Source organism: Sus scrofa, chromosome 11 (assembly GCF_054392235.1).
Source record: "Sus scrofa isolate SSC_HxYL_T2T_F1_AM1 chromosome 11, Sscrofa_HxYL_maternal_Yorkshire_Landrace_v2.0, whole genome shotgun sequence".
Lineage (NCBI taxonomy): Eukaryota > Metazoa > Chordata > Mammalia > Artiodactyla > Suidae > Sus > Sus scrofa.
Window position 1 is genome coordinate 47,695,325 of NC_139393.1, and position 72,089 is coordinate 47,767,413.

Genomic DNA, 72,089 nt, shown 5'->3' on the forward strand with positions numbered 1-72,089 from the left:
TTGAGATCAGAAAAATAAGCCATGGTTCTACAAGTGTATATATTTATGCCTTTATGTAACAGAATGTGAGACAGGGGATTGAACTCTATCCCTAAAAAATTTCTCTGTAGTCAATTATAATTTTCTTTAATTTTTTTCAGAAGATTCTCAGTCTGTTCAGGCTATTATGTCAGAATACCATAAGCTGGATGGCTTATGTGTAACATAAATTCATTTCTCAAAGTTCTGGGGGCCAGAAAGTCTAAGACCAAGTCATCAGCAGATTAGGTGTCCACTGAAGACTTGCTTCTGGGTTCATAGATATCTGCCTTCTCACCATGTTTTCACGTGGAAGAAGGGACAAAGGAGCTCTCTAGGGTCTCTTGTATAAGGGCATTAATACCCCTCAGGAGGGCTCCCCCTCATGACCTAATCACTTCCCAAAGGGCTCACATCATAATACCATCACATAAGGGGTTAGGATTTAACATGGGCATTTCAGGGGGACACAAACATTTAGTCTAGAGCACAGATATTATGTTTACACAGAAAATTTGTAATGTGATACCCAAAGCAGTGTATGCTAAGTGTATGCTAGATGTTAATAACTCTAAAAATGTAAAAATTATCTTTCACACAAAGTCAGTTTATCTGCAAAGGAGGCAAGAATATAAAATGGGAAAAAGACAGTCTCTTCAGTAAGTAGTGCTGGGAAAACTGGACAGTGACATGTAAATCAATGAAACAAGAGTTCATCCTCACACCAAGTGCAAAAACTAAACTCAAAATTACTTAAAGATTTAAACATAAGAAGACACAATAAAACTCCTAGAAGACAACATAGGAAAAACAGTCTCTGACATCAACCATACTAATGTTTTCTTATGTCAGTCTCCCAAAGCAAGAGAAATAAAAACAAAAACAAACCAATGGGGCCTAAAGAAATTGACAAGCTTTTGCACAGCAAAGGAAACCATTAAAAAAAAAAGAGAGAGAGAGACAACCTATTTACTGAATGGGAGAAAATAGTTTCAAATGATGCAACAAAAAAGGGCTTAATCTCAAAAATATAAGAACAACTCATACAACTTAACAGCAAAAAACAAACAACCCAAATGAAAAATGGGCAGAAGACCCGAATAGACATTTCTCCAAATAAGACATACAGATAGGCAACAGGCACATGAAAAAATGCTCGCCATCCCCTAATTGTTAGAGAAATGCACATCAAAGCTCCAATGAGGTACCACTTCACACCAGTCAGAATGGCCATCATTAGTAAGTCTACAAATAACAAATGTTGGAGAGGGTGTGGAGAAAAGGGAACCCTTCTTCATTGTTGGTGGGAATGTAAATTGGTACAACCAGTACAGAGGTACCTCAGAAAACTAAATATAAAATTACCAACTGATCCAGCAATCTCACTCCTGGGCATATATCTGGACAAAACTTTCATTGAAAAAGATACATGTACCTGTATATTCATTGCAGCATTAACACAATAGCCAAGACATGAGAACAACCTAGATGTCCATTGACAGATGAATGGGTTAAGGTTTCATACATACATACAATGGAATACTACTCAGCAATAAAAAAGAACAAATGATGTCATTTGCAGAAACATGGATGGAACTAGATTCTCATACCAAGTGAAATAAGTCAGAAAGAGAAAGACAAATATGATATGATATCACTTATACCTGGAATCTAATATATGGCACAAATGATCATATCTGTAGAAAATAGATATGGGCATGGAAAACAGACTTAGGGTTGCCAAGAGAGAGTGGGAGGGAATGGAATAGACTGGGAGTTTGGGGTTAGTAGTTTCAAACTATGTCATTTGGATTGGAAAAGCAATGAGATACTGCTGTATAGCACAGGGAGCTATATCCAGTAACTTGTGTTGGAATATGATGGAGAATAATATGAGATAAAGAATAGGTGTTCCCATCATGGCTCAGCAGAAATGAATCTGACTAGGAATCATGAGGTTGCAGGTTCAATCCCTGGCCTCGCTCAGTGGGTTAAGGATCCAGCATTGTGTGAGCTGTGCTGTAGGTTGCAGACATGGCTCGGATCTGGCATTGCTGTGGTTCTGGCGTAGGCTGGCACCAACAGCTCCAATTGGACCCCTAGCCTGGGAACATCCATATGCCGCAGGTGTGGCCCTAAAAAGATAAAAGATAAGAAAAAAACAGTATATATATGTATGACTGTGTCACTTTTCTATACAGCAGAAATTGGCAGAACTTTGTAAATCAGCTATGATAAATGTTTTTTTAGGAAGAAAACAAATGCCCCAATAGATCAATTGTCACATCCATAAATTTAGAGTAATTAAATTTTACTCATTTTATTTTAAAGCAAAACTGTCTCCATTTTGCCTATACATTTGGTTTAGAAATGCAAAGTGTTACCTCAAAATTTAGGACATGCTTCATAAAAGAAATGAACTGTGCAAATTCATAGGGGGTATTTTATTTATGTCAATAACTAGAAAATCTTCAGATAATGTAATTATTTGAACTGACATTTTATTTTTACTTCTTAAAATTAAACAGACCTTGAAATTCTAAGATATATTGTATTAGAAGAATTAGTTATCAGCCTGTGTTTATTAGATTTCAAATTTAATACAAGTATCTTAGAAAATAATAGTATGATCACATACTACAGAAAGTTCTTAAACTAATTAAGATAAATAATAAATTTAAAAAATGAGAAGCTGAAAATATCTATTTTAGTATGTTTAACATATTTTCTGGATAATCAAAGAAATAAAATAGTAAAATGTACAGCATTCGAATAAACAGTGCGTAATTATTGGAATGATATAAAATGCAAATTAGGATTTAAATTATAGAGGCATAAGAACAAAACATTTGACATATATATTTAAATGTTTTTATTTATCGCTTCCCTATTTTTTCCAGGAATCTTTAAATAGTCATCACACAAGTAGGAATGAATTGAGTAAAATTGCCATATTCTATTTATTTAGCCATATAAATCTGGAGTTTGTATTAGTGATGATACAAACTAGTGAAAATGATTCAGTGTTAATATAAGGCACATTCTGAATGCTATGTGGAATTTGCTGTATATATTCATACTTAAATTAATTATTTTATAAAATACATGCACTTTTATACTTTAGCAAATGTAACAATTCACAGATAATTCTTTTTTTAAATTTTAGCATTAAATTTTAGCTTTAAGTATTATTAAAAACAATAATCTAAACCAGGTGAGCCCATACATAATTGCAGTAAATTATCATCAAATCTTAGAAAGTGCTGTTAATATGCTATATGTTTAACATTACTCCATAGAGAAAGAAAATAAACAATGACTGACTACTTTGCATTTTACACTTTATTAACTTTTTCTCTCTCTGTCTCTTCAATATATATGCATAAACATATGTACACACATATGTGTATATATATATATATATATAAATGTGTATATTCACATTTAATCTTCACATTAATCCATAAAAGATAGGAAAAATAATCCTTACATTTTGTATGAAATATCTGAACTGATGGGAGAAAATTGCTTGTTTTGCTAAAAGTTGTTTATATTTATATGAGGAGTAGCAGAAAAATCCATGTTTGACTAACACTATTGCCTCCACACATGGGGGAAAAAAAAAACTTAATTCACATTTTTTGAATGTTTTTCAAAAAAGTGCTGAAATTCAGAACCAGAGACATCAACATCCTCATCATTGACACATCTAGTGTTGATTGTGCACTTATTTATATGCTAATACACCCTAGTTTGGTCAAGATGATCCAAGTTTACATCCGTCAACCCAGAATACCTATTAAGAGCATCCTTATTCGATAGTAAATTATCCTACCCTGATTGATAAATTATATGACTACTCTATTGATTATTAAATAAGAATTGCTATTATATTTTGAATACACTAAACCATGAATTCCTAAAAATGTTAGTTTGCACATGAAGAAAAATGACTAGTTTATTAACATATACAGATTCATTCAGTCAGCCAATGGTAGCAACAGGGAATAAACTAAGGTGCCTGGAACCTCCTACCAATCAACATAAAGTAATTTAGCTCTTCTCAAAAAATGAATTTGAATGTTTTAAAGCAAGACTAATAATTGTGTGCAACTTGCACTGAGTGAGACGTTCCCCGCTGTGAATGGAGAAATATAAAATCTTTGGTAAAAATATCATAGGGAATGCTTTGGGGCAAAGTGAACCTTGAAGTAATCAGATATGTTTTAGCAAGGGAAGGTGTGGAAAATGAGCTAAGGAGAGAAGGGCACGCCACACAGAGGAAAAAAAAAATGAGCATATTTGCAAAGTTTGAATAGTAAATTGCCATTTTGGTCAGGAGAATTCAAATTAAATTTTAATGGCGAATCAGCAGTTTTCACAATATGCCTTCACTCTACTGCTTTGTTTTATTAACATGGAAAATCTTTATACAACTTAATTATTACAACAACTTTTAATCTGGCATACTTAATATTTCAATGTTACAGAAGTAACATCTATGTCATATTTTAGATCCTATCATCATATAATAAATACCCTTGAAATACTTACTTATCTATATGTTCTACTATGATATTTTATAAGTTTTTAAATGGTATTTAAAAGAGATGTGTGTGTCATGAACAAGGTATTACAGAACTGGATAATGGAGGGAAAAGGAAAAATATTAAAAAAGAGAAAAATTATCATTATTTGCTGGTACTATAATCTAGCTGGAAAACCTAAACAATCAATTTAAATGCTACTAGAAATAAAAATTATATTCAGTCAACGATTTTAAACATTTTCATAAGACCTTGGGAATGAAGTATGATCCCTGTATTCAAAGATCTTAATTATTAGCAGATTTCATATTCCTATATGTCTCCTGATTCATCTTCAATTTTAATCCTATACATTCAGCAGTAAGGACTTTTATGTAAATAGAAAAGCCTCAGTATATTGTAAGAAGTACATATATTTGTGACATATACACAAATACAAGTATTTATGTGAGCACATGCGAGAATGTTTGTTATATATATATGTGTGTGTGTATATGTGTGTGTGTGTGTGTATATATATATATATATATATATACACCTGTCTTTAAATGTATACCTATGTTAATGTATATACGTATGCACACAAACATAAACATTTCTTTGAACTGGTAAAACTTCTGAATGACAAACCTTATTATTTTCTGAAATTTTGATACTTTTATGAGGCAATTTGGGGCTTTATTCTTCTTCATATACTCCACATGCCTTAACCATTTCATTGTCCGTAAGATATAACTTCACATGTGTTACATAAAGGAATAAAGATTGGATTTTATAAAGTCCATAGGTTTTCATTAGACAAATCAACATGTTTAGCCATCAAATTTTCTGGTTGAAATTAACTTTCAGAAATAAGGATTTTCCCCAAAATCTGATCAAGGCACAACCTGCTTTTCAGTTTTATATATCTGTAAATATCCATACATAAACAAATTTTGGCCATTACACATATAATATAATATTTTCATAGTTTAAAAATGAAGTTGATATTGAGTTACCCCTGTTAATATTCTGATTACTATTAATTTTTTTCCACCTTCTTCATAGTAATTTTTATAGCCTTCATTTTTTCATCCTATTAGTCTTTCTTGGATGTCAATATATTCAATACAATTGTGAACTATTCAAGCCTGACCTTCTTCATTTATTTCTGGAGGTTATGAAGATATCTTGCTATCTACATCCTCTAAAATGTAAAATAACTGAATTGAGAATACATCAATGGAGAAAAAGAATTGAACTTTTGCTTTGGAAAGGGCCTCTGCCTTTATGTTGGAGATGTTTAGTGTGTTTCTGTAAAACGATTAAGGACATATCTAAATACCTGATTTCATAGATTATCTCAAAACTGAAATCAAGAATACTTTAAAAACTAGCCTAAAAAAAAAAAAAAAAAAAAAACTAGCCTAACCTAACCCTAGTTGTTTCAATTGTTCCAAAACTTAATAAACTAACGATTAATAAATCAGAACCATTTCTCTCATTAAAAACTTATGAGGGATCTGTATCTGCTTTTAGTTTGTTACACTCAGATCATTACTTACTATCAAAGCAATCTAAATAGGAACATAAATAGGCAAAACATTCTCTGAAATCAACCTTACAAATGTTTTCTCAGGTCAGTCTCCCAAGCAACAGAAATAAAAGCAAAAAGAAACCAATGGGACCTAATCAAACTGACAAGCTTTTGCACAGCAAAGGAAACCAAAAAGAAAACAAAAAGACAACTTACAGAATGGGAGAAAATACTTTCAAATGATGCAACTAACAAGGGCTTAATCTCTAGAATATACAAGCCACTTATACAACTCAACAGCAAAAAAAATTCAACAACCTAATGGAAAAATGAGCAAAAGACCTGAAGAGACATTTCTTCAGGGAAGATATATAGATGGCCAGCAAACACATGAAAAAATGCTCAACATCCCTGATTATTAGAGAAATGCAAATGAGATACCACCTCACACCAGTCAGAAGGGCTATCATTAATAAGACCACAAAGAACAAATGCTAGAGTGGGTATAGAGAAAAGGGAACCCTCCTGCACTGTTGGTGGGCATGTAAGCTCATACAACGACTATGGAGAACAGTACGGAGGTACTTTAGATAACTATACATACAACTACCATATGACACAGCAATCCTACTCTTAGGCGTATATCTGGACAAAACTTTCCTTGAAAAATTATATGCACCTGCATGTTCATTGCAGCTCTATTTACAATAGCCAAGACATGGAAACACCCCAAAGGTCCATCAACAAAGGATTAGATTAGGAAGATGTGGTATATATACACAATGGAATACTACTCAGCCACAAAAAAGAACAAAATAATGCCATTTGCAGCAACATGGGTGGAACTAGAGACTCTCATACTGAGTGAAGTAAGTCAGAAAGAGAAAGACAAATACCATATACCATATGACATCACTTATATCTGGTATCTAATATACAGCATAAATGAACTTTTCCAAAGAAAAGAAAATCATGGACTTGGAGAATAGACTTGTGGTTGCCCAGGGGTCGAGGGAGGGAGTGGGGTGGATTGGGAGCTTGGGGTTAAAGGATGCAAACTATTGCTTTTGGAACGGATTAACAATGAGGTTCTGCTATGTAGCACTGGGAACTGGGTCTAGATGCTTACAATGGAACATGACAATAGGAGAAAAAAGTATTTATACATGTATGTATAACTGGGTTCCCATGCTGTGCAGTGGGAAAAAAAATTGTGTTGGGGAAATAACAATGAAAAAAATTAATAAAATAAAAAATAAAAAATAAAATGACAGGCCAGCAAAAATAAATAAATAAATAGGAACATAATATTTCTTCAATATTATAAAATACCGAGAATAAAGTTTTTTCAGAATATATATTTTAATTAAATACATTAAAAAATACCTAAGTATAATCTCAAATCTATAATGAAATGGCATAATTGTATTTGATAAATATTTTTGTCATATAAGTGCAAAATATTTAATCTTAGCATATGATCAGTTAATAACTTTATTAAATAGTCTTAATTTGATATATTCTAAATTGCCACTCTATAATGGTTTGAGGATTTTATTTTCTTTTACTACAACATGGAGTAATTTTTTCTTTTTTTTTTTTTTTTTGCTGCAGCTTTCTCTTTCTCGAGTACCTCTTTCATGCCCTCTAACTTTATTTGTTGTTGTCTTTTTAAGGCTGCACCCATGGCATATGGAAGTTTCCTGGCTAGGGGTTGAATTGGAGCTGTAGCTGCTGGCCTACACCACAGCCATAGCAATGTGGCATTCAAACCATGTCTGCAAACTACACCATAGCTCATGGCAACACCAGATCCTTAACCTACTGAGAAAGGCAAGGAATCGAACCTACATTCTAATGGATACTAGTCAGATTCATTTCTGCTGAGCCATGATGGAAACTCCCTCATGCCCTCTAATTTTATCTTATCTTATGCCAATCTCTTTTTTACATTAAACTTCCAATGCTCGCCCTTCTATTGAAAAATCCAGTACCAGTGATTGTTAATATTGAAAAGAAATTTGGAGGTTATCCAGTACAAATCCTCATTCAAGTATGGACAAAACCTCTAGTAAGTTGTCATTGGATCTTTATGACTAATGGAATGTGCGCTGAAATAACATACAGCACTTCCCTGCCTGGATTTATAAAAAGTATCCCTCAGTGTCTCTCATTCTCTCTTCCGAGGTGACTTTAGCAGGCACATGTTGACAATGATGGTCTTATAAATGGAAGAATCCATGTGAAACAGGATCATGAGAGCCTAATAAAATGAATATGTTAAATTGATACTAGAGAGAATTTATGTATTATAGTACCTGATTTTATTTACACTGTACCTCTTTAGAAAAAGGATTTTTTTTTTAGCCCTCTTAAAGGGTAACTTCTTCCTCCTGTGTGGCCGTCATAAAATTTGTTATAGAGATGAAGTCAGTTTGTCCCCTAATGTATGTAGAACATGGCTTTCTTTCCATTTTAAGAACTAGAAGTTTATATCTAGTGTCATTCATTTAACAAATATTTATATGTTTATCAGATACCTTCACAAACAGTCCTTCCTTGAAGGCAAACACCATTAACGTTTTCTCTCTCTCTCTCTCTCTCTCTCTCATTTTTTTTTTTTTTTTTTTTTTTTTTTTGTCTGCACCTGTGGCATATGGAATTTCCCAGGCCAGCAATTGACCCCATGTTACAGCAGTGACAAGGCTGGATTCTTAACTGCTAGGCCACCAGGGAATACCTGCATGCAGACATCTTTAATCCCAGGGTTACTCCTAAATACATACCAGCAAGATTTGAAGATTTGTCTCACTCTTCCTCATTCTAACACTAATGTCATAATTTTTTGAAATTTTACTGTCTATATAATTAGTCTAAAGATGATTTCATGATTTTTTATTCTTACTTTTTTCTAGTATTAAAATAATATTCTGCCACTTGATGTCAACCATTTAAACCTTGTAATTGTTTCTTATCTCACTCAAAATGGTTGCCCATGTGTCTCAGAAAAAGCCAGCATCTGTAAGGTGATGTACTCAGCTCTACATGTACTGCTTCATTTTACATATCCTACAACACTTAATCTGTTCTAAACCAATTGGCCCCCTAGATGTGCTTCAAACAAGCCAAGCCATACTTACAGAGCTTTGATAATTACATGACTAAATATTTCTCTTCCTTCAAATATCTGCTCAAATATTACCTTTGCAATGAGTTCTATGTTCACAAGCTTAAATAAAATTGTACCGTCAACAACAAGAAATACCTCTTCTCTTCTTTATACTTTATATGTTTAAAATGTTTTCTGTAGTATGTATTGTCAGCTTTTTGGTATATAATTTACCTCTCCAATATGTTGAAATGCATTGTTTTTTTCTCTTTTCTAGTAAATTAAAAATTCTTTATGATAGAGACCTTTGCTTTTTTCCATTTCCTGATATAGCTCAAGTGCTATGAACAATGTCCAGTTCATAATAGACATTTTCTAAATATTTTCTGAATAAATGTTGATTTAATGTGTGTATACACATATGAATATTTACATGTGTTATCCTAGTAATTTTGTAATTTTTCTGTCTTTTTTTAGGGCTGCACCCACAACATATGGAGGTTCCCAGGCTGGGGGTCAAATTGAAGATGTAACTGCTGGCCTATGCCATAGCCACAGCAATGCAGGATCCAAGCCACATCTGCAACCTACACCACAGCTCATGGCAATGCCAGATCCTTAACTCACTGAGCAGGGCCATGGATTGAACTTGCATCCTCATGGATGCTAGTCAGATTTGTTAACTGCTGAGCCATGACAGGAATTCCCTGTAAATTTTTGAATTAAAAGGGCAATTAATATGTAACAAGAACACTCATATTAATTCCAGGTACTTTGATGCTAGCATATTTAACCTCTTGTCTCATTTATAATATTAATATATTTATATTTTACTACTCCTCAGAATTATTGTCAAGATCAAATGAGTTAGTGCAAATAGAAGTGGTTGATGAACTCCAAATCAATAACAACAAAAAATTAGATATTGTTAAAATATAAATGAGTCAGGTTTAAATTTTTGAGAGTTTTTTTGGGCAAAAATTTATTTTAATTGGACATCATCAAATCCAACAGATAGAAAGCACTTTGAAGAGCCATACAAAATGAAATAATTTCACAGACAGAAGGGTGTTGGAAGAAGGAAATTATACTAGGCAAAAAACTGGGTTTGTTATTGAAAGATTACTTTGATTTAAGGAATGACAGTAGTTCATTAGGCAGATTACCCAAGAATGATGTTTGGACAATTCTTGATTAAATATTTGAGATTTTACTTATGAGAGAGCTAAAACTATATACAAGTTAACTCTTGGTTTGGTGACATGGAGCTTAGCATAAACAACATCATTTGGGGCCTATTGTCTTGTTTTTTACAATTTCCCTCTTTTGATCAGACTCTCAGCCTAACAGAGAGATATGATAATGCATTTAAGGCATTAACACTACTTACAGCTACCACTCTGGAGTTCTCAAAATATTTGCCAAAACTCTATGTGGCATTCACAAGTCACAACATTGAGTTTACATTCTTCCAGTTGGTTGTGCTCCATTTTTTCAATGGTCTATTGATAAGAAGACTATTTACTTGGTGTTTAGTAGCTGCAAGAAAGAATTTAAAGCTTTTAAGAATTCAGAGTTCTCAAGGGAGATTGCTGTGATTTTAATAAACAGGATGGTTCTAATGTCTGGAATGAAATTTGGAGTCTTGGTCCCCAAGACCAAAAGCAATAAGAATCAAATAAGTCAAAGAAATACCTCACTGAAGGAGTCATTTTCTTAAGCCCCATGACTTGTTCAGTGATCTTATGCTGCTGAGTTTTGGCTTTCCTGGATGTGTCAACCCAAGTTCAGCAAGTGGTGTTGGCCATAGTAGAAACAATTCTTCACTCAACTAGAAGTTAATCAAAGGCTATCCTGCTTTCAAGAACTGATGGGTAGAGAGCCTAGGAATTTTTAGTTGGACAGTTATTGCTTTAGGAACATATTCTGTAATGACATCAAAAATTAAGCAGAGATTCCTAATCATAACATTGCACTTACTTCTAGTCAGGGTAGTAAGGATCTGCCAGAGGAAGGACATTTTGAATGATGAATGCCTCCTGGTAACTCTGGTTTGAGTTGGTGGTTCAGAACTGGAAATATGACAGCCCTGAAGGCTAATAAAATTTAAAGTTTAGTAGACAATACAGGTTTTATACTGGTTATTCTTGCCTTATAGTCCTTTATTTGTACAAAGTCTTGATGCAAGTTTTCCAGGTTTAAGGATGTTAGAGACAAGTAAATGGGCCTCTAGCTGTAGGAAGCCTGACATGATAGAGGGAATTCATTCAAGAGAAACTGAGGCATTGGACATTAAGAATAATATTGTTATAGACAGATCTACAGGATCATAGCAAATCCAAAAGTTATTTGGCAGTTGGATGACCCACCTCTTCATAAAATATATTAACAATGTCATTATCTTTCTAAGACAGAACAAGGAAAAATGTGAACAAAAGAATCTAAAGACCTTCCTGGTATAATAATTAGGCAGGGCTTGGTCAGAAGAAGGAATAGAAATATTCTTTATCAGACATCGTGGCAAGAAGCAATCTACCTCGATGCCAGCTGCTTCTCTTTCTAGTCAATTTGATTGTGAGGCCTCTAGCATTTACACAGGATCAGATCTTCACCTGTTGTAAAATATGCACCCAATTGACATAATTTGGTAGCAATTGTGAGTGGCCAAAGTATTGGTAATTTCCGTGAACTGTATTTCTGCAATTCTTCAGAGTACAATAACCGCCTTAATAAACAAAAAGTTTAAAAATACCCACATTAAATATCTGATGAGAGCTCACTAGAAAGAAATTAATAAGTAAGTTGGTTATTTCTGTAACATACATTTTAAAACAATAACTGGAGTTATGACTGATGCTATTGTACCAGGACCTGTATACCACATTTTTATATGGGTCTATACAAATATAACCTAAGACTGTTTAGTATCACTTCTTTGACAATATAGTCCCATGTAATTTAAGATACTATATAAACATAATTAGCTTATCATCCATCTTTTACAAAGTGATAGATACTTAGGTTTTCCAGGGGCCCTCTGGGAAATCTCAAAATTAGTGTGAGGTAAAAAAATGTTTTATTTAGAAATTGATTTTGAGAAAATATCAAAAGTTTTGAGGGAGTTCCCGTCGTGGCGCAGTGGTTAACGAATCCGGCTAGGAACCATGAGGTTGCAGGTTCGATCCCTGCCCTTGCTCAGTGGGTTAAGGATTCGGCGTTGCTGTGAGCTGTGGTGTAGGTTGCAGACGCGGCTCGGATCCCGCGTTGCTGTGGCTCTGGTGTAGGCCGGTGGCTACAGCTCCGATTGGACCCCTAGCCTGGGAACCTCCATATGCCACAGGAGCGGCCCAAGAAATAGCAACAACAACAACAAAAGACAAAAAAAAAAAAAGTTTTGAGCATTTGATTAAATTGGGTCACAGATTATTAGGAAATAATATTTAATTTTATATTTACCTAAAGTGATAATAGCAATGTTGAAGGCAAATAAATGATGTGAAAAGAACTTAGCTCTCTTAACACTGAAAAGACTAGATTTTCTTAAGTAATTAAAGATCAGACAAAGACAATCTGAAGCACAATAAAACACAACATTTTGTTGTTCAGGAAGATTATGCTTTAGGTAAAGGAAAAAGCTTGGTTTGCAGTTTCTTTTTAACAATCGACAAATGGTCTAAGAAAACTATTCTTTTAACAGAGAAGAAGCAAATTCTAATTTTGCATCAGTATCTTTTTGATATTAAAACACATTTTTTAAAAACTTAAATAAAAGCATTATAATCTTAGCCAGGTTGATCAAACATAATATTTATCTTCCACAGAAATTCTATAACATTTTAGATATCTATACAAATTTTGTCCAATATTTTTTCCTCTTTCTTTTTCTGGAACAATCAATCTTTTTTCTTTCTTTATGTATTTTTATACACAATTGTTTCCTTTTACTTTTATTATTTCTAAGTAGTTTACATGTAGTTTAGTTACATATATTGACTAGAATTATTAACCTTAGAATTCTTAATTCTTAGTAAAACCTAAGATGTAAGAAATTTTGGACTGTCTATGATACTAACCTGTGGATTGGCAAATTTGTAAACACATTTCATAATTTCTGGATATATATTATTCCCCAGAGTAAATTTTCCAATGTGGCACAAAGAATGTTTACTAGTAAACACAAATACCTTAAGTTCCTCTGTAAACGGAAGCCAAAATTGGATACACCTAAGTTCAGCTGTTAATGTATTTTAGCTTATTTGCCAAAGATCTAGATATTTTAATGTGTATGTATATATGTGTGTGTGTGTGTATACTTTATATTAGTGTAACTTTAAAGGGTAAAGATTTTGATAAATATTTTTAAGTACAAATACAATAAAGTATAGTTGTTAAAAAGTGTATTTGTAAATTTTTATTTCGAATTTACTTGTTCTTAACAGTTATGCTTACATTACTAATGAACATTTACTTAGATATTTACCAGCTAACCACCATCTTAAGTTATCTCTCTCTTGATGAAAATTTCTGTAATAGAGATAACATGAGTTGGTTTGACTTTTAGTACACTTGGTAGAAAAGTGTATTAGATTTAATGCTAATGATTTGAAGGACATGATTGTTTCATTTAAACCAACACATTTAAACCAGCTTTTATTTCCAGAAGATTATCCTAGATTACTTGAATTTGTAAAACATTTAGTTTAGTTAGTATATTTCTGAGAATATAAATGATCTATATAACACTTGTTTGTCTTTACACTAATGAAATAGTTATTAATTTTGGCAATAGCATGTGGAGGTAGAAAAGATCACATGTCTATGACATAAAAGATCACATATATACGGAGTTCCCATCATGGCTCAGTGGTTAACGAATCTGACTAGGAACCATGAGGTTGTGGGTTTGATCCCTGGCCTTGCTCAGCAGGTTAAGGATCCAGCATTGCTGTGAGCTGTGGTGTAGGTCGCAGACGCAGTTCAGATCCCGTGTTGCTGTGGCTCTGGCATAGGCCAGTGGCTACAGCTCCTATTCGACCCCTAGCCTGGAAACCTCCATATACCATAGGAGCAGCCCTAGAAAAGGCAAAAAGACAAAATAAAAAAAATCACATATATAGACATATATAAACATATGGACTGACAGAGAGATCTTATAACTTTCATTTTAAAAGTTTAGCCATGATGGATTTCCAGTTGTGGCTCAGTGGTAACAAACCCATGAGGCTGTGGGTTCAGTCCCTGGCCTTGCTCATTGGGTTAAGGATCTGACATTGCCATGAGCTGTGGTGTAGGCCACAGATGTGGTTCAGATCCTGTGTTGCTGCGTCTATGGTTTAGACCAGCAGCTACAGTTCCAATTCAACCCCTAGCCTGTGAAGTTCGACATGCCCTGGGCGAGGCCCTAAAAAGCAAAAAAAAAAAAAAAAAAAAAATTTAAAAAATAAGAGTAAAATAAATAAATAAAAAGTTTATCCAAGAGACACATATAATGCAAAACTACTTGTTTATTTAAAAAAAGTTGGCTCCAAATCGTGCTTCTAGTAAACAGAATAAGTTAAGGATTCTTACTCAGGTAGTGAAATATTTTTACTAATATTTATGAAAGAGACATAAGATCTTTCACAGGCCTAGTTTTCAAAATAGCATTTCCCTCTTTTCCATTTCTCATATGAATTACCTTGATTCTTAGAGAAGACTAAATAGAATACTTACATCTCAAGGGACTCAGAGACAAAAAAGAAAGTTCACCAAGAAAGGCTTTTGTTCCCTAATCCAGATCTTTTACCATATCTGCAATATATCTGAAATTAATAAGGGAGGTTTGGGGATTGGTAAAAATTGTAAGTGTGATTTGCATCATTTCTAGAGCCATATTTCTCTTCTTGTAAAGATTCAATTTTTAAGACAAATACAGTTGTTTTTTTACTCCTCAAAGAGCTGAGTTACACCTTCAATGGTATAGGCTGATTCCACCCATCTAACTAAATTATTTTCAATTTGCTTTTTTATATCAGACTTCAACTATGATGGAGATCAAAAGATTTCTATGATCTATGTTTAGAGTTGTTTGTCTTTGAAATATCTTAGCAAATATTTCTACAAAGGCTTCAGAGTCCCCCAACCCTGAGTACATAGTTTCATTTTAGATTTGGAAAGAAGCTCTAAAAAACTTCTCATCTATTCTGAATATCTGCCTCCAATTTGGCTAACATCTGACCATAGAGCTACTTTAAAAAAAAAAAATTCTTTTGAATGTCTCCTCATGTTCAACTGGGACAAACAGTAAATATTCCTGGCAGTACTGAATAACTCCATGGATGCCAAAGGAATCCTCAAATGAGGGCAAAAAATACATTACCACCCAAGAGCTAAAGCCACTGGCAAAAATAACCAAAAGAAAGAAGGACTTAGACAATTCTCATGAGAGCTTGCTATAGTCACAGAAGCCCAGCTACAAATGGAGTGTGTAACTCATATTTCTGTCCAGTCATATCTAGTTACTAATAGGGTGCAACCCACATATCTGTCCAGCAATAATTTTTTGCCACCCAAACTGATTATTGCCAACCTATGTCTTCAGGACACAAATTGGTATAATCAAGGAGGTACTAGCTATCCTAGGAAGAGAAAGAATTGATGACTAATTGCTTCCCCATAGGAAATTCAAAAATCACAATTCAAAAATACAATTCTTACAGTTTTGTTTCTGCCAATCTGAATTTGAATAGAAAGAAACAAAGTGAAATTTTATTTTCCTCTCTCAGGCAGCATAGATAGACATCAGTGAAAGCTGGCTTTGGTAACAATCCAAACCTTTTACTGGATTCTGTTTGTTCTCCCAGGATTTTGTCTATAGACTCCAAAGAAAGTAGAGTGTGCCAGCAGGTCTCATCCTGGTCACCAAATACTGTAAAGGAGAAAAAGTAACTTATCCTCCACTCTTTATTGGTGAGTGCTTGGCTGAGAAACATTTTTGTCTAGAGCAATTCATTACTGGGTAAGCTTATCTAGGTTAAAAGTCCCCCAGTGTAATTCAAGACTATCTTTGGTAAAATTAACCTTCTTTTTCAGCTCTAAACTAAAATTTTATCCACATGAGGTCTCACACTGGATCTTGTACAGTTGAAATCAGATACAATCTGACTCTAGACAAAGTCTGGTTTCTAAGTTGGAACCCAACTAACCCTGGATGCAGCCAAGTTTCTAAGCTGGACCCACTCCAACTCTGCTCAATGGTTTATGGACCAAATCCACAAAATGAAATGCTTAAATAAAATTTGAAATCTCCTAATGCAAAATTTGCCAAGCCGGAGCCCAGGGGTACTGACCCGCCACTTCCAGAGTCAGAGATAAAGCAGCAATTTCAGTGGATGTAGCAGTTTCCAATGCCTAATCACCATAGCTTCTGAGGGGCTTGGGGTCTCCTCCAGTTCCCTCTTTTGACCACAACTTTTAAAAGATAAACTGAGGCTTATCAAACAGTTTGAGAGTTTATTTGTACAAAAAGTGATTCAATTTCTGGCAGCATCCAAATTGAAAGGAGGTCTGAGGAACCATACAAAGTGAGACTTTCATAAGCAGAAGGGAGTGGGAACAGGGAAATTATACTGGACAAAAACAAAAACAAAAATGATTGGCAATAACCCTCAAAATTACTTTCCTTTAGGGAAGGCAGGTTCTATCAGACAGAATACTAACTCACTAGAGATGGTCAGGAAATTCCTGATGGGCTAGTTTAAGATTCCATTTCCTGGAGAGCTGAAACTATAATTAAGTCTCAGTTTGAGGATGTGGGGCTTAGCATATGTGACTCCATTTTGGGCCTGCTATCTTATTTTTAACAACATGATGGCCTTTACATTTTCACCATATTGAATCTCTAAGGTACAGAAAATAGGAGATAATGTTAAGGTAATGCATAATTCCTCTTAGTTAAAAAAAAAAGAGCATGCTTACTTTAGGTTGCCTCAGTAAGACTAAAAATCAAGATTTCATTTTCTCTGTTTTTCAGAATTAGGCAAATTTTAAGCTAAATTAGATTTTATGTATAATATTCTATTAGCTAAACATTTCATGTTATCTGGTTTCCTCAATTTACAAATAAAAGTCAATAATAAAGGTGTGATTTAGTTGACAATCCATATATATAATTCCTATTAATATAAACATACATAAGCATCAATGTATACATGAACATATATGTATACACAATTATCAATGCATATACATATGTATACATTATCATAATTTTGCTGAAAATTATATATTTGAATGATCAAATCTGATTAGTTCTTGGAGTTCTTAGAATTGGCACTGAGATAGTCGGTTGTTCTAAAATGTTGGGAACATTGGATTGTTCAATACTAGTGGCACTCAATTTAGCAGTGAGTATTTTTCTTAAAGATAAAAATACATCCCAAGAATAAAGCTTATGGGAGGTTAATATCATTGAATAGGAATAAAATTAAGAATTGAGATGTGAGACTTGACTCAGAGGACTAAACATTTGTTTGAATGGAAATTTCAGTAATGGAACTGGCTAGTAATAGACGAATCTAGAGTCAAACATCAAAAATAGTTTTGAAACAGAAGCAAAATGAGATAGGATGGTGATGAGACCTGCTCGTCAACTCAGGTCCCAAAGTCAGCAGTGCAGCAGACTTAAGAAAGAAGAGACAAAGAGAGTGGGGATCAGGGGGCTACCGCCTTCAAGAGGCAATAGCAACTCTCTGAGCCAAGTCATGATTTTTATTTGCTATTTTCTACTTCCCTGTACGAACAGAATCGCGTATGTCATTTACAATGTTACTGATCAAGGCTACGCATGTGTAAGACACAGACCCTTTGTATTCATAGATGCTATAAATGATTAACCCTCCAGAGAAAGATTATATTGTTTATGCTTAAGGCTGTTACGCCTTTTCCTCCAACTCCCTTAGGGTTCTGGTCATGAGAACAAGAATGTCAGTGGCTTTCCATTGACAACATCTGGAGTATTTGGCAACTCGCTTTCAAGCAGCCACTCATATGATGTTCATTTCCCCGTCTCACTCCCTTTCCCCCAGGGGTCTCGGAAAGTCTTATATATTTTGCAAGCCTAGATTAGTGTCATTCTTCAAATGCCATCTAGTTTCTTTGATTCACTATGGCCTGTATACATGCATATCCGGCAAGCCTCCAACAGGATGGGTCAGTATTAGAGATATGTTATAGAATACTAGGGTGAGCATATATTTACTCACAGTATCAAACATATTTTTCAACTGTCAGTGTTGGGACAAATGCATGATTAACTTTAACATCCTGTTCCATTAGGATGGAGCCAAGTGTGCCATTTGGTGCAAGGAGAATGATGCTTTGAAAAGATTTCCACAAGGGGCTGTACAGAATTCAGAGCTAAAAGAATATTAGGGAGCAGTTACTGTTGTGGCTCAGTATGTTAAAGATCTGAAGTTGTTTTTGAGGGGATGCAGGTGTGATCCCTGGCCTTGCTCAGTGAGTTAAGGATCTGACATTGCCATAAGCTGTGGAAACTTTCATATACTTCAGGTGCATATACTACAGGTGCAGGGAGATATTTTATTTAATTGATTTTAAAAATATGAGATAATATGATTCATCCATTTAACAATAGATGACTAAACAGAAACAAAGACCAAGGAATTTTTTGCTTTAGTTCAGTGTTCTTTCCCTTCCACCATGCTGTCTTCCTGTATGAGACGCTGTACTAGATTCTGTAAAACTTAGAAGGATGATTCTGAACCTGAGAAAATTTAGAATTTGTGTTTTGTTCATTATTTGTTGGTCTTGTCCAATAATGACAAAAGTGATCATTAAAATAGTTTTCATTCCATTCATTCTCTCATCAATATTTATTTCAGTAGCATCCAGATTTAGTAATCATTTGACAAAATAAGATTATATGCAGTGCTATAATTACAATAACTCAGTTATTTCAGAAATATATTATTTCATGACCATTTCGAAGTTTCTTTTTTTCACTATAGCAACTTATCTCCTTTAGGTCCTAATATGTTATTAAGCAACGAATAATTTTTTTTTTTTGAAATTTGGCAGCAAGACACAGGTACATTTCTAAAGAAATTTATAATTTGGTTAGACAAACTAAGCATATGTAAGGCATATCCATGGAATATAATGTAATTTTCTACTTAAAGTCACAGTGAGGAATATAGATAATAGTGTTACAAGAATCCAGAAGAAGGAACCATGAAAGAGATCAAGGAAGAATTTGTGAAGTGGGAGAGTGGGACTTATGCAGAGTATTAAAGGACTGATTTGATTTCTTAAAGTGATGCCTCTATTGAAGCAAATGACACACTTATTAATGACATAGGCTTCCATTATCTGATTAAATGCCTGACTTTACTGACCTGTTACTTTACCTTTGAGATTTCATTTCCTACCTGGCTAGCACAATTCTCCATGTGAAAAGGAAGGTCAATGCTAATCAGAACAGTTTTTACAAGGTTACACAAAATGCTAGCTAATCCTGAAAACTTTGCTTTTTTTAAGAAAATAGAAACATGGTTTGCTTTTGCTTTTATTTATTTTCTCAAAGAAAGTAGTGGTAGGTATTTTTTTAAAGCTGGGTGCAGAAAGTAAAATGCATAAGTGCTTATTTTATTTCAAGTTTGGATTAGATGAGAAAAACAGATAGGGCATGCAGGATGCCCTTCCTCACCTTGCAATGAATCTGACTCATGGGCAATTTATAGCAACACACACAGTTTTAAAAGTTGCTGCAGTAATAGTCAGCAGTCAAAGTATTATAATTTAAACTGACCAAAATGCCCCCAGAGAACACATTTTACAAGAAAGCTAAAATTTATTGAAAAACAATGTGAGTTAGGTTTTTCATTCTTTGTATTTTCATTCCTGAAAAAAAAAAAAAAAAAAAAACAGTTGCAATAACGCTTGTTAAGTTGGCATCCTGCTTGCTGCTTTTACTGTGCAAGTTAAAGGTTCAGTTTAACAACTGAAGACAAGGTCAGAATTATACTGCCTTTCTATCCACCTTACAAAATACAATATATCTTCAAGAACATTTCCAAGTATTTCAATATTTCACATTCCACATGAAATATAGAAGTGTCCTTTCTTCCTGTTATAGAAATTCTCAGAAATGTCTAATATAAATTTCAAAAGATATAACATTATGTAAAAACAAGGTCATGACTTAATGGTGATAAGTATGATCAAGTGTACCTAGTAAACAATGCAAAATGTCAAAGAAATGTAATAAGAATAGACAACAGGATTTTCCAAAAAAAATGTTTTGTTGTGAATTAATGAAAACCCAAATTTTATCACATACATTAGGAGAATATTTTTTAATTATGGCAAATATTAGTTTTATAATTAAATAGAATTTTATGATTGGCAATAAATAGAAAAGCAAAGACAAAACTACAGCATGTTTAAAATTCCTGTTTTTATATATCTGCCATTATTTGGATTCACATGAATGGTAAATGTTCAGTCTTGATGCCTGAGAGAGTTTTAGGATAAACCTCAGTCCCAGAAGCATTATTGAAACCAAGCAGGGCCCTGTGGCCTTCCTGGGTGCAAGAGTCTTTCTGTGTCCCCCATTTCTTGTTCTTAGGAAATGGGATTCATTCAGCCACCATGACTTCCTCTGAGCTCCTAGGGACAGGTTCAGACAGTTGCTCATCAGGGAAGGGAGGAATAGTCAAGCAACAATAGTGTAGCCTTGGGGCAGGATCCTGGCTCCCTCTCAAGGAATGCACACAATAATATAGACATCTTATACACCTAAGAGAAAAGTTATGTTCCTTATGCTACTTTTAGAAATGAAAACTTTGAAACTGAACAACTTAGAGTCCTTCCTTGTCCCTCTCCCTGGTTTAAATGTACCCTAAACACAATCACCCATAAGCTAAAGATTAGGCACCCTGAGCATAATTGCCGTTTGGTTAAAGAACATTAGCATGTGATGTTTTCCAGGAACTTTCCTAGTTTGCTCCAATCTCTGATCAATATGACCTTTTTTGCAAGTACTATTACTCTAGGCAATAACCCAGAAGACCACCATCATGACCATACTGAGATCTCCTGACTTCAGCTTTGATGACTAAGATTTCCCCGAAGAAAGAAGAATGTATGTTTATCCCAATCCTGATTCATATCTGAAAACCTGTTTTTCTCCTTCTTACTATAAACTCCTCACAGTTCTTTCTAAGGAAGGGGAACCGTCTTTAAGGCCTTAGCCTATTGTGTGCCCCCTCTGTCTGGCAAAGCAGTAAGCTATTTTTTTCTCCTTTACCCAAAACTCTTTCTCTGCCTTTCAATTCAGCACTGGCAGAGGCTGAATTCCAGCAACATTGTCGCTAATACCCATTTCACTTTAGACTGAAGAGTTGGATGACAAATTATATAGTCAGAGTTTTATGGGGTGTATTTCAAGAAGCATTCAATCCTTTCTTTGACTTGCAACTTTATCACTGGTTCCTGTAAACATGTTATGTCATCTTTGAGGAATAGCAGTGTCATGGCAAAATTTCAACAGAAATAGCAGATATGACAAATAAAGTTCTCTAGGGAAATGCATCTCCACATTCAGCATCATTGTTTGAGATAATATAACTACTTTCTTATTTTTAGTCTTATTATAGAGGTAAACACAAATATTTTATAAGCTAACAAATTTTAAAAGTCAGAAAGGAAAATAAAAAATCATTACCCAGAGACAAAATTTGGAAGCCAATTTGAAATATTTAAAATTTTTTCTCTATGCATAGTGTTTACATGTCTTTATGTATTTGTTTTCCAATTATACATATAGTTTTCTGTCTTTAGTTTTATCTCTAAGATTACAACATAAGCACTTTCTTAGGAGATTACTGGTATCTGGCATATACTAGTGCTTTGAGTAAATATACCAAACATTTTATTTATTAATTTATTGTTTGGCTTGGGATATTTAATTTGACAATATTTTTGTCTATAATGATATGTTTTGTTTTATTGTTTTTGGTTTCATGATTTTAAGATTTTTAATCATAAATCCTAAATTATTTAATAAGTTTATTAATAAAAGGGTTTTTTAAATTTATACTATCACCATTATCTCAATGATCTTGTACTGGCCCTGTAGTTTTGCAAACATCCGGTATTATCCCAAAAAAATGTTTTCCAATTTCATTCAATTTGCCCTTCTTTAATTATTGATTGAAATAAACATGTTTTCCACATTTGTCATCTTTTTTCTCTTTCATTGCTGGAAATCCTTTGTTAGCCTATATGTTATATTTTACAAGAAGTTAAGAAAATCATAAAATATAAATTTATGTCTAGGTAAGCAATGTGTTATATTTTCAAAGCAGATATTCAAGGTCTACTCTACAGTGTTCAGTGAACAATGATTTTTTTTTTCCTCTCTGTCAGGATAACAAATAATCAAGTAGTTGATGAACAGCTAAGTAGACTTAGATAAAAATATGAATTAAAAAACTCACAAAATTGAAACGTGCTTATTATTTCAATGAACTATATATTTAGTAATAATTTTACCATTAAGGTTTTCATAGCATTGCATGATTAATTTATTTTAAAAACAGTTCCAAAATTATCTCTGGTCAGACTAGGTCTTTGATATTTTTGAAAACTCTCTAGGGGATTGCATCATGCAGCCAGTACTGAGACCCTACCATCTAGGCTAATGGCTTTTCTATCAGTTAAATTTGCACTTGTGTAATGTAGTCATTTTGTTATTGACTAACTTTTGATATTCTGACATAAATAATAATGTGATGACTATAACAGACTGATACTGAAAATATAAAGAGTAAACACATGTCCATTGGGAATACAGATGTCAATATACTGTAAATGAATAAAAGAAGTAGTGAATAAATGAATAATTTCATTCAAGCAGAGGACTGCTGGATATTATACAATATTAATGTGATATATTTAAGAAAATTTATGGTCATATATTTATATTATTTAAATGTTTATTAACAATATAATGAAGAAGCTTTTGGCTTTTTTATGGCCTGAATATTAGAAAACTGTTCTAATTAATGCTGAGCTGCAATGTTATATGCAAGGTAAAAAAACACAATTTTTATATCTGTATCATTGCTTCATATGATGGTACTTCTTCATGTGCTCCATAGGTAAGTACTAGACGTTCAGACAAGGGGAGCTGAACAATTAGCTATTTATTTTCTCTAGGACTTCTTGAAATTCCCCAGCAACAAGCAAGGCATTAGGGGGAAGGAGGACAATTAGAACAAGTCAGATGGCACTGTGTTCAGAGGCATTAAAAAAGAAAAAAGAAAAAGTAGGCCCAGGCCAATTAGAAAAGAAGAAAATATTGTTAACTATATTCACTATGCTGTACATTAGAGCTCAGAAATTTATTCATCTTATACTGGAGATTTGTACATTTTGACTATGGTACACTAATGTTCTCACCACTACAACAATAACAAAATGGCAATGATACAAGGTAAAGAATGTGTTAACTAACCTTACTGTGGTAAACATTTTGCAATGTATAGGTGTAAAAAACCACCCCATTGTATACCTTAGACTTACACATTGCTATATGCTAATTATATCTAAATAAAGCTGGAACAAAACAAAACACACTTACACATTTACATGTCATTTTTCTTTCTAAATATTGAGATTGTACTTTTACACAGTAATTACCACTTACTTATTGTTTGTATACATTTATTTGTTTATTATTGTTGTATAGTTTATTCACAATGTTATGACAATTTCTGCTGTACAGCAAAGTGAACAGGCATACACATATATACATTATTTTTCTCATGACATCTTCCAACATATTCTATCACAAGGGACAAGATATAGTTCCTTGCACTAACACTTTCAAATTAAAAAAGGAAAAAATAAAATAATTAATTTCTGGGTTGAAAGAGGCACTAGTTCCCAAACACTGCAGCCTACTTTTTGGATATTTGCCAGTGCGGTATAGGGAAACGCTACAGGGAAACACAACATATTATAAATATGTGTGGAGTTCCTGTCATGGTGCAGCAGAAATGAATCTGACTAGGAACCGTGAGGTTGTGGGTTCAATCCCTGGCCTCGCTCAGTGGGTTAAGGATCCGGCATTGCCATGAGCTGTGGTGCAGGTTGCAGATGTGGCTCAGATCCAGCATTGCTATGGCTGTGGTGTAGGCTAGCAGCTGTATCTCCGATTGGACCCCTAACCTGGGAACTTCCATATGCCACAGGTGTGGTCCTTAAAAAAAAAAAAGCAAAAAGATATGTGTACCTATCATTTTCTACAATTTCTAAAGAGAAAGGACAGTTTTCTGATAAACCATTTAATCTTCACTAAACAGGACAATGAAAAAAAGACCATACATGAGAAAAAAGAAGAGATTAAAAGCAGTAAAGAAGGAAAAACTGCGAAAGTGGAATCTATAGAGGAGGAGAGAGAAAAAGTTGAGTGAGTAAAGAATTGTTAGAAAAAAATACAACAAGAGTTCCATTGTGGCACAGTGAGTTAAGGATCTGTGTGTCATTTCATCAGCTTGGGTCACTCCTGTGGTGCAGGTTTGATCCACGGCACAGAAACTTTCACAAGCCATGTGTGTGGCCAAAAAAATAATAATAATAAGAGGAAAGAAAAGGACAAGAGTGAAAAACATATATACAAAGAAATAGGGATTTTTTCCTTTTTTTTTTTTTAAATGTAATGCTGCCTTATTCATCTCCTGGCAGAAATCTACATTAAACAACTGCATTATTTTTCAAAGGTTTAACATTGAATATATGCTTCTTTTCAATGTCACATGATGCTAGGATCGGCCTTAAGATGACTCCCATACATGTGTACCGCAGGTGTGAAATGAAACGTGTGTGGATGGATGACAGGCAGCAGAGGAGAGGAGAAAGCTGAAACCTGGCTCATGGGCATGGGGAGTAATAGAGTAATTTTACTAGATGGAAAATGTTAGGTTCACTGAAGGAGGAACACATAAGGCCAAGTCAGTAAAGCAAGGAAGATTATTAAGTCATCTGTAAATGATGGGTGGGCTGAGCTGAAGAGAGAATCAGCACTGATTGAGGGGAATTTAGTCTTATAAAGGGCCATGGTGGAAATTTGTGGCAAGGGTCTATGGTGGGATCTTCTGGCAAGGACAGGGAAATGAAGGTTATACAATGTGGGAAAGGGGTGAGGGGTTGAGTCCCATGACAAAGTGATTGTGGCAGGGAAAATTATAGGGGAAGGGAAAAATTAGAATGCAAGAAAATGATTGGGGTCTTAGTCTAGTGACTAAGAGAAGTGCAACAACAGGAGGAAGTTAATCTTTATAGGTGGTTAAGATTTGCAGGCAGTTGTTTTCCACAGAGTCTTATCTCTTGCTGTCCAACTCTAATGGCTGCATTCCCAGGGAGGGGGTGCTTATTCCATTCTCTTGGGAACCTATCAGAAAACTACCCAAGTTAATGGAGCTTGCTCTAATTGGAGTAGCCGAAGCCTACATAGCTCTTCTTTCTCCTCCACAGCCAAAGTTCAATCACTTTCCTTGGGCTTTCAAAGCCAGAATGGATGACTATTTCACATTTCTTTAGTTCAATATGTTTCCTGGTAATCTATTCCATCCTGAGTTTTATCCCCTGTCTCAGGAAAACCAAAAGAATAGTTATTCCACTTCATATGGAAATAGAGTTTTGAATTTTTCAGTTTTGAATTTTTCAGCCATTCAAGGATATACTAATTTTGGCAGATAATACTCTTATACTCAAAATTTTCCAAATGTGAAGGATATTTTTTACAACAGGTTTGCTCAAAATTAATCATTATTGTGTGTTATTTTTTCTTATACACTCTGTATCATGCTTAATATTAATGTTTCTATGAAAAAAAGCATTTACTAAGTTATTACAAAATACAGTGTTTTACTCCTCTGAAGGCTATTCCCATTAGATAAGTCCATACAGATAAAAAATGAAGTGACAACATATATACTCAGTTTCGAAGAAAGAAAATTCCAGATGATCACCTCAAATCTTTTACTTATCATTTTCTTGTAATGAAACAAAAAGATGTATAAATTTCCTGTGTGATCTGAACATTAGTTTCAGAAATCAATTAAAATAACTGTTTTTACTTTAAAAGATGAGACAGCTAATACTTAATTTTGTCAGTTATTCTTAGTAATAATGCTTTATTTGAAAATCATTGAAATATAATTAACATATATGCAAAAATATAATTCTTTAGATAAGAATCTATTTTTGATACCCAGTACTTAAAAAAAAAAACTAATTATGAAAGAAAGAGATTTAAGAAAAGGGGATTGCCATCGTGGCACAGCAGAAATGAATCCAACTAGGAACCATAAGGTTGTGGGTTTGATCCCTGGCCTAGCTCAGGGGGTTAAGGATCCAGTGTTGCTGTGAGCTGTGGTATATGTTGCAGACATGGCTCAGATCTGGCATTGCTGTGGCTGTGGCATAGGTCAGCAGCTACAGCTCTGATTGGACACCTAGCCTGGGAACCTCCATATGCCGCAGGTGTGGCCCTAAAAAAGACAAAAAATAAAAAGAAAGAAATCATTAAAATGGTACATATATTTAAGCTAACAAATGATGCCCTATTAATAAACATCTGAATTTCTTTGAGTCAATCTAAAATGAACTGATTACCATTTAAAAACATATTCAAGTTAAAGATGATTCCTAAGTTACAATTTAATTTAAGAAGTAGTTCAGAAAATTATGATATATATATATATATATGTTTTCTTTACATGCTTATAAGTAGAATCTATTTATCTTTTCCTATACCTTCAGCTCTCCACTTTTATTATATTTCCCCAAGTATATTCATCCACAAGCCAGTTTTGTTTTTTTTTCTTAATCATATGAAAGATTTCACAGAAATTTTTACCTTTCTCCCTTCCAAATCTTTACAATGTACCCATTCCTTTTGGCTCTAATGAAAATCTGAATATTATTTTTCATTATAGGTGATTTACAAAATTTATTAGTTTCAGGTGAATATTCTTAAAAGAGATTGCTTTCTCCTATTTCAGACCTTTCAAATTAAAGATACTCTTTAATGATGATCAAAAAGCACATAAAAAGATGCTCAACATCACTAACTATTGGGGAAATGAAAATTGAAACTACAATGACATATCACTTCACACCATTTAGAATGGCCATTATCAAAAAGTTTACAAACAATAAATACTTAAGAGGGTGTAGAAAAAAGGCAACGCTCCTACACTGTTGGTGGGAATGCAAATTTGTATAGCCAGTATAAAGAACAGCATGGAGGTACCCTAGAATACTAAAAAACAAATGATCCTGCAATCCCACTTCTGCACATATATCTGGAAAAAACAATAATATATTCACCTCAGTGTCCATTGCAGCACTATGTACAATATACAAGACATGAGGCAAACTAAATGCCCATCGACAGATGAATGGATGAAGATAGGAGATACAATGGAATATTGCTGAGTCATAAAAAATGAAATGATGCCATTTGTTGCAACATGGATGAATCTAGAGATTATCATACTAAGTAAAGTATGTCAGACAAAGAAGGGCAAATATCATATGATATCACCTATATGAAATCTTAAAAAAAGAATACAAAGGAACTTATTTATAAAACAGAAACAGACTCACAGACTTAGAAAACAAACCTGGTTACCAAAGGGGAAAGAGGGAGTAAATTAAAAGTTTGGGAATAACATATATACACTACTATATATACAATAGATAATCAACAAGGACCCACTGTGTAGCACAGAGCATTCTACCCAGTACTCTGTAATAACCAAAATGGGAAAAAAATTTGAAAAAGTATACATATACATATATATAAAACTGAAGCACTTTGTGCACAACTGCAACTAACACCACATTGTAAATCAACTTCTAAAATAAAAATTAAATAAATAAATAAGAATTAAAGTTATTCATTCACAATGCTCTGTATGACATCCATCTGACTATAGTGAGTATATTTTACATCACAATTGGAACTGTATCCAAACCAACGTCTTACCAAGGATGATAGGAAATGGGTGACAGAGGAAAATGAGATGCAAAAGGAACTTTGGACAGTTAGACAGGGACAGTTAAATTGGTATAAGAATGAGAGAGAGAGACAGACAGAGAGAGGGGAATTTGAAATAACTCTCCATAATTTTATATAATTTTGAAATAACTACAGTGAGGCCTAGGAAGAAACTACACTGCATAAGTGTTGAAACTAAAGATTGATAAGCTAGAAATTGAGGAACAAAAGATAATAAACCTCTTGTGCTATTAATGTCAGCAGAAGCTTTCTTTGCTGGGGAAAAAAAAAAAGCCCTCTTTGGGCAGACTCATATACAGAGAATGTCATTCAGTGGTGGTTTCTTTCACCAAGACTTCAATTTCAATTTTTCAATCCAGTTCCACTGTGATAAAAACATGGCGGGTGGAGGGAAAAAGGATCTTACTGTGTTTAGGCCAAACTTAGGAATATAACAAAGAAAGACATAATAATTTCTAGTAAATTCTTTTTTCTTTTTTTAATGGCAACATCTAAGGCAGTGAGTGTTCCTGGGCTAGGGATCGAACCAGTGCCTTATTGGTGACAACACTGGGTCCTTAACCACTAGGTTTGTTGATTATTAATTGATGGGAATTTCCATAATTTATATTTAGATCTACTCAGTAAATATTATTACATATGGGAAACTTGGGACAGACATAAAATTAATGTTTTAACTGTTTTGTTGTAACAAGTTAATGGGGAAAAAACTTACATAAATCATGGTATTTCCCCCAGCCAACTTAAGAATTTCCTTATGTTTAAGTAGGGATCTAAAGGCATCTTATCTAAATCTTTATTTTTCTTCAGCATAAGCAACTGAATACTTGTTTAAAATTAAATTTTTAAAATTTGTAATTCTAATAGCTATACATTTATGTGTTGCTATTTTAAAAAAGATACTTTGAGATTGTGTTCCTTTCGAGTTGCCAGGATAATATGTACCTGCTTCCCATTAAATACCAACATTGGAATCTGACACACAGAAACAAAGCACACTGCAATACAAGAGAAGTAAACATATTAAAGAGGAATTAACTCTAAGAAGTTCTGACAGATGCAAAGTGCTTTATGCACATTGCTTTGTGATGTTTAGCATATGTTGTCAATTAAAAATTGCTTAAGAAATATTTAACAAGACAAATCAATCACACTCAGAGTTTGAGGAAATAGTTTTTGCATATATGTGTCTTATTTTATTTTCGCATATTTAAGAAAAGCAAAATTTATTTTCTAAAATTATGCCTTAATTATCTTCTTTGAAAGATGCATTCTTTGACATTTGTTTTTCATAGGCGGTGAATGTATTTCCATTGTTAACATTTCATGCCTGACCAAATAAAATATTTAGCATAATAAACTGAGTGAGGAGGTATTTTTTTTTATTTAAAATTTGTTAATACCAAGGTTCCTTTGTGGCTCAAACTCTACTAGTAACCATGAGGATGTGGGTACAACCCCTGGCCTTGCTCGGTGGGTTAAGGATCTGGCATTGCCGCGAGCTATGGTGTAGGTCACAGACATGGCTTGGATCCAGCATTACCATGGCTGTAACATAGGATGGCGGTTGCAGTTCCCCTTTGATCTCTAGTCTGGGAATTTCCATATGCCAAGGGTGGTGCCCTAAAAAGCAAAAAAAAAAAAAAAAAAAAAAAGAAAGAAAAAATTGTTACCATCACATAACTAACTTTATTTTTTATTTATTTTTTTCTATTTTAGGGCTGTATCCACAGCATATGGAGGTTCTCAGGCTAGGGGTCTAATCTGAGCTTTAGCTGCTGGGCTACTCAGCAGCCACAGCAACTCAGGATCCAAGCCATGTCTGTGACCTACACCACAGCTCACAGCAATGCCGGATTCTTAACACACTGAGCAATGCTAGAGATTGAATCCACATCCCCAGGCATCCTAGTTGGGTTCATTAAGTGCTTAGCCACGAAGGGAACTCCAACTAACTTTATTTTAGAACCTAATTATTTCCTGAAAGAGTAGAGAGTGTGCTTCTATTTGAAAGGTAGTGTTAAGATACACATACATATGTATGTATGTGTTATATTAACTATTATAAGAATAGGTGTTGAGTAAATATGACATAGAAAGAATCAACACTAATTTTGATATAGAATCCTAGAGAAATATGTCAAATGTAACCCACCAAGTTTGCGAAACAAAATGAGGTCCTCTCATCACATGCTTATTGCTTAGTTTTGGACAAACCATTTGCTAGATGATAATTTAGTAGTATTAGGGACAGCCCATCTCCAACAATGTCTGTGGTAATAGAATTGAGTGTGCTAGCAGAATCCTAGATTTAAAGTGGTCTTAATAACCACAGCATTTAATTAGGCCTCAGGTAATTTTATTCATGCAGTTCATTTTGGTATTAAATATATTGAGCCATGATCAAACATATTAAGAGATGGACTAACAAGTTAATTATGAAACAAAATAAAGCAGAAATGATCTCCAAATGCCCTCAACTTTTTCAAAAAGCAGCCTGTTGTGGCCAAACTAGATGGAATATTGAGTCAGTAAGTTGTTTGTTGCACATGGATTAGTGATGCATTGATCTATATTCATATTCATTCTTTCATTGCATTCATTCATTTGTTTAGCTAATGGCTACATTGGGTGTTCACAGGAGTGCAAGAGTTTATGGCTAAGTACTTACTTGGATACACTGTGAAGTGTCTCTGCCACATAGCTGTCAATCAACTGGTCTATCCTTCCTATCATACATTCAGTTATGCCTCTGTATCTGACAATATGACATAACTAAGGAGAATTCCTCAGAAAAAACCTGAAATTCTTGTGAGGCACCTAGGCTTTTCTGTCTGTTTATAAACAGGGGCTAGTATTGACATTTCACTATAAGGAAAGCACATGAGATATTGATTGGTGTCTGTGAACAGACATTGAAAACAAATGCAGATCACCGGTGCTCACTCTTGAAATCACTTACATTTTAAAGTTGATCATATTGTACAAGTGAAAGAAAGAAAGGGGGAAAAAATGAAGTAAGGAAGAGAGGAAAGAAAGGAAGAAAAAGAAGCAGTAGTCATTTTGATGTCCTTTGTAGAACAATAAATCATTTTGGCTCTTTTGCTATTTTTCCTACATATTTAAAATACTGCTTTAAAAAACTTGGTTAAGTAGGTTTTTTATTTACTATAAATACTGTTTTTTTCCTAATAATTTGTAATTAACATGCTTCTGAATTTCCAGGTAAAACTCTTGTTGGTTAATGACTAATATTTTACCTGTTTTAACATTGTTTCTCCAATACTGCATGGCCTGGTCTCCCTTTAAACCTCCCTTATTCCTCATTCAGTTTGTGAACTGACAGTTTCCAAGGGGACAATTTAACTCAAAAAACACCTTTTAAATTATTTAAATATTAGTATATGTATAGCTTCCTTTCTTTTTTATTTTGCACATAATTTCATTTTTGAAAGATAAACACACTACCCTTTGGAAAAATAAGTTGCTTGTTTATCTAGAGGTTATACACAGGATAAGCTTAAAATGGTTCTTTTCTTTCACTTCTTTATTGCAATAGTTTTTGTCTTCTGCTGAGATGTAATCTCAAGTATCAGGCATGTGTTCATTCATATCCTTATTTTAGTGAATTTGCCAAGAAGACATCTATAACATTTATTTATTGTATTCTATTACTTATCCTCCTCCTTTAGATTATGATACAAATATTTTTTATATTAAAACTAAACTGAAGTTTCCATAGAGGAACATAGGTCATCATCAAATACCAAGCATTAGTGCCTAATGTCCCCCACCCATAAGAAAATGAACTTGACTGATAACACAGATCATTTACAATAAATAAGTATATGTGTGTTTGTGTTTATCTATACATATATTTGTGTGTGTCTTGATACTTGTAGAAATACTTTCCCAAGTGTTATCCCCAACTTTATTATCAGCTCAGATCTGTACCCAAATCTAGCAGCAGACAATCCTTCAGAAACAAAGCTGCCAGTGCAATGCTTTGAACTTTCACTATTTTATTGAAAAATCTAAATCTCATTTTTTCACCTGCCAGTCTAGATGTCTAACAGAAAGTGAGAGTTTATAGCAGCAGAGAAGTGGCTGAGTTAGGCAATGACACCTGAGATTGAAGTAAATAGATTTTCCATACAAGATCTTGAACTGTCAACACTGTCAGTCTACACTCTCATGATAAGCACACTATTTTAAACCTTTGGCAAGAATGTACCTAGTCTTCTCGGACTTTGTTGAATCTCATAGTGCTTCATATAACCTTCATATACCTCTAGCTGCAGCAATGTCTTATAAGTTCAATGACTTCTTCTACCCTGAAAATATGGACATATTACTATCTTACTGATTGTAGGAATTCAAGTGATCCTGCACCCAAGGGACTTTACATGGAGACTACCTCAGGGTCTAATAGCTATACTATTTGATTTTAACTGTAATATTTAAAAAGTAGAAAGAATTTCTAAAATATATGCTGTTCGACTGTCAGTACATGGATGAAATTTTGTGAAACATTTTGTTTTAATTATGCTCATGGCAGTAAACTCAATTTTGAGTATATTCTCTTCTCTGCTTCCAGAAGCATGCTAACTTCCCAATACAGGAATGGAACCCACACCACAGCAGTTATGACAGCCACAGCAGTGACAATATTGGATCCTTAACCTACTAAGACATCAGGGAACTCCTTCTCTCTAGTTCTTAAAATCTAAGAATAACATACATCTGCATGTATGTTGGCTTAGAGACCGTGAGACAACAATTTGAAGCCACAATTTTATTTGGAAAATACACTAATCATGGGCAAAGATTGAGTAGATAAGACAATGTACAAGAAGTCAGCAAGTACAATGTGTTTGAAAGCCAGCTTAGCTGGAGCTGTCTCTGCAGAGAAAGCTTGAGAGATGGAATAAAAAATATGTTTGTGAGTCATCACACTTAAAAATGAGAGAACTGAGGATATGTGACTATAGTCTCCAGCAAAACATATGGATGAAGGCTGCTCTCAGGGCTCTATAATGGCCCTTCAGAGAAAGCCTTCATGCAAAAAGATGCAGATCCTGGGAATGGGCTGATTTTGCAAGCATTGAGGAGGTAATGGATGAGTGCAGTGGGGGTTTTAGAAGCATCCAGCATTCTTAACTCTTCACGTCCTTTAAATTCTCATCCAATCATATTTACCTTTGAAATATACAAAGAATCTGGCAATATTCATTACCTGCCTTGCTGCACCAAGACACTGCCATTTATTAGTCAATGAAATAAGCATTTGGAATAAGTTCAAAGGTGAAATGGAAGAAAATAAAGTAGTCAATGAAACCACTCTCTCTTTTCGTTTTACAGTGAAGAAAAGCAGAGATTTATGATGGTGACTTCAAAGACAAGTGGAATCAAGACTGATCTATATTTTAAGGAGAAGGGAAATTACCTCATATTGACATGATAATAGGAATTATCCAATAGCAAGAGATCAAAATGATACCAAAGAAAGAGGGAAGGATTTTTTGAAGCAAAAATTTATTGAGTATACCAGAAGTGGATGCAGCATTTTAATACCGGTGGCAGGTTTCTTAATTTGGACACAGAATAACAGAAAAGACAGTATTTATAATCACAGATGCAGGTAAATTAGAGGTGATAGATGTATGCCAAACCTCATCAGGTCTCAAAGATTGAAAGTGATAGTGAATGACATTATTAGTGTGAATAATGATGATGAAGGAGTGCTTGGAGGCTGGAGGAAAGAGGAGGGTTTCTGAATTGTCAAGGAGAATGGGTGAATAAAAGGAGTAGAGAGTTTGTTATAATTTCTAGGTATATCAGACTTACCTGAAGTTCGATGATTACCCTTCACACTATAGAATTTTTTTTTTAAGTTACGTCATATGACTTTTGGACTCACAGTTCATCCCTCTGGATAAAAAACAAAGCAGTTACCTTCTATGCCCTACATCATGCAATCTATGGATAGCTATCTAATCTCTGCTGCCTGCTGCCCATCTTAATTTATCTGCCTAGTTAAACTGGCCTCCTTTCGATTCATAAGTCATGTCAAGATGTCCTTCCTCTCTGGGATTTTGCCATGTTTCCTCTGCCTTAAAACTATTACCCATGTTTACATCACTGTCACATTATAAGAGGTGATAAACACATACAATATACTGTCCCTAATATTCTGTACTTCTTTATCCTACTTTATCTTACTTTACTTCTTTATCCTTTTTCATCATAGCATTTACTAATGGCTGATTTATATATTAACCAATGTTCTCTCCCAGACCATAAACTTTGTATGAGAAGGAGTTTTGGTTAATTCACTGCCTAATCCTAGGTGCCAGAATCAATGTCTGGAATTCAGTGAACGTTTACTGAAATGAATTGAGTCATAAAAAGATATATGTCAATAGGATCCAGCAATCCCACCTCTGGGCATAGATCCAGAGAAAACCATAATTTGAAAAGACACATGCATCCCAATGTTCACTGCAGTACTATTCACAATAGCCAAGATATCAACCAAAGCTTCACTGTCAGTAGAATTGATAAAGAAGACGTGGTACATTCATAAAATGGAATATTACTCAGCCATAAAAAGGATGCAATAATGCCATTTGCAGCAACATGTATAAAGCTAGAGGTCACCAAAGTGAAGTCAAGTCAGACAGAGTAAGACAAATATCATATGATATCACTTATATGTGGAATCTAATAAAAATGTTACAAAAGAACTTATTAATAAAACAGAAACAGGCTCACAGATTTCAAAACCAAATTTATGGTTGCCATAAGGAAACTATGAGGGGAGGGATGAATGAAGAGGAAGGGAATAATATATAAACTGCTGTATAAAATACATAATCAAGGACCTACTCTATAGCAAGGGAAAAATATTCAATAGTTTATAATAACCAATATGGTAACAATAATGGATATATGCATATGTATAATGGACTCATATTACAGTGTACCTGAAACTAGTACAACATCATAAGTCAATTATATGCTGATAAAATTTCTTAAGTATAAGTACCAGAAATCATATATTACTACTTATAATAACTTTTTGAGTTTCTAGAGCTCACCATATAAAAAGGGAAAAATTAAATATCTAGAACAGCAAGAAAGAAAAAAAAAGGAGGCATGAACTGAATGCTGGTATTTTCTAATAAAACTTACAACTGCTGCAAACATACTTGGGAATTTTCTTATCAACTTTATTGAGATTGATTCGGATATGATGACAATTTTTTGACAATATCTGTCAGCTCAGAACTGATTCAGCTGATGTTGTAGGCTAGGTGGGTGGTCCTGCCTGCCACAGTATTTCATCTCTTTGTGTTTTTTCAGTGTTTTTTTGTCTATGCTAAATAAAGAAAAATAAGTTGCAATAAACTGTATTTTATTTTTATTTTTCAAAGATGTTCAGACCCTTTCAACAAATTTAAGATATATTAAAATTATATACATCACATATATAATCAACTTTTAGGTCTAGCAAAACATCTATTTTTAATTTTGAATAGTATTTTTAGCATAGAACAAATTAAATATACTACACAAAATTAAGGTGGAAACTATACTGAATCTTTGTGTATCACAACTCAGCTTCAACAATTATCAATCTTCTGCTAATCTTGTTTCATCTATCCACTCAACTTTTTTCTCCCCTGGACCATTTAAAATCAGATATCAGTCATCTGTTATATCATCAGCAACATTTTAATATGCGCTTCTAACAAATAATCCTTTTTTTTTTTTAATGTAAATACCATGCTGGTCCTTTAATAACACTTAAAAACCAACACCTATTCTATTTCACTAATTTGTTAAAAAATTCTCCTTTTACTGTTTTGTTCTAAATCACAAGGTAAATGATAACCTTACGTTCCACTCCATCAATATGTCATTTGAGTTGCTTTTATTATAAAAGAATAAAACTCTCTGGATCTTGTCTATAGGACAGAACTAGGATATATGATTTATTTGCGCCTAACAATTCTTTCTTACTATGACATAGTTTTTACTTAATTGTAATTATTATCGTATATCTGCATCTTACATTATATATTTTAGTTTTTAAAACTATTGACATAAATCCTTATGCACTTCATCTTAAAAATAGCTGTAATAATTTTGAAATAATAATACCAATATTACAACTAAAATGGTTGAAAAAAATTCATATTTGTGAGGTTTTATGTTTTTAGAGTAAGTTTCATTAAGGATATTTTGTCAATACTTGTTCTTTAAAGTCAATGTAAAATTTCTTTTTTATGTATGGTTCTCCCACAACTTGAAACAGAATTAGGATAATTTATCTCAGTTTGATTTCACTTCAAATTTGTGTATGTATGTCATACATTCTCCTCCTCCTTTTGTTGGCAAAGAAACTCACACCATTTCCCCTCCATTTACAATATATCCTGGTTATCACCTCAATCAAAATTTTGCAGTAAAATTTATCAATTTTTGCAGGCAAATATACTCAACTTATTACATATGAATGGACATTTTAGTTGTTTTTTGGTTTTGGTACATTAAGTATTAATTAACCTTACCCATAAATCTTTTTTTCTTTATGTATTAAGGATAGTTTTCTTAGGTTAGTAGTTTTGACTCAAAGGGTGAATTATTATAAATCTATGATAAATATTGTTGAAACCCTCTCCATTTTGTTGTATATCTTTGCCTTTCCGAAAGCAAATATGATGGCTATGATGCCATGATATCACTAAAAGTGTTCGTTTGAAACTTTTAAAATTTTTGTAATTCAGATGACATAAATTATATCTAAGTGAACTTTTAATTTTTTTCAAGCTTTTAATTGTTATTGCTTTGTATTTCAATGGCCACTGCATTTTGTTATCAGAGGTTTGTATTCCTGACTTTTGTTGATTTTTCTGTTATGTTACTCATCTCTTTATTTTCTACTCTTCCTTGGTCCACTAGATTGTGATGTAAATTGGCAACAATTTTTTGCTGGTTTATAATTTGTTTTTCACTTTGCTTATCATTTTTTTTCATATTTTTTTCCTTAGTCAAATTTATTAAGCTATTCTCCTAATTATATCTGGGTTTTGTGTTAGAACTTGAAAACTTTCCTTCCATTTCCAACTAGAAATGAATTCAAACATGTTTTACTATTGCTTATACTTATAAATTTCATATTACAGTTGTAATTTTTATTACTTATCAAGTACAGATCAGTTTTATTTTTAAACTCTGTAAGGGTATTATATTGCCTCAATACCAATTTTTAAAAGGATATTTTTCCACATTATTTCACCTTTGTGTATGCTCCATTTCCATATTTATGATATGTACTAAATCAATATGTAACTTTTTCTATATTTTTGTTTTATATGTTTATATTTAGTAAGTTTTTTGATTTTGTGAAATTATTTTTCGTTTGGCTCATTTTGGATTTTCAGTTACATACACATATAAAAGTAGAGATTTATCACTATTTTTATAATTTTTATAGTTTTTTACTCTTTTCTAATTATTTGGTGAAGGGCTGCCAATATTAGCTAACTAACTCAGATTATTGGCAAAGTGGATTTTCTTTTATCAAGTTAAGTATGATGCTCAATTAGGGGTATAAATATCTATTTATGTGTTTATCAGTTTTCACTTATATCTATCTCTCTATTGATCTATCATCTATCATCTATATCTAATCATTTTATCAAAAAGTATATATCTCATATCTTATTTTTAAATGTTTCATCACAAATATTGCTATTATCATAAACTTAGTTTTTGGCATCTAAGGAGATAGTCCAGAACTTTTTTCTTTAAATTCTTTTTGAGCGTGTTTTTGATGGATCGCATTAATAACTCCCATCTATTGAAACTCCTTTGTATTACTTTAATGAACTTCCTATGACAGAGTGAGCAGTTCTCTTAGAATTGTACTAAACTAACTTTCTCTTTCAGTTCTCTTGATTATCTGTTCCAAAGAAGATTATAATTTCTTAGAATATTGTAAAATTCATAATAGGTACTCATTAAGCACTATTTGAATAGATGACTATCTTAAAATTTTAGTTTTCTTTGTCCTATTTTCACAAGTAATACATGTCAGCTCTTCACTGTCTACTTTAGGTAAAAGGACATTACTGTTATTGAAAATACATTTAGTTTAAAATAACCCATTTAATTTAAAATGAAATAAACCATTTAGTTTAAAATAAAAGAACTCAGATAATATATGACTTGAAATAATGGCTAAATTCAGAAAAAAAATTACTTTCCTTGACACACTAACCTCTTCAAAATGGTCTGCCTATTTCCCACCTACTAGTAAGACTCTAGTCTTGAACTCAGTTGTGATTCTCTTTTTCCCTCCGTGCATATCTTCCATTTCTTTTTCTCCCTTATTTTCTCACATTCTCTTTCCTCACAGATGTCTATAGCTTTTAAATGTTCTTCACCAGCTTGCTTATTTATTTAGGAATAAATGCTGAATTTTAATCAGATGCCTTTTCAGCATCGGTTGAGGAGCCTCTGTGGTTTGTTTCTCTTACTGATATGTTAGTGTTATTGGGTTTATTTCAAGCCATTTAAGTATTAAATATATTTTATTTAAGGTTGGTAGAGTTCTGGACCATACATAGGCACTGGTTTGTGGTAGATTTTTTTTTTTTCTGATGTCCTATTTACTTTTACTCATTAGCATTTTGTCCAGATTTTAATATCAATGTTTATAAGCAACATCAACCTGCTTTTTTAATTTCTATTTTTGCTATGTTGTAATATGTAAAGTGCATTCATTGCTTACATTTTCAAATTATTTTCATGGTATCATACTATGATATATTTGATTTTAGATGTGAAAGGATGAAATTAAACCCTTACTGACCACCACATAAAAAAACAACTCCAAGTGGATTAAGTCTTAATTTGAAGAAATTCAATAAACAATAAAAACTCTATTTAGAAAATTCAAACTTGTTAAATATTATTTTTATTTGCTTCTTTATCTTGAAATATTTATGTAGTTAGGTTTTACTTTGTGTATGAACGTAAGTATACTTCAAGAGAGGCACTACATTTTGAAATTTACATAAGGAGCAAGGATATCCTCCTCTCATCTTATATTTTAAGTAAGTTTTATTTGCTAGTTGCTGGTGCTTCATTTCTTTTCTTTTTTTCTTTCTTCTTCTTTTTTTTTTTTTTTTTTTTTTGGTCATTTTTTTAGGGCTGCAACCATGGCATATGGAAGTTCCCAGGCTAGGAGACTAACTGTAGCTATAGCTGCCAGCCTATGCTGCAGCTTACGGCAATGCTGGATCCTTAACCCACTGGGCAAGGCCAGGGATAGAACCCATGTCCTCATGGATACTAGTTGGGTTTATTTCCATTGAGCCATGATGGGAATTCTGCTGGTGCTCCATTATACTCTAACACACGTTGCATTTCTTCTGCTCTACTTTATTGATAAGCAAAAGCTATACTGTCTTCATGAATTATTTCCGAATGTTCAGTTTTGCAGAGAGTTTAAAATATTGTCAGTAATTGTCAACAAATTTCCAAGAATGAACAAAGAAAACAGGATACACTCTTCAACAAATCGTGTTAAGAAAACCGGATATCAACATGTGAAAGAATGAAATTAAACCCTTACTGAACACCACATAAAAAAACAAATTCAAATGGACTGAAGTCTTAAATATAAGTCCTGAAACTGTAGAACTCCCCAAAGAAAACATAGCAGAAGAATTTCTTGATATTGACCTTGGCAATGATTTCTTAGGTATGGCACCAAAACACAGGTAATGAAAGTAAAGACAGACACTATGTAAAACTAAAAAGCTTCTGCACAGCAAGGGAAAAAATCAACAAAATGAAATGGCAACATATAGAGTGAGAAAATATTGAAAGCCATATCTCTGATGAGTACATAATATCCAAAATATATAATGAACTACTATAAATCAATAGCAAAAAAATACAAACAAATAAATTTAAGAAGGAGCAAAGGACTTCAATAAGCATTTTTCTAAAGAATATATATGGATTCCCAAATGCATACAAAAAGATTCTCAACATTATTCAACATCAGGGAAGTACAAATCAAAACCATAAGATATCATCTTATATCTGTTAGGGTAAAAATTCTCAAAAAATACCAAAAGATAAGATGTGTTAACAAGAACATGGATAAGTCATGCTCGTTGTACACTATTGGTTAGAATGTAAAATGATCTTGCCACTATGGAAAACAGTACACAGTCTCCTCAAAATACTAAAAGTAGGAGTGGGATTCCTACCCAATGGTGTGGACCACCGAAGGTGGCAGGAAAGATGTTCACAGAAGTCTGAAAGCAAGGAGGGTGGAGAGACTTCCATTTATGGCTGTGGAGACTGCTTATAGTAGCTACAGGAAATGGATTCCCTGAGAGCTTCTTTCCTATCAGGACTGAAAACAAGTAGCCTTGGAGAGCTGCCTCTTCAATTATGAGCTGGGGGAAGATAGTGGCAGAGAAGCAGGACATGAGGCTCACCTATTCCCATGAATTCATTGAAAATCAATCTATTTGTGGAACTATTTTCCAAGAAAAATTGGCTGAATGCTGACAAAAGAACACAGGATTCTGACAGAGGAAGAAAGACTTCACAAAACTGAGTAGAACGAAAGAAAGAAGAACCAAAAAAAAAGGAGATAAGAGGATAAAGAAATCAGTCAATACCTGTGGCCCTAAAAGTGAGCTGGAAAAGGGAAAAAAGAAAACAACAACAACAACAACAAACTCCTCACCTTGGAAAGGACCCCACACCAGTGAGGAGACCAGACAAGACAGAGGAAGAAATTTGGGGTATTGAAGGTAAACACAGCAATCAGCAAAAGCAGTTAAAATGGAAATAGTCCTTTACAAATGGTCAGTGTCACTGCTCTGCCTCCCCAACCATAACCTGGGTCAGACAGAGGCTGGGAATTGAAACTCCATCTTCAGAAGTCAGACTCAGACAAAAACCTGGGGCTGGCTACCTGGGGAAAATTAAGAATTTTAACACAGAGACAGCCTGACTAGACTGGAATCTAGAGTGACCACATTTGAAGCTGTAAGTTGAAGAATCCCATCAGGCTTGGAGGCTAGAGGCCATTGTCATGGGGTGCTAGAGAGAATGGGTGTGACCCACCACTATAGCCTTCCCAAATGTGAGCTCTATCAGACTATAAGACCCTAATTGCCCCAGCTCCAGGATCTACCCTCAAGCAGTACTGCTTAGAAACAGTTGCAGAGCAGCCCACAGCCCTTAAGGTTATAGAGAAAGTGGAGCAAGCAAAGGGAACCCTTGGAGCAGATGGAAGGAACAAGGGACTAGCACAGTTCATGCAACTTCAGCCTGAAGTTGGGCAGGGGAACACTGAAGTGACTGCTGTAACAATGCAGAAGTCTCAGGGATTTGTGGATAGCTTAGTGTGTAGGTGGAGAGCCCATTTTCCCTAGGGGACAGAAGGTGATTTTGAAAATAGCGCAGAGAACAGGCAGTTTTCCACACGGGTCCCCCTAAGGAGATAGGTGAGCTGCAATTTGCATAAGGGGTGCAGAAAGTTATTTCAGAAACATCATGAAAGATCTTGGGTCCTGGGAGTCCACAAAGAGCCTTAGGGGCTTGTGAAGAGCTGAAATTTACCTAGGGAGTGGAGAAAGTTATCTCTAAAGCAGCATGGAGGGGCAGGATTCTGAAAGTAGTCTCCTGGGTGGGCACAAAGCTGCAATCTCCCTACAGGGAAGGCTGCCTTCCCTGTTTCCAAGGTAACTTTCTCCACTTTGTAGGGAGATTGCAGCTTTGTGCCCACCCAGGAGACTACTTTCAGAATCCTGCCCCTCCATGCTGATGTTTCACCAGAGACTCTGCAAGCTAGAAGGGAGTGGACTGCTGTATGTAAGGTGATGAAGGGGAGGAAGCTGGAACCAAGAATATCATACCCAGCAAGGTTCTCATTCAGATTCAATTGAGAGATCAAAAGCTTTTCAGACAAGCAAAAGCTAAAAGAATTCAGCACCTCCAAGCCAGCTCTCCAACAACTATTAAAGGAACTTAACTTATCTAAGCAGAAAAAAATTAGAAACAAGAAAAATTCAAATGAGAAAACTCACTGGTCAAGACAAAGATAATATAAAGGTAGAAAATCACCAATTGAAAAATATGATATCAAAACTATCAGTCATGAAAAGAGGATAAAACAAAAGAAGAACATTGAAAATTCATTCAAAAATAAGAGAACCCCAACCCAAAACAATTCTGTACCCACATATATGGTCATATCGAAATCTATTGGGAATGACAAACCAGAAACTATAATGACACACACATAAGAAAGAAAAAGCAACCCAAACACAATACTAAATATAGTAAACAAATCAAGAGAAGACAAAAAAAAAAAAAAAGTAACAATCGAAAGCAATTAACAAAATGGCACTAAAAACTACTTATCCATAATTACGCTGAAGGTAAATGGGTAAATGGAGTAAATGATCTAACCAAAAGACACAGACTGACTGGTTGGATAAAAAAAGCAATATGTCGGAGTTCCCGTCGTGGCGCAGTGGTTAACGAATCCGACTAGGAACCATGAGGTTGCAGGTTCGGTCCCTGCCCTTGCTCAGTGGGTTAACGATCTGGCGATGCCGTGAGCTGTGGTGTAGATTGCAGACGTGGCTCGGATCCCATGTTGCTGTGGCTCTGGCGTAGGTGGTGGCTACAGCTCCTATTAGACCCCTAGCCTGGGAACCTCCATATGCCATGGGAGCGGCCCAAGAAATAGCAAACAAAAAAAAAAAAAAAAAAAAGCAATATGTATGATGTTTATAAGAGACCCACTTCAGACTCAAGGACACACACAGACTTAAAGTGAGGGGATGGAAGAAGATATCACATGCAAATGCAAATTAAAGGAAAGCAGAAGTAGCAATACTCTTATCAGACAAAATCCACTTTAAAATAAAGAAAGTCATAGGAAACAAAGAAGGACATTGCATAATGATCAAAGGAGCAATCCAAGAAGATATAACAATTGTAAATGTATAGGTACTTAACATAGGAACACCTCAATATATAAGGCAACTGCAAACAGTCATAAAAGAAATTGACAGCAACATGATAATAGCAGGGGACTTTAACACCCCACTTACATCAATGGACAGATCTTCCAGAAAATCAGCAAGGAAACACAGTCCTTAAATGACACCATAGACCAGATAGATTTAACTGATATTTATAGAATTTTCCACCCTAAAGCAGAAGAATATATATGCTTCTCAAGTGCACATGGAACATTCTCCAGGACAGATCATATCTTAGGATACAGGTCAAGCTTTGGTAAATTTAAAAAAGTTGAAATTATCCCATGCATTTTCTCTGACCACAATGCTATGAGACTAGAAATCATCAACAAGAAAAAAATAGCAAAAAATGCAAACTCCTGGAAGCTGAACAATATGCTACTGAACAACCAATGGATCATTGAAGAAATCAAAAGATATTAGAGACAAATAACAATGAAGATACAGCAACCCAAAACCTATGGGACACAGCAAAAGCAGTTCTGAGAGGAAAGTTTATAGCAATACTATCTTATCTCAGGAAAGAAGAAAAAGCTCAAATAAACAACCTAATCCTACATGTAAAACAGCTAGAGAAGGAAGAACAAAGCCCAAAATTAGCAGAAGGAAAGAAATCATAATGATGAGAAAAGAAATAAATGAAATAAAGACAAAAGAAACAATAGAAAAAATCAACTAAAAGTTGATTCTTTGATAAAAAAAATTGATAAACCCTTAGACAGACTATCAAGGAAAAAAAGGGAGGTGCTTAAATCAGTAAATTAGAAATGAAAAGGAGAAATTACAACTGTCTCCATAGAAATAAAAAGAATCATAAGAAACTACTATAAGCAACTATATGCCAATAAAAAGGACAAGATTGCAACAGGAAGAAACTGAAAATTTGAACAGACAAATCACAAATGCCAAAATTGAAAATGTGATTAAAAACTTTCCAAAAAACGAAAGTCCAGGACCCAATGGCTACACAGGAAAATTCTTTCAAACATTCATAGAAGAATTAGCACCTATTCTTCTGAAACTCTTTCAAAAAATAGTGGAGGAAGGAACACTCCCAAGTCCATTCAATGAGGCTATCATCACCCTGATATCAAAATAGTTTCCAGAGAAGAAACTACAAAAAGAATATTACAGACCAAAATCACTGATGAACACAGATGCAAAAAACCTCAACAAAATGCTAGGAAACTTAATCCAAATATATATTAAAAGGATCATACACCATGGTAAGTGGAATTTATCCCAGGGATGCAAGGATTCTTCAAAATCTGCAAATCAATCATTGTGATTCACCATAACAACAAACTGAAATTATAAAAACCATATGATAATATCAATATATGCAGAAAAAGCTTTTGACAAAATTCAACATGTATTTCTGACAAAAACTCTCCAGAGAGTGGGCAAAGAAGGAAGCTACCTCAACATAATAAAAACAATTTATGAAAAACCCACAGCTAACATCATTCTCAATGTGAAAAATTGATAACATTTCCACTAAGATCAGGAACAAGACAAGGATTTAAATTTTCACCACTATTATTCAACATAGTTTTGGAAGTCCTAGCCAAGGCAATCAGAGAAGAAAAAGAAATAAAATGAATCCAAATTGGAAGACAAAGTAAAACTATCACTGTTTGCAGATGACATGACACTGTATCTAGAAAGCCCTAAAGATATCACCAGAAAACTGTGAGTACTCATCAATGTATTTGGCAAAGTTTCAGGCTACAAAATTAATACAAAGAAATCAATTGCACTTCTATGTAATAACAATGAAATATCAGGAAGAAAAATCAGAGAAACCATCCTGTTTACCATCTCATCAAAAAGAATAAAATACGTAAGAATAAACCTACCTAAAGTGACAATAGATCTACACCCTGATAGCTATAAGATGCTGATGAAAGAAATCAAAGACAATACAAATCAATGGAAAGATAGACTATGCTCTTGGATTTTAAGATCAGTATTGTCAAAAGACTATTCTACCCAAACAATTGACAGATTCAATGCAATCCCAATGAAATTATGAAGTAGACTCTTCACAGAACTAGAACAAAATCCTTTAAATTTTGTAAGGAAACTCAAAAGACCCCAAGTAGACAAAGCAATATTGAAAAACAAAAGGAAAAATGAGGAATCGATCTTCCTGACCTCAGACATTACTAGAAAGCTACAGTTATCAAAACAATATGGTCCTGGCACAAAAACAGAAATGTAGATCAATGGAACAGAATAGAAATCCCAGAAACAAGCACAAGCACCTATGGTCAACTAATCTATGACAAAGGAGGTAAAAACTTAACAGTGGAAGGAAGATAGTCTCTTCATACAATGGTGCTGGGAAAACTGGATAGCTACATGTAAAAAAATGAAATTAGAAAACTATCTAACTGCATAGACAAAAATAAATGCAAATTGTATTAAAGAACTAAGTGTAAGGCTATATTTATAAAACTCCTATAAAACTATAGGAGGGAAACATAAGCAGAAAACTCTTTGACATAAATCATAGCAACAACACAGAGAATGGGAGAAAAATCTTTGCAAACAATGCAACATACAATTGTTTAAACTCCTAAATATAGAAAAAACTCATACAACTCAACAACAACAACAAAAATAAATAAATTTAGAAATGAATGGAGGACCTAAATAGACAAATCTCCAAAGAAAACATATGGATGGCTAAAAAGCACATGACAAATTCTAAATAGACAAAATTATTAGAGAAATGCATATTAAAACTACAATGAAGCACCACCTCACACCAGTTAGAATGGTCATGATTAACAGTTCAATGAAAAACAATTGGTGGAAAGGGTGCACCCTTCACTGTTGTTAGGAATGTAAATTAGTACAACCACTAAAGAAAATAGTATGGCGGTACCTCAGAAAACTAAATATAGTACTACCATATGATCCAGCAATCCCATTCCTGGGCATATATCTGGACAAAACTTTCATTAAAAAAAGATACATGAACATGTATGTTCATCGCAGCATTATTCACAATAGCCAAGGCATGGAAACAACCCAAATGTCCATCAATAGATGAATGGATTAAGATGAGCTACATATACACAGTAGAATACTACTCAGCCATAAAAAAGAACAAAATAATGCCATTTGTAGCAACATGGATGGAACTATAGATTCTCATACTAAGTGAAGTAAGCCAGAAAGAAAAAGAGAAATACCATATGATATCACATATTTTTGGAATCTAAAGTATGGCACAGATGATCCTATATACAAAATAGAAACTTGTGATTGCCTTGGGTTATGGGGGAAGGAGTGGCATGGATGGGCAGTTTGTGTGTGATTGGGTCACTTTGCTGTATGACAACTTGAACAAATATTGCAAATCAGCTATACCTAAATAAATAAATAAATATAGCATTTTGTATTTCAACAAAAAAGCTAAAAGTAGAATCACTATATTGTCTAACAATCCCACTCCTGGTTTTGTATCCAAGAGTTGAAATCAGAATCTTGAAGAGCTATTTGCACAACCATGTGAATACCTGCATTATTCGTAGTTTCCAAGACATGTACAAAAAATGGTATATGCATGCAATGGAATAATATTCAGTCTTAAAAATGAAGAAATTCCTGTCATATATAAAAATGTGAATGAAGCTGGAGGTCATTATGCCAAGTGAATTAAGTCATGATAGAAGGAAAAAGACTGCACAGTTCTGTTTTCATAAGAATGCTAAAAAAGGGAACATGATAGAAATAGAAAGTAAAATGGTGTTTGCCAGCAACTGGAAGAAATGGGAAATGGAGAATGGGTATAAAATTTCAGTTATGCAAGATAAATAATTCTAGAAATTTCCATGTACATATAGTTAATGTGGCAGTGTTGTACACTTTAAAAATTTTAGGAAACTAGATCTCACCACACACACACACAAAAAATCAAATGGGGAGAAATCTTTTGAAGGTGATAGATTATGTTTATTACCCTGTTTGTGGTGATGATTTCACTAAGGCACACACATATACAAACTCATCAAATTAGATACATTAAATATACCCAGTCTTCGTATATAAATTAGAGGTCAATAGAGCTGTTAAAAAAAAAAAAAAAAAAAAAGAAGATGGCAGAATAGAAGGACTGGAGCATAACCTTTTCTAAAAACAACAAAATTCACAACTAAACGCTGAGCAATCTCCACCCAAATAGACCAGAAACCTTAAAAAGATACTGTACTCCAGAAGAAAAAGAGGAAGCCACATCAAGAGGTGGGAGGGGTGATTTCGTGATATAAACAACCCCATACCTCCTGGGTGGAATGCTCCACAGACTGAAAACTAACTGGTTCACAGAGACTCACCTACAAGAGAGAGTTCTGAGCCCCCCATCAAACCATCACATGCTGGGATCTGGCACTGGGAAAAAGAGCCCCTGGAGCATCTGGCATTGAAGGCCAGTGGGACTTGTGCACAGGAGTTCCACAGGACTGGGAGAAATGGAGACCCCATTCTTAAAAGGTGCACATGGAATTTCACATGCACTGGATCCAAGGGCAGAGCGAGGTCTCCATAGGAATCTGGGTCAAACCTGACCACAGTTCTTGGAGGACATCCTGAGAAAAGAGTGGTGAATGTGGCTTATTGTGAGGGAAGGACATTGGAATCAAGCTCTCAGGAATATTCAGCAGTGGTGCCTTTCTCTGGAGGTGGCCATTTTGGAAAAACCTGGCCCCACCCATCAGTCAGTGCTGAGTAGCCCCAGGGAAAACCACAATCCAGGTGGGATAACAGCACTGCCCCTCAGTAAACAGACTACCTAAAGACCCCTCAGGCACACAGCTACCTCCAATCCCATCCAGAGACTAAGCCACACCCACCAGAGGGATAGGAATCAGCACCACTTACCACTGGGCAGGCATCAGCCTCTCCCATCAGGAAGCCTACAGCAAGCCCCCATACCACTTCAGCCACAAGGGGGGCAGACACAAGAAGTAAGAGAGGCTACAACCCTATTATCTGTAAAAAGGTCACCACACCAAAAACCTATAAAAATGAAAAGACAGAGAACTATAACTCAGATGAGGGAGAAAGGAAAACCCCCAGAAAATCAGCTAAGCAATGAGGAGATTCTCAGCCTCCAGGAAAGACTTTAGATTGTTGATGCTGAAGATGATGCAAGACATTGGAAATAAACTGGAGGCAAAGATGGATAACTTACAGGAAACACTGATCAAAGAGATAACACAAAGATATAAAACATAAATAAGAAGAGATGCAAAATACAATAACTGAAATAAAAAATTCACTAGAGGCAGCTAACAGCAGAATACAGGAGGCAGAAGAACGAATAAGCAAGGTGGAGGAAAGATTAGTGGAAATTATGGATGCAGAACAGAAAAGAGAAAAAAGATTGAAAACAAATGAAGAGAGTCTCAGAGAACTCTGGGACAACATTAAACACAACAACATCCGTATTATCGGGGTGCCAGAAGGAGAAGAGAGAGAGAAGGGGACAGAAAAAATATGCCAAGAGATAATAGCCGAAAACTTCCCTCACATGGGAAAGGAACCACTCACTCAAATCCAGGAAGCACGAGTACCATATGAAATAAACCCAAGGAGGAATACACCGAGACACATATTAATCAAACTAACCAAAATTAAAGACAAAGAAAAAAATCTTGAAAGCAGCTAGGGAAAAGACACAAATAACATACAAGGGAACCCCAATAAGGTTATTGGCAGAATTTTCAGCAGAAACTCAGCAGGCCAGAAGGGAGTGGCATGATATACTCAACGTGGTGAAAGGAAAAAACCTCCAACCAAGGTTATTTTACTCAGGAAGGCTCTCATTCAGATTTGAAGGAGAAATCAAAACCTTCACAAATATGCAAAAGCTGAGAGAATTCAGCAACACTAAACCAGCCTTACAACAAATATTAAAGGAAATTATCTAGGCAGAAAAGAAAAGACAGCAACAGGAAACAAAAATTCCACAAATGACAAGGCCCACCAGTAAAGGTATATATACAGTAAAGATATGAAATCCTCCATGCACAATTATACCACCAAAATCAGAAATCATGAGGAGGTGTGTACAAATGCAGGACACTGGAGATGAACTTGCAATTAAGAGAACAACAAGAGGACAAGATGGTGGAAGAGTGGGGGGACACACTCACCCTCTCCCACAAACACAACAACAAAAAAACACATCTACAGGATAAAGGACTCACACAGAACAGCAATAAATCGCTAGCAGAAGGACCTAAACTCCAATAATGGCAAGAATTTCTTGACATTACTAGGTAAAACAAGAGAAAAGAGGAGAGTGAGAGAAGGTGAATCTGAGCTGGACGGGCACTCCCAAAAGGGAACTGTGGAGGAGAAAGGGATCCCACACGCTGGAAAGTCACCTACTTGACAGAAAGATCAACTGAACTGGAAGAATCTCCAGATGCAGAGAAGAGTGTAGCAGTAAGTCGGAGTTCTGAAAAGCAGAGTGAGAACCAAACAGATCATCTGATCTACAGGCACAGTCACCAAAAATTGAGATGCCTGGGTGGGGGCTGGGCACCAAGACCTTGGCTCTGGAGATTAGTCCCCGGGAAAGGGCTGGGGGGTGGGGTGTTGCTTGGGAGGTCTAGAAACCAGTCTGTCAAGTTTGACAGGGCAGAGACTGTCTGGGAGACTAGAAAGCAGAGCATCAAAGGGGGAGGGAGCACTACGCTAAGGGTGGGGAAGTGGAAAGCCACATCAAAGGGAACCTGGGAGAAGAGCCGGGTCTGCACCAGTGTTGGGGAGGGGAGAGAAGAAGGGGTGGGTCCCCATATAGTACTCCCCATGCCACAGCATGCTTACTGGCCTGTTAGCTATCAGAAAGCTGTGCTTCCCAGTGCATCTCCTCCCCCTGCCCTCACCTCCCCTTACAAACATGATGGACCTAGGGCTGCCTGCCATCCAGGAGGACTGGCCTCAACAATTGCCTGAAGCCTACCACTGCAGGGGCTGTCCCTGCCCTGGCCTGCTTGCCCTTTGGAGGGGCTACACCGCCAGCACCGCCAGCACCCAGGAAAAGGCCTGCAGCCCAGAAAAGCTACAACAAGCTTTGCCAGGCTGTGAAAAGAACTGCCTAATTCTCAGACAGCGCTTCCTAGTCAGACTTCCCTGGGGAAGAATCTCTTGGGTTTGCAGAAGCTGAGCTAGCTTCTTAAACTCTCGGGGGGAGCCGCTCTCCTGCGGAACAACTACACAGGACTGCCAGCTCCCTGCAGGACCCCCCCTCAGACCAGAAAAGCTACAACAAGCATGGCTGGGCCGTGAAAAGAACTGCCTAATTCTCGGACAGTCTTTCTGAGTCAGGCTGCTCTGGGGAAGAGCCTCTTGGGTTCACAGTGACCCAGCTAGCTACTCCAGCCTTTGGGGGGTGTTGCACTTGCAGAACAGCTGCACAGGACTGCCAGCTCCCTGTGGGACCCATTGCAGCCCAGAAAAGCTACAACAAGCTTGGCTGGGCTGTGAAAAGATCGGCCTACATTCTCAGACAATCCTTCTGAGTCGAGCTGCCTTGGGAAAGAGCCTCTTGGGTTCTCAGTGACCCAGACAGCTTCTCCAGCTCTCAGGGGTTGCTGCACTCCCACAGAACAGCTGCCCAACACCGCCAACCCCCTGCAAGAATCCCACAGCCTAAAAACACCAGAGCAAGTTCTGCCTGACCAAGTGAAATCTGCTACCATCGTGGTGTGGACCTCCCAGTCCTGTCTGCCCTCAGGAAGACCTCCTTTGCTTCAAAGAGACCCTGTTAGCCCCATCAATATTCCAGAAAAGCCACACTGCCTCAAAAAAGACTGACCAACAATGCCAGCACTCAGGAAACATTCCATGGCAGTGACAAGGCAAACACTGCCTGGCCACGGAGAGTACAACTCCACCAGGAAAAAGAAAACAACAAGCAAGATGAAGAAGCTGAGAAACCACCCCCAGTCAAACCAACAGGAGAACTCACCTAAAACAGTCAACAATGAAACAAATCTCTGCAGTCTGACAGACCTGGAGCCAAGAAAAACTAGAAAATTCATTTGCAGAGATACAAACTGAACTAAGGGCAGTAAAAACCAGAATGAATAATGCAGAAGAAAGAATCAGTGATATGGAAGATAGAATAATGGAAATCACTCAATCAGGTCAGCAGACAGAAAACCAAATCAAAAAACATGAAAGCAATATGAGACCTATGGGATAATATAAAGTGGGCCAATTTATGCATAATAGGAATTCCAGAAGGAGTAGAAAAATATAAGGGAATGGAAAAAATATTTGAAGAAATTATCATTGGAAACTTCCCAAATCTAAAGGATACTGAGTTCAAGACACAGGAAGCACAGAGAGGCCCCAAACAAGTTGAAGCCAAATAGACCCACACCAAGACTTATTATAATAAAAATGGCAAAAGTTAGTGATAAAGAGAGGATCCTAAAGGCAGCAAGAGAAAAGCAGAATGTCACCTACAGGGGAACCCCCATAAGATTATTAGCTGACTTCTCTACAGAAACACTACAGACCAGGAGGGAATGGCAAGAGATATTTAAAGTGGTAAAAGGAAAAAATATGCAACCTAGAATACTCTATCCAGCAAGAATATCACTTAAATTGGAAGGAGAAATAAATTTTTTTTCCAACAAACAAAAGCTAAAACAATACAGCAATACAAAACCCAAAAAATACTGAAAGGGCTTCTCTAAACCAAAAAGAAAAGAAGGAAAGAAAGGGAGGAAAAGGAAAAAAAAAAAGAAGAGGAAGAACTAGGATGGAGGAATCCACAGAGAGCAGTCACGCAAATAAGCCAGCATACAGATTTAATCATGAACATGCTTCAAACAAAATAAAATTAAAAAGAAAAAAGAGAGTCATCAAAATCATGAAATATGGGCAAGAGATGTTAGGAAATAAATAGACCCTTTTTTGTTTGTTTCTCTTCTTAATTTTAATATAGTAATTAAGTGTTTGAACCTACAGGACCATCAGGCTAAAACACACAATTATAGGAAGGGGTTAGCATACTTAAAAAACAGGGCAACCACAAGCCAAAACCAAATATTGCATTCAGAAAAAATGAAAAAAAAAAACAAAAACAAAAAAAAAAACACTCAAGCAGAAAATAACCGTAGACCATCCAACCAAAAAAGAAAGAAAGGAAGAATGGAGAACCATAGAATCAACTGGAACACGAGGTTCAAAATGGCAATAAATAATCATCTATCAATTATCACCTTAAATGTCAATGGACTGAATGCCCAAATCAAAAGACAGAGTGGCTGAGTGGATAAAAAGGCAAAAACCTTCAATATGCTGCCTACAAGAAACTCACCTTAGGACAAAGGATACATATAGATTGAAAGTGAAAGGGTGGGGAAAATATTCCATGCCAATAGACATGACAGAAAAGCAGTTGCAACACTCATAACAGACAAAATAGACTTTAAAACAAAAGACATAAAGAAAGACAAAGAAGGACACTATTTAATGATTAAGGGATCCATCCAAGGAGAGGATGTTACTATCATCAACATATATGCCCCAGATATAGGAGCACCCAGATACATACAACAAATATTAACAGACATAAAGGGAGAAACTGATGAGAAACAATCATAGTAGGAGACCTTAATACCCCCCTCACATCAATGGACAGATCCTCTAGACAGAAAACCAATAAAGCAACAGAGATCCTAAAGGAAACAATAGAAAAGTTAGATTTAATTGACATCTTCAGGACACTACATCCAAAAAAATCAGAATACACATTCTTCTTGAGTGTACATGGAACATTCTCAAGAATCGACCATGTATTGTGATGCAAAGCTAACCGCAACAAATTTAGGAGCATAGAAATTATCTCAAGTATCTTCTCTGACCACAATGCCACGAAATGAGAAATGAACCATGGGAAAAAAATGAGAAAAAACCTACTACATGGAGACTAAACAACATGCTACTAAAAAACCAATGGGTCACTGAGGAAATCAAGAAGGAAATTAAAAACTACCTTGAAACAAATGATAATGAAGACACAACCTCTCAAAATGTATGGGATGCTGCAAAAGCAGTGCTCAGAGGGAAATTTATAGCAATCCAGGCCTTTCTCAAAAAAGAAGAAAGATCCCAAATTGACAACTTAACCCTCCACCTAAACCAACTATAAAAAGAACAAAAAAGACCTAAAGTCAGCAGAAGGAAGGAAATTATAAAGATTAAAGAGGAAATCAATAAAATAGAAATTCAAAAAATGATAGAGAAAATTAATAAAACCAAGAGCTGGTTCTTTGAAAAGGTAAACAAGATTGACAAACCCCTGGCCAGACTCACTAAGAAGAGGAGAGAAAGAACCCAAATAAACAAAATTATAAATGAAAAAGGAGAAATCACAAAGGATACTGCAGAAATACAAAAAACCATAAAAGAATGCTATGAACAAGTATATGCTAACAAATTTGACAATCTGGAAGAAATGGAGAATTTTCTAGAATCTTACACCCTGCCAAAACTGAATCAAGAAGAAACAGACCAACTGAACAGACCGATCACTAGAAATGAAATTGAAGAGGTCATAATATCACTCCCTACAAATAAAAGTCCAGGACCAGATGGTTTCACAGGTGAATTCTATCAAACATATAAAGAGGAATTGGTGCCCATCCTCCTTAAACTCTTTCAAAAGGTTGAAGAAGAAGGAATACTCCCAAAGACATTCTATGAGGCCACCATCACCCTCATTCCAAAACCAGACAGAGATACCACCAAAAAAGAAAACTATAGGCCAATATCTCTGATGAATATAGATGCAAAAATTCTCAACAAAATCTTAGCCAACCGAATCCAACAACATATCAAAAAATTATACACCATGACCAGGTAGGGTTCATCCCAGGTTCACAAGGATGGTTCAACATATGCAAATCAATCAACGTTATACACAACATTGATAAAAGAAAAGTCAAAAATCACATGATCATCTCAATAGACACAGAAAAAGCATTTGACAAAGTCCAACATCCATTCATGATCAAGACCCTTGCCAAAGTGGGTATAGAGGGAACATTCCTGAATATAATCAAAGCCATTTATGATAAACCCACAGCAAATATAATACTCAATGGGGAAAAACTGAAAGCCTTCTCACTCAAATCTGAAACAAGACAGGGATGCCCACTCTCACCACTGCTCTTCAACATAGTTTTGGAAGTCCTAACCACAGCAATTAGGCAAACAAAAGAAATTGAAGGCATCCATATAGGAAGAGAAGAGATAAAACTGTCACTGTATGCAAATGACATGATACTATACATAGAAAACCCTAAGGACTCAACCCAAAAACTACTTGAACTGATTAAAAAATTCAGCAAAGTAGCAGGATATAAGATTAACATTCAGAAGGCAGTCGCATTTCTGTATACCAGCAATGAAATATTAGAAAAAGAATACAAAAATACAATACCTGTTAAAATTGCACCTCGAAAAATCAAATCCTCAGAATACACCTGACCAAGGAGGTAGAGGACGTATATGCCAAGAAGTATAAAATTTAATCAAGGCAATTAAAGAAGATATAAAGAAATGGAAAGATAGTCCATGTTCCTGGATTGGAAAAATCAATATTGTAAAAATGGCCATACTACCCAAATCAATCTACAGATTCAATGCAATCCCTATCAAATTACCCATGAGATTGTTCACAGAACTAATATAAACAATCCAAATATTTATATGGAACAACAAAAGACCCAGAATTGCCAAAGCAATTCTGAGGAACAAAAAATAAGCAGGAGGCATAGCTCTCCCAGACTAAAAGCAATATTACAAAGCTACAGTCATCAAAAGAGTGTGGTACTGGTATCAAAACAGACAGACCAATGGAACAGAATAGAGAACCCGGAAATAATCCCTGACGCCTATGGTGAATTAATCTTTGACAAGGGAGGCAAGAACATAAAATGGGAAAAAGAAAGTCTATTCAGCAAGCATTGCTGGGAAACCTGGACTGCTGCACGCAAAGCAATGAAATTAGGACACACCCTCACACCATGCACAAAAATAAACTGAAAATGGCTGAAAGACTTAAATATAAGACAGGACACCATCAAACTCCTAGAAGAAAACATAGGCAAAACACTCTCTGACATCCACATCATGAATCTTTTCTCAGGTCAGTCTCCCAAAGCAATAGAAATTAGAGCAAAAATAAACCCATGGGACCTCATCAACCTGACAAGCTTTTGCACAGCAAAGGAAACCCAAAAGAAAACAAAAAGACAACTTACAGAATGGGAGAAAACAGTTTCAAATGATGCAACTGACAAGGGCTTAATCTCTAGAATATATAAGCAACTTATACAACTCAACAGCAAAAAAACCAATCAATCAATGGAAAAATGGGCAAAAGACCTGAATAGACTGTTCTCCAAGGAAGATATACAGATGGTCAACAAACACATGAAAAAATGCTCAACATCGCTGATTATAAGAGAAATGCAAATCAAAACTACCATGAGATTCCACCTCACTCCAGTCAGATTGACGTTCATTAATAAGTCCACAAATAACCAGTGCTGGAGGGGCTGTGGAGAAAAGGGAACCCTCCTGCACTGATGGTGGGAATGTAAACTGGTACAGCCACTATGGAGAACAGTTTGGAGATACCTTAGAAATCTATATATAGAACTTCCATATGACCCCGCAGTCCCACTCTTGGGCACATATCCGGACAAAGCTCTACTTAAAAGAGACACGTGCACCCACATGTTCATTGCAGCACTATTCACAATAGCCAGGACATGGAAACAACCCAAATGTCCACCCACAGATGATTGGATTCGGAAGAAGTGGTATATATACACAATGGAATACTACTCAGCCATAAAAAAGGATGACATAATGCCATTTGCAGCAACATGGATGGAACTAGAGAATCTCATCCTGAGTGAAATGAGCCAGAAAGACAAAGACAAATACCATATGATATCACTTATAACTGGAATCTAATATCCAGCACAAATGAACATCTCCACAGAAAAGAACATCATGGACTTGGAGAATAGACCTGTGGCTGCCTGATGGGAGGGGGAGGGATTGGGAGGGATTGGGAGCTTGGGGTTATCAGACACAACTTAGAATAGATTTACAAGGAGATCCTGCTGAGTAGCATTGAGAACTATGTCTAGATAGTCATGTTGCAACAGAACAAAGGGTGGGAAAAAAAATGTATACATGTAAGGATAACCTGACCCCCTTGATGTACAGTGGGAAAATAAAAAAAAAAAGAACAACTTAAAATAATTTCATATACATATAGACTCTTATGTCAAAATTTCAGAATAACTGCAAACCAAAAATCTACAATTGATACACAAACAAGGAATCTCTGGAGAAGTAATATATCTCATAGTAAATAAGTGCATAATCCACCATGAAGGGAGTCATTTGACATCATTCTTGGAATGCTGAAGTCTTCTTAAATCTGATTCTGATTTCCTCCCCTTCAAAGAATTTATGATAATTATAATTTAATAATGCAACTGTACAATTAAATAATACAGTTCTACAATTGTATAATTTCTCTCCATGGTACAATGTAAGGTCTTAATATCTCGTTTATCACATCACCTAGAATGATGTAATGCCTATATTAAAGAATCATAAGACGTAACAAATTGTGAGGATGTATTTTATAGTTATGCTGTTTTTTAACCAATTCATGCATTTTATATTTTACTTATTTTCAGAGGGTGTATTATTTTTGTTATTCTTATCAGTTAAGTTATTCTTTTTATTATGCTATATAAAATATTTAATGGTATATAAGGCTTCCTTCTTTATAAATTTTATACTCAATTTTAATATAATGCTAATTTTTAAAGAAAAATTGAAATGTAATAGATAATACTAAATAGCAAAGATGAAAGGCATACAAGATGAAATAAAGTATAGAATAAATTTCCTATTTGTCTCAGCATGTTTTCCATTCCACTTCTCCGGAGGGATTCACTTAATCTGTTTCTTAAGATCCATGATATAATAATATGTGTGAATGTAGTTGTATTTAAATATATGTATTTTATTTTGTAAAAAAATAAAAATAAAATTTCACAAAAAAGAAGTTCTCTGAGGAGATAAAAATAAACAATTTATGGATATCTATTGTTAATTTTTGGTAAACTTTAGGTCCAGTAAAATGTGAATGTAAAGAACAGTACTTTTTTATGTATTTGAGATTTTGACTCACCTCTCTATCTATCTATCTATCTATCTATCTATCTTCAACTATTTTTACAAATAAAAGGATTTCTTTCCACCATTTTAAGGAATAAATAGTAGCCCAGAAAGATGGAACCATATTGCTATGTGCAGCCTCATTCCTCTCTCTCACTGCATTTCTCTCACAGACCACATTCTGTTCATTTTCAAGAGGTTTTATACAGTTAAAATGGCAGGCCTCCTGACGGGTTTATGCTCTTTCTTGTACTTATTGTTTTTTTCTGGCATGTGTCCTTATCTGACAAACTGCTGATCAGTATCAAAAATGAGTTCAGATATAGGGTTTCTGGTGAGTCTTTCCCAGGTTACACTTAGATGTTGTCACTCTTTTTTTTATCTATCTGTTTGCATATATATTGTAATATTTTTATCCTTTTATATCTCCTACGAGAATGTGAACTCCCCAAGGCCTGAATGAGGATAAACATTATCTTTATTTTCCATGATTTGGAATGGCAACAGAAATACACACATACACACACAAATGAGCCCTGAAATATTTAACAATGAAGTGAGAATGTACATTATATCCTCTCTATACACCATATGGTTTTATCCATAGTGTTCATTCTCCCATCATTCTCCTATTCCTGTTCTCATTCATACATATTTGAATTATCTACAGACCTTTGAAAACATGGATACTTCTGGCCTTTATTATGAAGGATTAAATTGTGCATTTTAAACAGGCATCCTATGTTACTGTGACAAAAACAATCAATAGATAACCCTTTAAGAAGCACATGTGGCCTATTCTAAAACTTTAATTTTATGCAGTTCTCCAGTAAAGCATAAGATAAAATAGACCATGTGTGTTAAACCAAGATAGGTCAGATCAATTTAGGCTACACTTTTAATGAAGTTTTGTGACAATACTCTTCCACCAGTAGGTGTCATTGTTAATGATGTCTCATTGACTTTGTGATAAGTGACGGATAAAGTTTTTCTTTCTCTTCATATACAGACTTCAAAATCATGAAAGGGGATAATTAACCATACAATTCTGTAAAGAGCCAACAAAAATCTTTCCACCTACATATGTATTTTTTAGAAGTCTTATTTTTCCAATAAGCCTCAAATTCCTCCGTTCCTGTTTATGTCAATAAAAGGTGAGTGCACTTTGATATCTCTGAAACCAAATACGACAAGATGCGGAACGGTGACTACAGCTGATGCTGTCTACTTCCATGACAGATCACACTGAAAACCTTCCTGCCTGTCTATCAATCTACACATTTAGACAGCTTTGACAAGCATGCTATTTTAGCAAGAAACAATACAAAGAGGAGAAAAAATAGTCTTCATTGTATTTAAGCCTCAGGCTTCTCAGGGCTTCAGCCTGAGGGATTTGCCTTTTTCTTCATAGGATACAATTCTTGTCTGGGCTGAAATTTCCAATATACTGAGAATTATTTTCAATTACATTGAGTTAGACATGACATCAAGGTAGAATTTTATATAAAGTGGATAGCAGATGGTTGTTATTACAGGAAAAAGGCACACAGCACTAGGAATAGAAATTAAAAAGAGTTGTGAAGAGAATGTGAACTGTTATCTAACATTCAGAATAAGGGGATATTCTACATGCCCCTGTTTTGGTGGGTACTTTGGTCCCCTTTGCAGTAGGCAGTATATAGCAGGAAAAAAGAGAGTGATTTTTTTTTTAAGTATATTTATTTAGGGATTTTTTTTTTTGTTAATGACTTGATTCTCAGTTTTGATTGGCAATCTTTTTTTATCATAGCACTGACTTCAAAACTTTTAAATCTTGTATTATTTTAAAACATTGCTAAATTAAAACTTTATATGCTCTGGCAAATTATAAAGCACTTCCTTTCCTGAAATTTTTATTTATTCTTTAATTTATTTTTCCAAATTTTTATTGTTCCTTAGATCTTCTTATAGCATCAGAAGCATATGGACTGTTACAGTTGCTTAGTTTTTGCTACTAATTCATCCCATGTCATATAATTTATGTTTACAACTTTATTGAAGAATCATGGACAACTCACTACAATGTCTTATGTCATAAGAAAGTTTTAGAAGAAATATTTTAATTTATCCCTAAATATCTAAATAATTGGTAAAAGATAGTCTCAGCTCTATAGATACAGAACTCTGATTAACTCAAATATTTGGATAATTTAATTCTATGATAAATTAGGTGTGGTTGGCTAATAACTGTTTATATCTGTAATCACTTTCAGTCATTCAGGAAAATGTCTTACTGTTTATGTCAAAAATAGTTTCTAAAAAGATTAATAATTTCAAGTTTTATTTCATTGTCGCACCATAAAAAGTAGTATAATTGTTTTCTAAATGAGTACCATTTCTATAGAGATACATATTTCAGAAGTATCTTACTCTGAAGTTTTGACAAACTTAATACATTTTTTTGATTTCATATGTAAAATCCAAATGAATAGTATATTTTCTGAAAAAAAAATTTACTCAAATTTATATTTCAAGAGAGAAATGGATAATGCATTTTAACATGTATTTTTTACATATATATTTTTTCAGATTATAATTCAGTGATTTACTTGGTTTAGTAATGATGTCATTTTTATACTTATAGGAAAGAATAACACATTTCATCATTATGAATTAATCATTCTTAAAAGTTCATATCTATATTTTTTAAAAAATTAAGTTAATATTTAAATTTTAAAATTAATTTTCCTAAGTATAACTGATAAAATATGCATATTAAATGAGGAGGACAGCATTAGTGTCTTCTCATGATTCACTGCTTTCATTGATCACAGGTCAGATAATTGAAAGGAGTCATAAGGATTCAAGTGTTCATGCTTATATAAATCTCTAATAACTTTAAATGATAAGAAACAAGAAGAAAAAAATATGCAAACAGTCATGGAGATACTTGAATATTTGTGAGTACAGAAGCTTATGTCTTTTCTTGGTCATAAGGAACACCTGCAGTTTACTGAGTTATATATTACACTTCACTGGTCAAGAAGCTATAAAGCCCAGCTCTGTAAGTGGTTAAACTGAGTGCAAATCATATATCTAAACTCTAGGGGAGTTTCAAACTTTGGGAAGTGAATTCATTATAAATCACTAGCTAGAACATCTTATCCTTATTTTGTCCAGGGGTAAGTACTAGCACTCCCTGCAGACCCAGGGATAAGCATTGAATTATCCTAGTCCCAGCTGTAAAATAACTCTTTTCTTAAACACAGCTTTAACAATTTAAGACCTCTATGGCTCAGTATCCTCAGTATTTATATTTTTAATATTATAACAATAAATAAGTTTGCTGACATAAAATTAAGAGAATAAACTTCTATTAGCAACCTACGATTTCTGCTTATGTTCTGTGACTCTTCAGCAACCCCAAATGATCTCTTACCAGTGGGATAAAATCAGAAGTGTTTGTTCTTCCTTGCCCTCTAAGATGAGGTTTTTTTTTTTGTTTTGGTTTTGTTTTTTGTTTTTTTTTGTCTTTTTACCTTTTCTAGGGCCACTCCCATGGCATATGGAGGTTCCCGGGCTAGGGGTCTAATCAAAGCTGTAGCCACCGGCCTACCCCAGAGCCACAGCAACACGGGATATGAGCCACATCTGCAACCTACACCACGGCTCACAGCAACACCGGATCCTTAACCCGGAGGATCAAACCCACAACCTCATGGTTCCTAGCAGGATTCGTTAACCACTGAGCCATGATGGGAACTCCTAAGATGAGATTTTTTGAAATCAACCTATGCAAAGTCAGAAAAACTTTAAAGGCAACAATTTAAACTTTATCCCTATCCATTTTCTTATGTTGTAGACACAAATAGACTCTCTCCTCTTTCTCCTTCTCTCTCAAATTTCATGTCTATTTCTTGTATTTAAATGCCTAGAGGCTGAGTGATGTAGGAGTTGCATATATTTTAAAATAATATGAAATGAAGACTTGGGCAAAAATAAATTGATCTTCCCAATATATGTTTCTTTCCTTTTTATCTTTTTTGACAGGATACAAAGTATCTAGCTTCTACCATTGCAAAGTTAGCAGTCATTACAATATTTTTTTCCTCTGTATAAACTAAATATTTTTCCTGAACTGTGCAAATATATATACTACATTTCAGTTTGTCAATTGTTAATACTTGAGCTTAAGTCACTAATGACTCTAAGTTAAGCTGGTAAATTTTTTTTTTTTTTTCTTTTTAGAGCCTCACTCACTGCATATGGAGTTTCTCAGACGAGGGGTCAAATCAGAGCAACAGTTGCCAGCCTACACCACATCCACAGCAATGCAGGATCCAAGCCACATATGTGACCTACACCATAGCTCACAGCTACTCCAGATCCTTAACCCACTTAACGAGGCCAGGGATCAAACCTGCATCCTCATGGATAAGCCACGACAGGAACTCTGCAAATTATTTTTAATAAACAATGAAAAATGTATGTGATAGAAATAGAAATATGTGTAAAATTGATATGATAGAGAACGTATATAAGTTTTGTGATAATTCTTTTTTTGTTTGTTTGTTTTTGTTTTTGTTTTTTTGTCTTTTTGCTATTTCTTCGGCCACCCCATGGCATATGGAGGTTCCCAGGCTAGGGGTCGAATCGGAGTAGCCTCCGGCCTACGCCAGAGCCACAGCAATGCGGGATCCGAGCCGTGTCTGCAACCTACACCACAGCTCACGGCAATGCCGGATTGTTAACCCACTGAGCAAGGGCAAGGACTGAATCCGCAACCTCATGGTTCCTAGTCAGATTCGTTAACCACCGCGCCACGACGGGAACTCCCTTTTTTTTTTTTTTAATAGGGCCACATCCATGACATATGGAAGTTCCCTGGCTACGGCTCAAATCAGAGCTGCAGCTGCTGGCCTATGCCATAGCAACTCAGGATCCAAGCCATCTCAGCACATGGCAACACTGGATCCCTAACCCACTGAGCGAGGCCAGGGATCTAACCCATATCCTCAAGGATACTAGTTGGGCTAATTACCACTGACTCATAATGGGTACTTCTTTGTGATAATTCTCTGATTGTAATAGTCTATAATAAAAGCACATTTGAAAATACAATTATTTAATAATACTAGGTTGGCTTTGATTTATATTCATGTATAATGTGTTAAATTAGAGAAAACAAAGAAATTATAGTAAAAATAGCTGGTAAAAAGATTCAGTTCAAAATTTTATGTATAAAATTTAAACTAATATAGCCATAGTCCTTCATCTTATTTTTTTTCAATCTTGTTTGAAATTCTATTGTATTTCTTTTGTGAGTCACATTTCTATCACACAGAAAGTATGAATGGCATATTTATACACATAATCAAGACATATGTGTATTTGCTACTTAAAAGGTAACTTTCCTTCTTTCAGAATATATCAATTAATCTAAATAGTAATTTAACATGGCCTCAATAATATCATGAAAATATTAAGGAAAGTAAACAGCTAAAGTATAACAGTTAAAATTTTGAACTTAATGACTGCAAAATAGTATAGCACTTTTAACAAGCAATGCAGATAATTATATTCATGGCAGTCCTTTCTATCCTTATAATAATAAAAGCTGATATGTTGACTTTTCAATGAAGAAAGTTATATTTACTGTAACATTAGGTATAAAACATTTTTTTTTTAATTTACTTAAACAGGAAAACTGTATGTCTTTACAAAGCAACATGGAAAACTCTTCCAAGTTGAGGAAAGATGCAACTCCAAAGGCCAAGAGTTTCATTTCAGGAATGAACTATTGCTAGAATTCCTGCTGTACACTAGAAAAGGGAAAGTAGAATAAGGCAAATTTGAAAAGGAAGATGCAGACCGAAATATGCAAAACTTTGCAGGCCATGACATGGGTTTGGAATGTTTTCCAAGTGTGGTAAAGAGAGCTCTTGACAAGAAAATAAATAACAAGGGCCAAATTATCTTTATAGGATACAGTTAAGCTGCTGGCTGGAAAATGGTTAATTAAAAAATATGCACCTTTCCTTCTTTATTTTTGTTTGTTTAAGGACTGCACCCTGTGGCATATGGAAGTTCCCAGCCGGTGGGTTGTATCAGAGCTGCAACTGCTGGCTTATGTCACAGCCACAGCAACAGAGGGTCCTTAACCCACTGAGTGAGGCTAGGGATCAAAACCACATCCTCATGGATCCTGGTTGAGTTTGTTATTGCTGAGGCACAATAGGAACTCTGAAGCTTTTTTGAAATATAGTTGATTTAAAAAAAATAAATTTATTGATTTTTATTATTTATCACAAAATTATTGTTGTGATAATTTCTCCTCTACAAGAAAGTGATTCAGTTATACATATACACACATCCATTCTTTTTCAGATTCTTTTTCCATATAGATTACCACATTATATTGAGTAGAGCTCCCTGTGCTATACAGCAGATCCTCATCAGCCAGTCATTCCATTTACCACAGTGCACATATGCCAATCTCAAATCCTCAATCCATCCCTCCTCCAACCTGTCCCCTTTTGTAACCATATGTTTGTTTTCAAAGTCCCTGAGTCTGTTTCTATTCTGCAAATAAGTACATTTTTATCATTTTATACATTCCACATATAGGTGATATCATATGATGTTTGCCTTTCTCTATCTGACTTCACTTAACACAAGATGCAATTAGTAGAAACAACAGCATATTGGTTTATCTGAGGATAAAAGCGGATACTTTTAGAAAATTAGTTTGTAGAGAAAGTAGCAGTGTATACATAAAGGATTTAATGGGAAAAAACATAAAACTATTTTTGTTAAATGTTGTGTGAAAAATCTTAAGAATTTGAGAAATATAACTAAATCTGTAGAATTGGTTAAATAGTGACAGATCTTCTCTGAATTCTAGTACTTCACAAAGAATCTGGATTTTAATAGATATTCAGTCAATATGTATTGAATTTATGATTCATTTCAATTCCTACAATTGACATTATCATACTGAGAGAAAAGAAAAATGATGCAAAAGTAGAATGAATATGTACTTGATATTCAAGAGGTTTTAAAATTGCTATAGCATTAGATATCCTAATAATGGAAGAAAAAATTAGATATACATGTTGCTATTTAGTATATATATAGTACTGATTTCATGTATGGATAGTAATCAATTTTTCATCTACCATTAATAAAGTGTAACTTTCTAGAAGAGCTCTGAAGTCATTTTTAAAACGTATGTTGTCAACATACTAGCACGAGGTCAAACATCATTTCTAAAGATGACTAAACTGAATTAATTAGCTACGTTGTTCTTAAACACGGAAGTTGATCACAGCAATAGGAAGGAAAATTCTCAATATTTTTGTGATCATTGCCATAATTATCGCCCTGGATTTCTCTCCTTCTCCATCGTTTGTTCCCTCTGGACAGCAAAAAATAGCTACCACTAACATCTTTTTATCTATTTAAAATTTCATGATGTGATCCGTTGTTACAAAAATTCCTTTCAAAAAAAAATTTAATTGACTGAATAGAAACATATTTGGATATATTAATGGTTACCAAAAAAAAAAAAGTGGCCTCTTAAAAATATAATTTAAGTTTAAAAGAACAATTAAATTTTTTTGGAAATTATAAGACCTCAATCAATATGATAAACTGTATATGATGTACTTAATAGAAATAGAAACTTCATCCAAAACATAAAAATTGTGAAAGACAAAAACTTAGATAACATCAATGACTGGAGAATCATAGCATTGCCAGTAATTTAATCTCCTAGGTAGATTTGCCTAGGTTAGAAATTAAAGACATAGAAAAGCCATCAGAAGAGGAGGAAAACCTCAAGGGATTAGGGCACATTGCATGTAGTTTGAGTTATATACTATATATATAGTATATATAGTTATATATCAAGTCACTAACAACTTTGAGCATTTCACCATTAAAACTCAGGTTGAATTCCAAATGACCCAGGAAGCTATATGATTATGTAGTGTTAGGACATCTTAGTGTCACAACGATTTTCTCACTTACGTCAATAAATTCATCTCCTCTGAGCTCCTCTGTCTGCATGATTTCTTGAACAGCAGCACTATCAACATTCCTACAATCAGCTATTTCTTCCACAAGTACATTTAAATTTCACTTGCAATGTGTTAACACTTTTATTTGGTGATCGGTCTCTTTTAATTATTTATTTTTGTAAAATTATATGTGAGTTTATCACTAGGAGACACTAGGAGACACTAGGAGACAAGGAATCAACATCATTTCATGCTTTGCTGCCTGTACATGAACCTATGAAAAGAGGCTGGAGTGACCAACTACCTACAGAATTTGAGAAAAAAATTACATTATTGGTCTTTGATCCTAATGTTCATCTGTTATTTACATAGTGAGTTGTGGACCGAAGAACTATCAGTAAAATTTGTTCTTTATGTATTTTCTCACAGTTAACGAATTATTCGAAGGTGAACTGAGGACATTAACATTTTTAAGAGCTGATTTGAGCAAAAGTTGATTCCAACCAGGCAGTGCTAAACCAGGAAATGGTTAAAAGGGGAGTTCCAACAAGAGATAAGGGAAAGACATAGAAAGAAGATGTAGAAGCAAAAAAGGACAACATTTGACTGACTATAGCTTAAAGCCTACTTGACTGTGATTGCTTGTCCTTAGCATTTTGATTTCAAAATCTTGAAGCATTAGATTTTAGTTTGCTTGAGATAGGTCATCCCCACCTTAGAATCCTATCGGTCCAGTGGTATCCTTGTTTAATTAATTCATTTAATAGTACATATTGAAACCTGACTGCTTGTTGAGAAACTGTAGTTATTTAACTAAGCTATGGTAACTGAAATTCAAACACTTCTGAATCTTGCAAAGTGAGGACTGCCTATATTAAAAATTTAAGCCAAATTTTAGACTTATTCCTCCAATAAACTGCTCTCTATGACCTAACCCCATTCCTATTTATGAGTGCCTTGGTTGTGTGAGTTTAGGTGAGAAGTGGATTTTTGTGTCATCCTTTAGAAGCTAGATGTAACCTCAAAGTAAATACCTCACCAGGCATGATATCACCTGAGGCATATGTATGTGAACTAAGATTCACCAAACAGATGCTTCCAAGCAGGATTTGTACCAAGAAGGAATGACTCAGTCATATCAACAGGAGGTTAGTCAAGGCTGCCATGCTTGGTTGCTTTCTTTTCTTTCTTTCTTTTTTTTTTTTCTTGCCCATGGCATATGGGTTCCCCGGCCAGGGAACAACTCCAAGCTGCAGTTGTGACCTTTGTCTCACTTGAGGCAAGGCCAAATCCTTAACTCACTGTGCAAAGTTGGGGCTTAAACCTGTGTCACAGTGCTCCAGAAATGGTGCTGGTCCCCTTGTGCCACAGCAGGGATGCCAAAGCTGTCATGCTTTCTACCAGGAATCATCCAGTGAGGCCTGTGAAGTGTTTTATGGCAATGCCACTGTGAGCAAGGTCCAAAGGAATGTCCTGAGCTGGCCAGGCCCATGGTCTGAGAGATGGTATTTTCCACTCTCTTAGTCGGATTGTGCCTATTTTGACTGGCAGGTCCTCTCTAATTCTTCAAGCTTCCTTACGTCCTTCCAATGCTATTTTCTTTTTAATAGATCTAGAATCATTATCTATAATTGCCAGAAATCTGCATATATAAAATCCCCCCTGCTCCAGCCTAGCTCTTTCCTACCTCCTCATTTTGCAGCCCAATAGCTTTGAACAATTTGTATATTTATTGTTTGCAGAACAATCCCTTTGTACATTTCACTCTTTGCGTCTATAATTTTTTTCTGTCTTTTCCTCCCCTCAATTTTTCAATAATTGTTTATTGTTTTTCATTAAAGGAAACTCTGAGAACATCGTCTTTTCTGGCAAAGTGTTTCTGAAGCCCCAAGCAAAATAATGTCTTCACTTTTAAAATATCTGCCATTCTCATTTCTTCCCCATAAAATGGATCAATGTAATCAAATATTGTCAGTATTAATGTTTTATATTCCAAGAGGTCAAAATTTCCTAGCAAATAGTAATCATTCAGTAAAATACAATTATTATTACTGTTGTTATTAAACATATGTAGGTTTAGAAGTCGATGCCTCACATTTAAAGAGAATTCTTTTTTTTTTTTTTTTTTTTTGTCTCTTTTTGCTATTTCTTGGGCTGCTCCCATGGCATATGGAGGTTCCCAGGCTAGGGGTCGAATCGGAGCTGTAGCCACAGGCCTATGCCAGAGCCACAGCAACGCGGGATCCGAGCCGCGTCTCCAACCTACACCACAGCTCACTGCAACTCCGAATCGTTAACCCACTGAGCAAGGGCAGTGGTTCCTAGTCGGATTCGTTAACCATTGCGCCAAGACGGGAACTCCAGAATTCTTGTTCTGTAAAAGCATTTTCCTACACCAATGCAATGGCCAATACCTGAAGTCCCCCGAGCCCCCTAGTTATTTTTTTATTCCATTTCCTTCCCACTGCCAGTCACCATCTAAGAGATCTTTCAGCAGTACTTACAATGTCGTTCTAATCCATGTAACTTCCCCAGAAATATACTGTAGATTGAGAGACTTAAGGAAGTAAAATATGAACAATTCTGGGCCAGGACTTTACAATAGTCATCAGTGGTTTTCATGTTGTGGAATGACTACATGGCTTAAATTGCCAGGACACTCAACCCAAGGTGTAAAACCCTTATCAACAATTCAAGGACTCTAATGTGATTGTTAGTAGAAGATAATGAGCAAAGAAAAACACCCTTGGCAAAATAAATTAAAACCTCCAAGGACTGATCCTAGCTTGTGATTTTGCCTGAGGCCAGTTTTGTTTTAATGCTACTCTAGATGTATTAGGAAATAGGTCCTTGTTTTATCCCTTACTATGGGAATAATTATTAATGGAAAGGCAAATATTAAATAAACAATGCAGTTAACCTGTGAATGTTTTCCTGGAGTGATTTCTGTTATTTTTCTAGGCAATGTAAACCAGTGAGAATAAAAGACAAACCTGAAAGCAGAAGAGTGTCTTCTATTTTTGTGTTCATTTATACTTCTATTTTATCTCGTTTTTTTGTTTTGTTTTGTTTTTTTGGTCATTGGGAATTTAAGTTAATCTTCAATTCTGAAATGTAAATTAAGAAGATTAGATTAGATGTTCTCTTATTTCACAACTCCCTTTCCTGACTTTTTTGTCTGATATTCTATTTTTACTTACATGACAAAGAAAAAGGTAATGGCATGACAAAATGTAGAGGTGCTTATAGAGAACAGTATATTTAAATGTGTACATTTAAGAGCATATTCTTTTTACAAATATGTAAATCAATGTCTCTTTAAGTGTTCTCAGTTAAAAACATTTCAATTCCACCTCTCTTCAACCCTAAACCTAACAGAGAACTATAATCCTGTATTCCTCTAACCCTGTAAAATAAAATATTCAAAGTTCATTAGGTTATAAAAGAACAGAGAATGTTACACTTATATGGATCTAATCTGCCCCTGCAAGTGGATTTAGAAATATTCCTTCTATTTCTAGTTCTTTTACAAAATTTGATGAGAATATGAATCCTGCTGTTTGGAAAGGTACACATACCTACAGAATAAACAATGTGGCATGTGACTTCATGGGGTGAGAGGTAGAGGGACTGTGAGGGATCCATGCCCCATGGTAATGAGAAGATAGGCAATTTTGAATTCATATTTAGCATTTGTTATTTCTAATTATTATGATTTTTTTTTTAATGGCTGCATGCATGGGATATGGATATTCCAGGCCAGGGATTGATCCTGAGCCATAGCTGTGACCTATGCCATAGGCTATAGTACTGCTGGATCCTTTAACCCATTGCATGGGGCCAGGGATCATACCTGCACCTCTGCATCAACCCAAGCCACTGCAGTTGGATTCTTAACCCATGGTGCTACAGAGGGAACTCCTAGTCATTCATTGTTTAATACAACCTCAAATGTCTATTGTTAATAGAATTTCTTCTTAGTTTGGCTAATTAATTTCTAACTTTCAGATAACAAAATCACATACCAACATACCAGGGAAATAGAGGTTAATAATTATGCTATCCTATAAAGCAATAAAGAATACTCTTTGAAAAATAATTGATTCAATTATATATCAGCAAGAAATTAAAAATAATTAATTTGCATTAGTGAAGTTATTTATGATATGTGTATCTATTTATCATATTAAGAAATGTTTCCTGTTGCTCTATTCCTTCAAGTTGAAGCAACTAAAAGTCATCACATAATTAAACCTCCTTTATTTCTTCTGAAAATGTTTTTACACACTAAATTTCAACTAAATAATTGAAAATAATTTTTCATACATTGTTAAGAAATATTTAGTTATAACACCCAAGGATTTTTTTTGGAAATAGCAACTATTAGTATGCTAATCAGTTGAGATTTAAATTAATTGTAGAACTTTGGAAAATGCCAAGTTTCCTGTATTTATAGATATGTTGGGGAAAATAATTTTACACTTCAAGTTATGTATTATGCATACTGGTGAGAATGAGGACTTCTGGTTACTATGGAAAAATGAGCTGAATTAGAAGGACTGGTTCTCTTGTTAAAAACAAATAAAATGTATACTTCCTAATACTACATAACATAGAAGTAGAAAAAAATAAATAAGAACACCCTCGCTGCCAAAAATCAGATTAATTAACCACAAACTGAAGCCGAATAGCTCATAAGACTTCAAAAGGCAGTAAGACCCTGATTGTGGGGTTGAGATTTTAATTGCTGTGTGATGACAGGAGATAATTCCAAGAATCCTGCCAAAAAGAAAAGCTAAAACTGAATTTGAAACTGAGCTAACTGTAAAAAGTAGATCTACAAATCTCTGTCACATCTGTAAAAAAGGGATTTATAAATACTCCATCCAGCATCCTTGGGAAACTGCAGAAAATCTTCTTATTGATTACAGGCTTAGAGGTAGGCTGGGAAGACTTTAACTCTCCAGAAGGTAAATACAGAGCAGACTTTATTAAACATATATGCTGGGCCCAAAATCTTACTAAATGCTTGGCTCAGTAATTTCAACCAGAGGCATTAATCTTAAAATGACATGAAGATTAGATATCCCACATGTGTCTACACAGCACTAGACAGATGGGCATTCCAGCAAAACAAACTGAAGTTGAGTCAAGAAAATAATTAAATTAACTAAGGAAAGAATACTTCAGGAGATGAGGTCCTCTGATACACAATTTAGATAATTTTGTTACCCAGCATATGAAACAACATAAATATTTGAAAGACTCTCCAAAATAAGAATGTTTAAAGTGTACATAAGACAAAGAAAGTAATAGAAGTAGGTAATTACATGACAGTATGAGAAAAGAATAGGCATACTGGAATAAAAAAAATAATTATTTGAATGGGAAATTATGATAGACATGTTAGCATTTGCATTTAAACTAACTATATCTAAAAAAATAATTTGTTTTTAGAAGATAGATCAAAGAAGTACACATATTTGAGGCAAAAGTTTTAGAGGTATAAATTATGAAAGAGAATTTGGTTAAATAGAAAATAAAAATAAAGATAAATTGAAAATGGGGGAATAGCAATGTTTAAAATCCAATAGCATGGAAGTTCCCATTGTGGCTCAGCAGTAATGAGTACTAGTACCCATGAAGATGTAGATTCAATCCCTGGCATCATTCAGTGTGTCTAGGATCCAGGTTTGCAGTGAGTTGCAGACATGGCTTAGATCCCTCATTGCTGTGGCTGTGGCATAGGCTGGAAGCTGTAGCTCTAATTTGACCCCTAGCCTGGGAACTTCCATAAGGTGAGGCTCTAAAAAGGAAAAAAAAAAAATCCAATAGTAAATAATTTCTCATGAGTGAAAGTCATGAGTGATCTCTCAAGGAATAAAGTGCATAGTAATAGGGTGCATAGTTGCAACAGAAGAAAGGGTGGGGGAAAAACTGTAATTGTAATGTATACATGTAAGGATAACCTGACCCCCTTGCTGTACAGTGGGAAAATAAAAAAAAAAAAAAATACGGTGCATAATAGTAAAATATAGATTACTTCTCCCAAAATTAAAGTCTTAAAACCTATTAAAACAAAACAAATGGACTCATTATGAAAAAATGACTTATCATCAGGAACCTTAATTACCATAATTTAACAGAGAAATCTCTCTAAATTACTATCATACAAATAACAATGTATGAGGTGAACTATTTCAGAGATGAAAATTCAAATTAACCATTGGAAAACCCATCATGTTAGTGAAAATAAATTACAAGACTGTTCTTATCATATTGAAAAAAAATATATATTAATAATTAACCCTTGAGGTTTAAAATTATAGCAGTAGAACATGAGAGTATAAAATTTGGAGATAAAAGCTTTTAAAGAGTTTTAAATATTTGAGTTAGAATAAAATAATTGAATTTTTAAATACATGTTTAGAATAGATATAAAGCATTTACAGTATCAACTG